Source organism: Phacochoerus africanus, chromosome 2 (genome assembly GCF_016906955.1).
Source record: "Phacochoerus africanus isolate WHEZ1 chromosome 2, ROS_Pafr_v1, whole genome shotgun sequence".
Taxonomy (NCBI): Eukaryota; Metazoa; Chordata; class Mammalia; order Artiodactyla; family Suidae; genus Phacochoerus; species Phacochoerus africanus.
In genome coordinates this window covers 83,785,257-83,857,345 of record NC_062545.1, presented here as the reverse complement: position 1 = coordinate 83,857,345, position 72,089 = coordinate 83,785,257, and the positions used below count along the sequence as shown (strand labels likewise).

The following is a 72,089-nucleotide window of genomic DNA, read 5'->3' as shown; positions in this document are numbered from 1 at the left end:
ACCCATATAATATGGATGTTGGTGCATTTCATGTTGTCCCAGAGTTCTCTGAGACTCTCTTCATTTCTTTTCAATCTTTTTTCTCTTTTTTGTTCTGCATCCGTAACTTCTAATCTGTCCTCCACCTCGCTTATTCATTCTTCTGCCTCTTGTATTCTGCTGTTAGCTGCTTCTAGTGAATTTTTTATTTCAGTTATTGTATTTTGCATCTCTTCTTAAGTTTTATATCTTGTATCTCTTTGGTCAGTGTTTCCTGTAAGTTATCCATCTTTGCCTGCAGTTTATTTCCAATGTCTTGCATCATCTTCAGCATCAACAGTCTAAAGTCTTTTTCCTGGAGGCTAAGAATCTCCTCCTCACTTAGCTGTTTTTCTGGGTTTTTTCCTTTCTCTGTCATCTGAGTTATAGTTCTCTGTCTTTTCATTTTTACAGATTTTTGGTGTGGTGACCTTTTTACAGATAATAGAGTTGTAGCCTCTCTTACTTCTGATGTCTGCCCCTCTGTGGCTGAAGTCAGTATGGGGGCTTGCTGTAGGCCTCCTGATGGGAGGGGTTGATGTCTGCCCCCTGGTAGGTGGAGCTGATTCTAATCCCTGTGGTGGGTGGGGCTTAGTCTCTGGATGGGATTAGAGGCAGCTGTGTGCCTGAGGGGTCTTTAGGTAGCCTGCTTACTGAGGGGTGGGGCTGTGACCCCACCTCAGTTGTTGTTTGCCCTGGGGCCTCTTAGCAGCTGACTGATGGGTGGGGCCAGATTTCCCCAAAATGGCCATCTCCAGAGAAAGGCATGGCTGCTGACTATTCCCGAGAGCTTTACTTTCAATGTCCTTCCCTCACAACAAGTCACGTTCACCCCTGTTTTCCCAGGATGTCCTCCAAGAACTGCAGTCAGGTTTGACCCAGATTCCCATGGAGACTTTGCTTTGCCCTGGGACCCAGTGCACGTGAAAATCTGTGTGCACCTTTTAAGAATGGGGTCTCCATTTCCCCCAGTCCCATGGAGCTCCTGCACACAAGCCCCACTGGCCTTCAATGCCAGATGCTCCAGGGCTCTTTCTCCCCATGCCAGATCCCCACATGTGAGAGTTTGATGTGGGGCTCAGAACTCTCACTCCTGTAGGTGAGTCTCTGTGAACCAGTTAGTTTCCAGTCTGTGGGGTTTCCCACCCAGGAGGTATGGGGTTGTTTGTATCGTGAAATCACCCCTCCTACCTCTTGATGTGTTTTCCTCTTTTTCTCTTCTGGAGTAGGATTTTTCTCTTTTTTTAGTATATTGATGGAATTATGTAACCATCACCAAAATCAAATCAATTTTTGAACCTTTCCATCATCCCCTCAAAGCAATCTGTATCCTTTAGCAGACACTCCTCCTTTTTCCCACCACCAATTCCAGCCCTGGGCAACAACTAATCTACTTTCTATTGCTATACATTTGCCTATTCTTGATACATCATATAAATGGAATCACATAAGATGTGGCCTCTCTTGACTGGATTTCTTTCATATAATATAATATTTATGAGATTCATTCATGTTATAGCATGCATTAGTAACTTATTAATTTTTATTGTCAACTAATAAACATATATTGGCATTAAATTTATTGTCAAATAATTGACATTTGTCAGTTACGTATTTGGGGAAAATGTCCAAATACTGTCCAAACTATGAAAACACTTTTTGGCCAGTATGAATAATGCTGCTAGCTATGAACATTCATTTACAAGTTTTGGTGTGGACATCTGTATCCATTTCTCTTGGATATATACTTAGAGGTACAATTGCTGAGTTATATGGTAACCATTTACTTAACATTTTGAGAAGCTGCCAAACTGTTTTACTAAGCAGCTATACCATTTAACATTCACTAATTATTAGTGAAATGCAAATCAAAACTACAGTGAGTTACCACCTCATACCTGTCAGAATGGCCATCATTAACAAGTCAACAAAGGAGTTCCTGTTTTGGCACAGTGGAAACAAATCCCACTAGGAACCATGAGGTTGTGGGTTTGATTCCTGGCCTTGCTCAGTAGGTTAAAGATCCAGCATTGCTGTGAGCTGTGGTGTATGTCACAGATGTGGCTTGGATCCAGCATTGCTGTGAGCTGTGGTGTATGTCACAGATGTGGCTTGGATCCAGCATTGCTGTGGCTATGGCATAGGTTGGCAACTACAGCTCTGATTCGACCCCTAGCCTGGGAACCTCTGAATGCCGTGGGTGCAGCCCTAAAAAGCAAAAACAAAACAAAACAAGACAAAAAACAAGTCAACAAAGAACAAATGCTGGAGAGGGTGTGGAGAAAAATGTACCCTCCTTCACTGTTGGTGGGAATGTAAATTGGTACGACTACTATGGAAAACAGTATGGAGATACCTCAGAAAACTAAACATAGAACTACCATACGATCCAGTATTCCCACTCTTGGGCATGTATCCAGACAAATGTCTCACTGAGAAAGATACATGCATCCCTATGTTCATTATAGCGCTATTCACAATAGCCAAGACATGGAAACAAACTAAATGTCCATTGACAGATGAATGGATTAAGAAGATGCAGTATATACACACAATGGAATACTACTCAGTCATAAAAAGGAACAAAATAATGCCATTTGCAGCAACTAGAGACTCTCATACTAAGTGAAGTAAGCCTAAAGAGAAAGACGAATACCATATGATATTACTTATATCTGGAATCTAATATTCAGCACAAATGAACCTATCTACAGAAAAGAAACAAACCCATGAACATGGAGAACAGACATGGAGAGAGTGGGATGGCTTGGAGTTTGGGGTTAGTAGATGCAGACTATTGCATTTGGAGGGATTAAGCAATGAGATCCTACTGTGTAACGCAGGGAACTATATCTAGTAACTTGTGATGGAACATGATGGAGGATAATGTGAGAAAAAGAACATATATATATACATACATGACTGGCTCATTTTGCTATACAACAGAAATTGACAGAACAATGTAAATCAACTATAATAAAAATACGATTAAATTAAAAAATTCTCACCAGTAATGTATGAGGACTCCAATTTTTCTAAATCCTCACCACCACTTGCCATTACTGGTCTTTGATTATAGTCATCCTAAAAGGGGTGAAGCATTATCTCATTGTATTTTTGTTTTGCATCTTTTCAAGGGCTTATTGATTATTTGTATATCATCTTTGGAGAAATGTCAATTCAGATACTTTGCCTATTTACAAAGTAGGTTTGACTTACTGAGTTGTGTATATTCTAGATAAAAATCTGTTATTAGATATGTGATTTATTAATGTTTTCTCCTATTCAATGGGTTTTTTCATTTTCTTGATAATGTCCTTTGAAGTATAAAAGTTTTTAGTTTTGATGAAATTCAATATATACATTTTGTTATTGTGCTTTTGATATCATATCTAAATGACTGTCTTTTTTTTTTTTAAGGGCTACACCTGCAGCATATGGAAGTTTCCAGGCTAGGGATCGAATCAGAGCTGCAACTGCCAGCCTATCCCACAGCTATGGCAACACTGGATCCAAGCCACATCTGCAAACCTACACCACAGCTCATGGCAGTGCAAGATCCTTAACCCAATGAGTGAGGCCAGGGATCAAACCTGATCCTCAAGGATAGTAGTCAGGTTCTTAATCTTTTGAGCCACAATGGGAACTCCTTCTATGATCCATTTAGAGTTAATTTTTTTTTGTATTTATGTTAGGAAGGAGACCAACTTCATTTCATTTGCATATGGATATCTAATTGTCCCATCATCACTTGTTGAAAGACATGTCACTGTCAAGTTATCTTGGCACCCTTGTTAAAAACCAACTGAACTTAAAAGTGAGGGTTTATATATGGACTCACAGTTCTAGCTCATTGATCTCTAAGTCTATCCTTATGCCACAACCATTCTCTCTTGATTAACACAGCTGTATAATGTAATTTTGGTGTGTAAGTCACCAAACTATTCTTTTTCAAGATCATTTTGTCTCTTTTGTATATTTTGCATCTCTTTAATTCTTTAGGATTAACTTGTCAATTTCTATAAAAATCTCAAATAAGAATTTAACAGGGATTGTTTTGAATCTGTAGATCAATTTGTGGAACATTGCCATATTAATACTAGGTTTTGTAATACATGAAGAGGAACTTCTATGTATTTATTTAACTCTCCTTGAGTTCTATTAGCAATATTTTTTAGATTTCCCCACTAGATTTATTGGGATATAATTGACATATAAAATTATATATATTTAAAGTACACAGAGAAATAAAGTGTACAATGTGATGATTTGACATATGTATACATTGTGAAATCATTACCACAATCAGGTTAATTAATGCATCCATCACCTCACATAGTTGCTTTTTTGGTGTGTGTATGGTCTCTAAGATCTATTCATGTGGTCACCAAGCTGTGCATTTGATCCTCATAACTTGTTCATCTTGTATGCTTTTGACCAACGTCTCCCTATTTACCCCATCCTCAGCCTCTGGCAACCACCATTCTACTCTCTGTCTATAAATTTAATTTTTAAAAATTTCATATATAAGTGATACTACATAGTATTTGTTGTTTTCTTTTGGGCTTATTTCTCTTAGCATAATGCCCTCCAGGTTTATCTGTGTTGTCACAAGTGGCAGAATTTCTTTCTATTTTATGGCTAAATAATATTCTTTTGTGCATACACACACACACACACACACACACATATATATATACACACACACACACACTCCATATTTTCTATATTTATATGCTGATGAACAGTTAGGCTGTTTACATCTTGGCTACTGTGAATAATGCTGCAATCATAATGAGAGTGTAAATATTGCTTTAAGATACTGATTTCATTTTCTTCAAATACATACCGAAAATTGGGATTTTGGGATCATATGTTAGTTCCATTTTTAATTTTTTGGGGAAGCCTCTGTGTTGTTTTCTGTAATGACTATATCAATTTACATTCCCACCAACAGCGTACAAGAATTTTTTTCATATCCTCATCAGTACTTGTTATCTCTGATCTTTTTAATAAAAGCTAACTAATGTATGGTGATACCTCACTGTGGTTTTGATTTGCATTTTCCTGATGATAAGTGATGTTGACCACCATTTTATGTACCTGTTGATCATTTGTATGTCTTTGCAAAAATGTCTAGTTAACATTTTTAAAAGACCTAGTTAGGTCTTTTGCCAACTGTTTATTCAGAATTGCTATTGCTACTGTTTGATGTGTTGTGTTTCCATTTTTGTTTTATGAATATATTTTTGCTTTTCCCTTTTGATTTCATCTTTGACCAATTGATTGATCAAGAGTCCTTTAATTACCATATATTTGTAAAATTTCCAGCTTTCTTACTGTTATTGGTTTTTAGTTTCGTAACATTGTGTTTGGAAAAAAAATACTTGGTATGATTTCAGTTTGAAGTTTGCTGTGACTTATTTTGAGGCCTAACATATGAGCTCTCCCAGAAAATATTCCATGTGTGCTTGAGAAGAAAGTCTATTATGTTGCTTTTGGATGGAATATTCTGTATATATCTTTTAGGTCCATTAGGTTAAAGTGTAGTTCAAGGAGCTCCCTTGTGGCTTAGTGGGTTAAGTATCTGGTGTTGTCACCACTGCGGCTTGGGTTGCTGCTGTGGTTAGGGTTTGATCCCTGGCCCAGGAACTTCTGCATTGTTATATTCTATTGATGGATTGACCCCTTTATCATAATGACCCCTTTATCATATATCTATTGATGGATTGACCCCTTTATCATAATGACCCCTTTATCATAATGACCTCCTTGGTCTCTTGTTAGAGTTTTTGACTTAGTCTATTTTTTTCTGATATAACCATAGCCGTCTCTGCTCTCTTTTGACTTCCATTTACATAGAATGTCTTTTTTTTTTAATCCCTTCACATTCAGCCTGTGTGTCCTTAAACTTGAAATGAGTCTTTTGTTGGCATCCTATAATTGGATCTTGATTTTTTTTTCCTAATGAAAAAAATTTTTTTGATGGAATGTCATCATTTTATTGTTTCTTGGTGCAGACCCATCCCAATTCCTACACTAACTTTCTTTTTTTTCTTTTTTGGCCATCTCATTGCATACCCTGGCCAGGGATCAGATCTGAGCCACAGATGCAACCCATGCTGCATCTGCAGCAATGCCAGATCTTTTAACCCACTGTACTGGGCCAGGGATTGAATCTGCATCCTGGCACTGCAGATATGCTGCCAATCCCATTGTGCCACAGCAGAAACTCCCATTTAATAAAATTTTTGATCTTGTTTTTATCTTAACCATTTGGCAACTCTACACCTTTTAATTGGAAAATTTTATTTATTTAGATTTAAAGTAATTTTTTTTTTTTTTGGTCTTTCTAGGGCCTCATCCACGGCATGTGGAGGTTCCCAGGCTAGGGGTCAAATCGGAGCTGTCCGAGCTGCATCTGTGACCTACACCACAGCTCACAGAAACACTGGATTCTTAACCCACTTGGTCGGCCAGGGATTGAACTTGCATCCTCATGGATGCTAGTCAGATTCGTTTCTGCTGAGCCACGACAGGAACTCCAACATCTTACAGTTTTAACAGTCTATTTTAAGCTGATAAATTAACCTCAACTGCATACAAAAACTCTACGTTTTTACTTCCTCCTCTTATTTAATGTTTTTGATGTCAAAAGTTACATATTATTATGTTGTTTAGTGCTTAAAATTACCTGTGACTATAGTTATTTTTAATACTTTTGTCTTTTAACTTTTATACTAGAGAAAAGATTTAAATATCACTAGTATATGAAATTAGAATATTCTGAATTTGACTATATACTTACTTTTACCAGTGTGCTTTACAATTTCAAATGTTGTCATGTTACTAATTAGTGTTCTTTCATTGCAGTGTGAAGAAATCCCTTTAGCATTTCTTAAAAGGCAGGAGTAGTGGTGATAAACTCTCTCAGCTTTGGTTTTTCTGAGAAAGCCTTTATTTCTTCCTCATGTCTGAAGCAAAGCTTTACTGTGCAAAGTGTTCCTGTTAGCATCTTTTTTTCTTTTAGCACTTTGAATATATCATCCGCTGTTTCCTGGCCTGCAAAGTTTCTGCTAAGAAATCCACTTCTGGTCTGATGGGCAGTCCCTTGTATGAGTTTCTTTCCTCATGCTGCTTTCAAAATTCTCTATTTGTCTTTCATTTTTGACAGTTTTATGATGTTGTATCCTGGCAAATTCTTCTTTTGGTTGAATCTCTACAGGAACCCATGAGCTTCACGTAGTTGGAAGCCCTTATCTCTGCCCAGATTTGGGACTTTTCAGGCATTATTTCTTTAAATAAGCTTTCTGACTCTCTCGCTCTCTTCTTTTGGGGACTCCCAGAATGCAAATACTGGTTCTTTTGATGGTACCCCGTAAATCATGTAGGCTTTCTCCACTCTTTTTCTTTCTCATCTGACTAGATAATTTCTCTGTTTGTTTAATTTTACTGGGGTTTAGTTGACTTACAATGTTGTATTAGTTTCAGGTGTATAGCAAAGTGAATCAGTCATACATAAAAATACATCCTTTTTTCCCCACATATAGGTTATTACAAACTATTGAATAGATTTTCCTGTGCTATCAAGTAGGTTCTTGCTAATCATCCACTTTATACAGTAGTGTGTACATGTTGTTTCCACTCTTCCAATTCTTCCCAACAGTTTTATCTATAGTCACCATAAGATTAGTGTTGAAATGTGTGTTTGTTTCTGTTTTATAAATATGTCTTTTTGTGTCATTTTTTTATTAAACTCCACTGACTGGATAATTTTAAATAAATTTTCTTTGAATTCATAGGTTCTTTCCTCAGCTTGAACAAGTCTGCGTTGATGCTTTTTTATTTCATTCATTGTATTCCTCAGCTTCAGAATTTATGTTTGATTCTCTCTAATGATTTCTATCTTTCTGTTTACTGTTTCACTTTGTTCATGTATAGCTTTCCTGATTTCAATGAGTGTATATTTGCTTTCTCCTGCAGCTCTCTGAGCTTCTTCTTTTTTGGGAGGCTGGGGGGCTGCTCCTGGCATATGGAGTTTCTGGGCTGGGAATCAGATGATCTGAATTGTAGTTGCAGCCTAAGCTGCAGCTGCAGCAACACTGGATCCTTAACCCACAAAGCTGGGCTGGGCATGGAACCTGTGTCCTAGTGCTCCAGAGATGCCACCGATCCTATTACACCATGGTAGGCTCCTGAGTTTCCCTGAAATATTTTCTTTCCTCAATTATTTGATCAGAGAATTTTTTGATCTCCATTGCTTTGTGGTCAGTATTGAACAATTAATGACTTCCTTTGAGGCTGTAATGTTCCCTTGACTTTCCATGTTCCTTAAAGTCTTGCATTGCCATCTTCTCATTTGAAGGAGTACTCACCTCCTCCAGTCTTTCCTGAGTGGCTTCAAGAGGTAGATACCTTCACTGACAAATCCAGCTAGGGCTCCTGAAGCTTTCTCAGATGTTTTCTATGGATGTGCCCACTCTGCATACGTTGTTCCCTCCTGGAAGAATTCTTAAAATTGTGTGCCTTCTCTCAATCCTGCAAAGCAAGATTGTGTGCCGAAAACCTCCTCTTATCTCTAGAATGGTGCTCTGAATTGCTCAAGTTTGTGAACCTTTTCTCAGTCTCACAAAATCAGGCTGGCTTTCTGCACTTGCTCACCGTTTGAAAAGGCTCTCTCTTGCTATCTGAGGGAGCATGTGCTGGAAGCTGGCCCCAGGGTAGGGCAGGTAAGAAGGGTGTGGGTGAGATGCACAGAGTATTGGTGGTGTCTATGGGTCAGTTAGGGCAGTGGTCCTTAGGCAAGGCTTATGGGTAGGCTTCCTGATGGAGTTTGAGAGTCAGTTAGTAGGAAGAACCACAGAGTGGTTAGTAGTGTACCTTTTATGAGTTTTGAGTTCTGGCTGCTATGTTCCTAGCATCTCCCAACCCCTCATCCTTGCAGATTACTTCAGTAATTTGGGTAGGAAAAGAAGGAGGTGTGCCTCTTAAAAACAAACAAACAAACAAACAAACAACCACTAGGGAAGATGGGCACTTTCCTTTATGGGAGAAAACTTGTACTGGGTTGATCTGTCCTGGCATTATTTTGCCATTGTGATGTGGGCAAAGTAAAACTGTCCCTCTTTTTCCCTTCAATGGATCTATTCTTGGGTGTTTTTGCTCCCACCATTTGCTATAACTTCTCTGCTGCATCCCTGGACTTCTACAAAAGTTTTTTTGTCAGTGAGTGACTACCAAAATTAATGTTCTCTCTAGGGAACAAAGGTAGGGTACGCCTATTCTGCCATCTTTGATGTCATCTTGTAGTTTTCAGTTTTCATAATTATTGTATTTCTTTTATTTTACTCAAATTTATTTCTCAGAATTTTATTCATTTTGATGCTATTTTAAATCAAATTGCTTTCTTTTTTTGTCTTTTTTTGCTATTTCTTGGGCTGCTCCCATGGCATATGGAGGTTCCCAGGCTAGGGGTCTAATCGGAGCTGTAGCCACCGGCCTACGCCAGAGCCACAGCAACGCGGCCGAGCCGCATCTACAACCTACACCACAGCTCACGGCAACGCCGGATCATTAACCCACTGAGCAAGGGCAGGGACCGAACCCACAACCTCATGGTTCCTAGTCAGATTCATTAACCACTGCGCCACGACGGGAACTCCCAAATTGCTTTCTTAACTTCATTTTTCAGGTAGTTCATTGTTAGTATGTGGACATAAAATTGATTTTTCTATTCTGCAGCCTTACTGAACATTTTAAGAGCACTAATAATTTTTTTTTGGTGGATGTCTTAGGGTTTTCTATATAAAAAAGATCATGTCATCAGAGAATAGATAGTTTCACTTCTTCCTTCCTTATCTGAATTCCTTTTATTTTCTTGTCTAGTTTCCCTGACTCGAACTTTGAGTATAACATTAAACAGAAGTGGTGAGAGCATATATCCTTTCTTGTTCCTATATTTAGAGGGAAACCATTCAGTCTTTTACCATTAAGTGTGATGTCAGCTGTTGGGTTTTTAAAAGGTGCTCTTCATCAGATTGAGGAAATTCCCTTATATTTCTAATGGGTAGAGTGTTTTCATCGTGAATGGGTACTGAATTTTGTTAAATGCTTTTTTAAAGATCAATTAAGTTGGTCACTTTTTTCTGTATTCTATTGATTTAATACATTACATTAATTGATTTTCAGATGTTAAACCAACCTGTATTTCTGTGTGTAAATCTCACTTGGTCATGGTGTATAATCCTTTTTATATGTTTATATGAATTTGATTCGATAGGTTTTTTTTAAAGGATTTTTGAATTTATATTTATATGAGATATTGGTCTGTATTTTTCCTTGTGATGTCTTTGGTTTTCATATCGAGGTAATATTGACATCATTGAATGAATTAAGAAGTGTTCCCAAGACCTACCTAGATGTTTCTCCAAAGAAGACATACAGATGGCCAACAGGCACATAAAAGATGCTCAACATTACTCATTATTAGAGAAATAAAAATCAAAACTATAATGAGGTACCACTTCACATTGGTCAGAATGACCATCATGAAAATGTCTACAAATAATAAATGCTGGAGAAGGTGTAGAGAAAAGGAAACTGTCTTGCACCATTGGTGGGAATGTGAATTGGTGAAGTCACTGTGGAGAACAGTATGGTGGTTCATTAAAAAAAGAAAAATAGAGCTACCATATGACTCAGCAATCCCACTCCTGTGAATATATCCAGAAAAGACAAAAACTCTAATTTGAAAGTATACATACCCAAATGTTCATAGCAGCACTATTTACAATAGCTAAGACACAGAAGTGTCTATAAACAGATGAATGGATATAGAAGATGTGGTATATATACATGATGAAATATTACTCAGCCATAAAAATGAATGAAATAATTCCATATGCAGCAACATGGATGGATCTAGCAATTATTTTGCTGAGTGAAGTCAGCTAGACAAAGAAAGACAAGTATCATCTGATACCAGTTATATGTGGAATCTAAAAAAAGATGATACAGATGAACTTATTTACAAAATAGAAACACACTCACAGACATAGGAAACAAACTTATGGTTACCAGAGGAAAAAGAGGGGGATAAATTAGGAATTTGGGGTTAATACATACACACTTCTCTATCTAAAATAGAGAAAAAACAATGCACAGGGAACTATATTCAATATCTTATAGTAATAACCTATAATGGAAAAGAATGTGAAAAAGAAAACACAAACACACTCATACATACACATGTATATAAAACTGAATCATTCTGCTGTACACATGAATCTAACATAATATTGCAAATTAACTATACTTCAATTAAAAAATTTTTCTTTTCTATTTTTTACAACCCTTATTTAAGTGTTTGGCAAAAATTACCAGTGATGTTGTCTGGTCATTGGATTTTCTTTGTGAGAAGTTTTTTGATTATAAACTAAGTTTCTTTACTTGCTAGATGTTTATTCAGATTTTCCATTTCTTTTTGAGTCAGTCTTAGTAGCTTGGGTTTTTCTAGGAAATTTTACATTCATTTATATCATCTAATTTGTTGGTAAATTATTGTTCATAGCATTCTTTCATAATTCTTTTTATTTTTGTAAGATTGGTGATAATATGTCCTTTTTCATTTCTGATTTTTATAATTGGAGTCTTTCTTTTTAGTCTAACTAAAGTTTTAGCAGCTTTATTGATCTTTTTGAAGAACAAACTTTGGATTTTGTTGATTTTCTTTATTATTTTCCTTTTTATCTATTTCATTTATTTCAGTTTTAATTATTATTTATCCCTTATGCTTGCTTTACTTTAATTTGCCCTCCTTTTCCAGTATCTTAAGTGGATGTCAAATCTTTGAGATTGTTTATTTTTTTTCCACGTAGGCATTTATAGCTCTAAATTTTCCTATACAAACTGCATCTTATAAGTTTTAGTATGCCATATCTTCATTTTCATTCATCCTAAATTTCTATTTTTTCTTTTGATTTTTTCTTTGACCTATTGGTTATTTAGTAGTATACTGTTTAATTTCCTCATTATTTGTGAATATCCCAAAATTGTTTTTGTTATTTATTTCTGATTTTCTCTCCATTGTGATCAGGGAAATACTTTCTACAATTAATTCATTGAGAATTATTTTATAGCCTAGCATATAATCTATTCTAGAACATACAGACAAATTTATATTCTGCTGTTTCTGATGGTTTCGCTTGTTCTTAATTTCAGGAGCTTTTGTTTTTATGACTGCCCTTAATTTAATAAGTAAAGTGTTAATTTCTTTAAGATATACAAATCACTTGGGAAAAAAAATTAAAAAGCTCTTTGGAACTAAATAGGCAAAAGATATGAACAGATGGATTTTAAAAGGAAATACATATGGTTTTTAAGCATATGAAAAGATTGTCAACCTCCTTTATAATAAAACAATACAAATCAGAACTATGCAAAGATTACATTTTCATGCTCAAGACTGGCAAAGATAAAAAATGGTAACATAGTCCCAATATTGCTGATGGGAACATACATTTTTACAATCTCTAATATCTACACAGTACTCTTGCAATACCTATCAAATTTATAAAAGCCCATATTTGTTAACCATGAATTTCACTTCTAAGGATTTGTCTTAGAGATATAGTGGCATAGGTGAAAGATGACATGTGTACTCAGTCATTGCTGCATTGTTTGTAATAGCAAAAAGTTGAAAACCTCTTAACAGGGGGTTGTTTAAATCAGTTGTGGTATGTTTGCTGTGGTATATTGAACCAACAGCTCCATTGCTTCATCCTTTCCTCTATGCAAGCCCCTTGCCATGTTACTTTGCAGCATTCTCCCACTGTGCACCAGAGGGTATAGTTCCTTGTTCATTGGCTTTAGCATGTGATTTGCTTTGGCTGACAGTGTGGTGACAATGTGGTGTGAACAGCATCTTAAAAGGGACTTACATGGGTTAGGCTTACTTGCTCTTATACTTCTACTGCATCAGCTATTCCACTAGTATTGGGAGGAAGTTAATAGTCATTTGGAGCAGATTGTCTTCAAATAAGTTGTTTCTGTCAAGCCCAACCTAGAAGAGAGCCACCAGTCAATTTGCAGAAGCATGAGCAAGCCTAGATTAACAGTTTGTCAACTAAGTCCAATACAAATCATCTAATCCTCAGCCAAGCTATAGATGCATAAGCTATGCTTATCAAGAATTGTTTTAAGCCACTGAGTTTTGAGGTGGTTTATTATATAGCCGATATAACCACCCAGTGGATAACATCTACCCATAAAACTGCTCTTTATTATTCTAATAATGAAGAATCTCTGAGTCTTTTGGTTCAGTTAAACATAGTACAGAAAAATGTGCACTGTTCAGTTATTTGCGAAAAGGAATTTTCATACACGTGCATAAGATCTAAATGGAAAGATATACACAGAAACCTGATAAAAGTTTGTTGTCTCTGGAGAGGTTAACTGGATAGCCAAGAGATAGGAGTAGAAGATTTTCCCTTGTATATCTTTTTGCCACTTTTGAATTTTCAACTGTTTACATGCATTATATATTTCAAAAAATAAATTATTTTTAAAACTCAGGTGACTCATAGAGCTTCAAATTCTTATAGCATCTAACAGAACAGAAAAAAAAACCCTCAGAAATTGGTTTAATTTTTCTTCCCTCACCAAGTGCCAATTTTGCTTCAATAATTGTAGGATTCTTTATTATTCCCTTAAATCAGGAGTTTCAATGATATTTGTCTAGGTGTAGAACACTAATTTATTATTATTTCTTCATAGCTAAAAGATATATGTAAAGAATGCTTAAAACTCAATTGTAAGAAAACAAATGGCTCAATTTTAAAAAATGGATTTAAAAAAAAATTTTTAAAACGATTTCAAATGAATTGATCAGACACTTCATGGAAGAAGATATGCAGGCAGCAAATGAGCATATTAAAAGGTGCTCAATATCATTGACCAATTGAAAGCAAAATGAGGAGTTCCTTTGTGGTGCAGCAGGTTAAGGATCTGGCATAGTCATTGCTGTGCTCGGGTTGCCTCTCTCGTATGGGGTTGATCCCTGGCCCAGGAACTTACACACACACACACACACACACACACACACACACACACACACACACAAAAGCAAAATGAGATACCATTACACGTGTTTGAGAATACCTACACTAAAGAAAACCTAACCATATCAAGTGTTGGAAGGATATGGAACAACTGTGTGTGTGGGGTTAATGTAAAACAATAAACCAACTTTGGAAATTAGTTAGCAATTCCTGAAAAAGTTAAAAATGAATCTACCATACGACCTAAATGTTCTACCTCTTGATCTCGACCCAAGAGAAATGAGAGCATATGCTCAAAGATTTGAACACGAATGTTTATTGCAGCTTTATATGTAATATCCCCAGACTAGATAAAGTCCAAATGACTATCGACAGGTAAAGGGATAAACAAAATGTTCTATATCTATACTATAGAATACCACTCACCAAAGAAATGGAAATGAATTGTAGATACTCATAAAAACATAGATAAACCTCAAAATAATTATGGTGAGTGAAAAGAAGCCAGATTAAAAAAAAAAAAGAGTACACAGTGTATGATTCTATTTATATAAATTGCTAGAAAATTCAAACTAATTTACAGTGACAGAAATCAAACAAATCATTACTCAGGCATGGGTTGGGGTGGGGGTGACGTGGATGGAGAGATTACAAAGGGTCATGAAAAAACTTTTGAGGGTGAGGTATATGTTAATTTTCTTGAACAATGGTTTCAAGATGTATATATATGCTGAAACTTACAAATTTGCTCACTTTAATTATAGATAAAAGAAAATCGAAAAAAATCAAATGTTAGTATTTGTAAAGCTGAGTAACAGGTACACAAGCTTTTGTTACACAATTCTCTATTGCTACATGTTTTCTAAGTTTAATAACAAAATATCTTAATTCAATTAAAAAAGAAAACTAGATTTCCCACACTTGAGTTAATTGATTTAATAAACTGGTGGAAACGATGTTTCCATCAAGACAGGGCTTTTGTCTAATTCACCATTGTATCCTTAGTTCTCAGGACAGTGCCTAGAATCATTTACACACTTCAAAGTTATTTATGTAACATATGAGGAATATACTCAATTTACTCATAACTACTGGTTATTTTCTTATTTTAAAGATTTCCAATTCCGGGAGTCCCTGTCGTGGTGCAGTGGTTAACAAATCTGACTAGGAACCATGAGGTTGAGGGTTTGATCCCTGGCCTTGCTCAGTGGGTTAAGGATCTGGTGTTGCCGTGAGCTGTGGTGTAGGTTGCAGATGTGGCTCAGATCCCGCGTTGCTGTGGCTCTGGTGTAAGCTGGTGGCTACAGCTCCGATTAGACCCCTAGCCTGGGAACATCCATATGCCCCAGGAGTGGCCCAAGAAAAGGCAAAAAGACAAAAAAAAAGAAAAAAAAGAAAAGAAAAAAAAAGATTTCCAATTCCTTATGGTAACATAGTTAAGGAAGTTAAGGAAAAATTTTGGTGATTGCCTGTACTGTAAAGGGTGTTTGCCAAGAGAATCAGAAACCTTTAATATATGTATATGTTACATATATTAAATATATCTATACTGTTTACATTCAGGGAACTTGTATCAACAAAACCTTATTCCTTGTTGACAGGTGGCACCCTGATTATTGAACACTTGCTGGCCAGTGTCCGTGCCATACTAGTTGTAAACTATTTTGACTATCACCCTTTTGCAAATGTCATCACACCAATATTTCATGGGTTGAACTACCTCCTGATATCATATATTCCTCCAGTAGGCTTCTGTTCAAGTTCAATATAGGCATCCCTTTGCATGCATTTTGCACCCAACTCCCTTTTTCTACCATTTTAAATGAATTGAAATATTTTGCTATTAAAAATAGAAAACACTATTCTCAAAACCCACCCACTCATCAGGCCATATTATTTGACGCTGGTTTGATTTTGTCTCCCTAGGTAAACTCTTTTTTTTTTTTTTCATTTTTATTTATATTATATTTTTTTAATTACTCAAATGAATTTATCACATCTCTAGTTGTATAATGATCATAACAATCCAATTTCACAGGATTTCCATCCCACAGCCCAAGCACATCCCCCCACCCTCCAAACTGTCTCCTCCAGAGACCATAAGATTTTCAATGTCTGTGAGTCAGCATCTGTTCTGCAAAGAAGTTCATTCTGTCCTTTTTTCAGATTCCACATGTCAGTGAAAGCATTTGATGTTGGTGTCTCATTGTATGGCTGACTTCACTTAGCATGATAGTTTCTAGGTCCATCCATGTTGCTAAGAATGCCAGTATTTCCCTCTTTTTAATGGCTGAGTAATATTCCATTGTGTATATGTACCACCTCTTCTTGATCCACTCCTCTGTCGATGGACATTCAGCTTGTTTCCATGTTTTGGCTATTGTAAATAGTGCTGCAATGAACATCGGAGTACATGTGTCTTTGCAAGTCGTGGTTTTCTCTGGATAGATACCCAGGAGTGGGATTGCTGGATCAAATGGTAGTTGTATGTTTAGTTTTCTGAGGAATCTCCATGCTGTTTTCCACAGTGGTTGCACCAATTTACATTCCCACCAACAGTGTACTAGGGTTCCTTTTTCTCCACACCCTCTCTAGCACTTATTTTTTGTAGACTTTTTGATGATGGCCATTCTGGCTGGTGTAAGGTGGTACCTCATAGTGGTTTTGATGTGCATTTCTCTAATGATGAGTAATGTTGAACATCTTTTCATGTGTTTTTTGGCCATCCATGTGTCTTTTTGGAGAAATATCTGTTTAGATCTTCTGCCCATTTTTTGATGGGGTTGTTTCTTTTTTTTTGGCATGGAGTCCCTAGGTAAACTCTTTTACCTAGTAATGTGATAAATTTCTATTCCAAAATTCACAATATTTTCAGTCTTCTCTTCCTGGACTTTCATATGGGGAGCTAAACTGAATCTGATAAATATTCACTGATTGGCTATCATATTCACTTATTTGACTATTTTAATCAGGGCTAGCAGGCAACTTATTGATCTATGTGTTTTAACTCTGGGTCATGTATCTATGCTTTGGCCCAGGTCTATTCTGCTGAACCTCTGCCATGGGCGTGCAATAGACTGCCTGTCAATGTACCAGGATTAGAGAATTTTTAAAGGGAAATTTCTGGCTTTGGAGGTGGCTCTGTTTGGAAGACAAAGTAAGTACCATGCACAAAAAAGGCACATTAGTAAACATTTCTTGAACTGTATTAAATTTAATTGAAATTAATTGAACTTGGATGGTAGCTACAATTGCAACTGCTCCCATTGATTGGCTGAATTCCAGTTTTGGTTTAGAATCCAGTTTGGGCAAGGACTAGAGAAATGGAAAATCTTCAATGTCAACTTCAAAGTAGAATTAATTTACATTAGACAAAGAGTATTGGGTAACATTGCTGATTTAAATATTTACCACAATTTCTTTTGAAAAGACAAAATTTCAGCCCAGGTTCTTCTTTAAATGAATAAGTTTGCTGTTCTATCCTTTATTCCAGATGTTTTTCAGCTTCCTTATAGTCAAATTTGACTCTTCAATTTAGAAGTATTAGAATTTCTCTGGATTTCATTTAAAAGATAGAAGTTATCTACTATGTTACACCTTTTGGAATTACAAATGCCTGTAGTCTTGCCTCTATACTGAATAAATCATGAAGATTTACAGATTCTACTCCTTAGGTATTATACAAATTACTTACGGATTCTACTCCTTAGGTGTTATCCAAATTATACAAAAAAAAAAAAAAAAAAAACAAAACCCTAAGGTTATTTCAACCTTTTTAAAACCAATGTTTCCTTTTTAAAACCAGTATTTTATAAAGCCTCCTCATCATATAAAGCATACTTCACACAAATTTTAAAATATATATTATACTAACTATAATATCAAAAAGAAGTAAAAGGAGCATAATTAAATATTAAATAACATGTAGTATAACATATAAATATGTTGGAAGACCTAATGAAGTGGTAAGTTACTTCCACTTACTTATAAGCAGGCTAGGGTTTAAGGGAAATTAGACTAAGATTCAAATAAGTATTGAAAATAATTTTTTCTTAGACATTTTGCAATAAGAATACACTGTAGATGCAGTAAGTACAAATGCAAACGGATACAGTTGGGTTGCACTGGTGATTCAAATAGCATGAATTGCATATCTGTTGGAGAGAAAACTTTGGTGGCATTCCAAGCAAAAATATATATATATATTTTTCTTCAATGAACAGGGTAGCTGCATTCCTGGAAAACCCGGTGTATATTAAAACCATTCTTGGAGTTCCTGCCATGGCACAGCAGTTAACAAATCTGACTAGCACCCATGAGGATACAGATTCGATCTCTGGCATTTCTGTGAGCTGTGGTGTAGGTTGCAGATCCTGTTTTGCTATGGCTGTAATGTAGGCCAGCAGCTACAGCTCTGATTCGCCCCCTAGCCTGGGAACCTCCACATGCCATGGGTGTGGGCCCCCCAAAATAAATAAATTAATAAATAAAATAAATAAAATAAAGACATTCTTTAAGTATTTGTAGTCTAAATGTACAATGGAGTTTTTTCTAGACTGAGATGATTATAATCAGGTTTTTCATCTACAAGACTGCCTAGATGGATATATGTAAAAGTCATGTGGGGAGCAGGATAATTTTTCATTGTATGATATTATCCCTCTAATTGCAGGATGTTTAACATTCCTGGCCTATACATACTAAATGCCAGTAGCTCTTCCCAATGATTGTGGCAATCAGAAAATGCCTCCAAAAATATTCAAAATGCCCACAAGGGGCAGTGTCACCCTGTTGAGAACCACTGGTCTATATAAACTGTACCCGCTTTGCCAGTATTTCCACACTGCTATTTTATATCTTATTTAATTTACTATTTGATTTGATTTGATTTATTTTACTTTTATTTTGTCTTTTAGGGCCACACCCATGGCATATGGAAGTTCCCAGGCTTCCCAGGCTAGGGGTTGAGTCAGAGCTGCTACACTACCGCTCACCACAACACAGGATCCTTAACCTACTGAGCAAGGCCAGGGTTGAACCCATGTCCTCATGGATACCAGTTGGGTTCTTTATCACTGAGCCACAATGGGAACTCCTTAATTTATTTTGTAATTTTCTTTTTAAGCTGTCTGAGGCATGTGGAAATTCCAGGGCCAGAGATCAACCCACACCACAGCAGTGACCCAAGCCAGATCTTTAACCCGCTGTGCCACAGAGAAACTCCAAGACTGCTTTAGTTTAGTTCCTCAACATCTATCACTTGGATCTCCCAACTTTTCTCTTGCCCTCAGTCTCTATGCCTGTAATTTACCCTTCAAACAAATAGCAAACACGAGCATTCTAAAATGCACATCTGGTCATGTCATTTCCCTGCTGAATATCTTCAGTTTCCCCAGTTTTATAAGATGAAATCAAATTTTTTAGAATAGAGGACAGTGATCTGCCCCAACCACAGTTTAAATCCACCTGTACCACTCTCTCCAACACGTGCTGTTCTCTTCCTCACATAGTCTCTAGAACTGAACAAATTCTCTGATTCTTTCCATCAACTTGCCAATCTTTTGTCTGGCAAGTTCAAGTTCTATGAATAATAAAGAATGTAATTCAGGCATTACTTCTTCAGTGAAGTCTCCTCCAATCTCATTATGTTTTATACCTGTTAAGACAGTCTGCCTTTACCACTAGAATGTGAGTTACCTAAAGGCAGGGATTTTTTTTTTTTTTTTTTAAATCATATCTACCTTTGTATCCAAGGACATCAAATAGGTGGAGGACATACAGTAAGGTTTTAAAAAGTTAAACACTTTTAAAGTTGAATATTCCTGCAATGCTAACAATTTGCAAAGCTCTTCAGATTACTATATAATTGTTTTCATTTACCTTTCAATATTTTTTCAGACTTGAAGAATCATGTATTTCCATCCAGTTTAAGCTTTCCTACTTTACAGCCTTCTAACTTGTTCTTTCTTTAGGATTTAATCTCCCATAAATTCTGAAATGTCTTTGATATATTTTCTTTCACCAGCTCCAACCTCTATTGCACTGACTCATGAAATACATGTCCTTTTTGACCCATTCCTTAGTTAATATTTTACTTAATTTAGTTTATATATCTCAGACAAGAAACACATTTCTTTCTTAAATGATGTGCAGTCAGCTCATGAGAAGAGTTTTCTTTTTAATCATAAAAAATTAAAAAATATTTTTCATGAATGTATAACTTTTTTTCCCCCAAATTAACCATCAAGTTGATTGCTATGGTGTTAAGAATCAGGGGTATACAGAAGCTGCACAATAAGTAATGTGGTTTTACGACATATATGCTTGATGTCACCAATATTTGATTTTGTGTTAAATTTTTTTTTTTAGGTTTGAGAATATTCGCTTTTATCAGTTCCCTTGCTAATTGAAGGCATACCAAACTTGGTTAGTCTTAAATAGTCTTGATGTTTGTCCATGCTGGACCACATGGCTTCTCTCTGCTAGTTAACATGAGGATGGCCATAACAACTCTTTTTTTTTTTTTTTTAAATTTATGCTACTGTATTCCTTGTCTTCCTAGGATTTAGCAGCAGCTATATTTCAATAATTTACTGACTTTCCTTTGGGTTATTAGAATAAAAGTGGTTCCTGAAGAAACAATGTGCTAAATTAATAATAGTGCAAAGACATTTCCCTGGAGGCTACAAAGTGAGCAATTGAAATACACTAGGTTGGTTCTTTTCCATTAGGATATTCAGATTCTTCTATTTTATTTTGGAATTGAAGAATAAATGGGGGAAAATGTACTCTGAAATAATCTGTCCTGCTTTAGAGCATGTTAATAGCATCATGCACAAAAAATTTTTCAAGCTGTTAGGAGTAAAGCAAGTATGATAATTTAGGATAATTAAATGCTTAAGACAATCAAAATAGAACTGATCCTCGTAAGCTTTTCTCACTGAAGGAAACGTCTTTAAAAAGGAGTTACTCATCTTAATGTCTTTTAATAGGGCAGTTAAAAAATATAACGCAATCCACAGAATAGAATATTTTGCAGTCTTTAAAGAAGAAGAAGCCTGCCCATACATATGGACACAGAATGATACCTAGTTGTTTTAAAATTAAAATAATAATAATAAATATACTATAACATGATTTTTATAAAAATGGCAGAAATGGAAGCAAAATGTATATAAAGAGAGAGGAGATTGGAAAGATATATGCACTAAACTGCATTCAGTATTCTGCACTGAAAGCTTTTGTTTCTGTGTGTTTCTTCCACCAGGTTATGAACTCCTTTGTCATGAAGATCAAATACTGGATGCCAGGTAATATGAATTTTGGGTAAAGGACGACTTTTTTAAAGATAAGTACATTCAAAATATTGCATAGGACATATTTATACTAAAAGATAATTCATTGTGTATTTGAAATTCAAATTTAACTGAGTGTCCTGTGTTTTTATTTGCTAAATCTGGCAATTCTACTGGAAAGAAACCTGAAGACTATTCAACCTTGTATTTCTGTCCTTAACATAGTTATAGAGATCTGGTGCATGCACAGTAAATGGCAAGAGGGAGAGTAATTAACAAGAGCACAATAATAATGAGCAATTTTGCCAAGGGTGTTGTATAAGTTATCTCAAATCTCACAGAAATAACATTTTATTAGTGGTCCTATTTTACAGATTAAGAATCAGGGGTATATAGAAGCTGCACAATAAGTAAGTGATGGAGCTAAAAATGCCCCCAAATTCCTGAGTCCTGCTTCAGCAGCCATAACCAGCTTCTAGCTGTAGGCAGGTAGAAGAAATTAAGCAGAGCCAGGGGTGAGGCTTTGGTTCTGCCAAAGTGAAACAGAGTAGGACTCTGCACAAACTCCTCAATCTCACCTAGAGGTGGAATGTGAGATATTATATAAGGAGCAGACAAATCTGTGTCTGGTCCTCACCTCTACCACACATCTGAACAAGTTACATAATTTATTTTTGCCTCTATTTTCTCCTCTGTAAAACTAAGGAGAGGATCTACCTTAGTACTGATGGGAAGAGCAAATGACATAATTTCTATAAAGTCATCAGCACAGGGCTTGGAAAGTAAAAGACACTGTCAAAGGTAGTTATTCTTAGCTCAGAGCCCCAATGTTTTCATTTGTAAAACAGAATAACAATACCAATAACAAGACATTAATACTAATGATATATCCATATTACCAAGCTGATTGGCTAATCAGATGAGAATATCTTTCTAAATCCTAAAGTGATTCTCACTTTCCTTAACAGAGCAGAACCAAAATGAATATCATGCTGCAGAATTATTACAGTTTTTTTTCTCTCATGAGTAATTAATTTTGTTTCAAAATTTATCATACAGTAAAACTGACTCTTTTTGGTGTACAAAGTTCTATGAATTTTAACATGCGTACAGATTTATGAAACTACAACCACCACCATCATTGGGATACAGAACATGACTACAGCGTTTGAGATTCTTTTTTTGAAGTGCTTCACATTCATGATACAAAACACACTTAAAAATACGAACAGGAGATTTAGATAAACGTGCTGAAGATGCAGATGAACAAAACAGGTCTTGTCTGGGCCATTTTTGCTGTTGGCTCTACAGACTTTCTCTTCCACCAAAGTCATCAATAATCCACTGAAAAGTTGGGGCCTTTCTTCACACTAAAGGCCCAAGTCATAGGCACAAACTTGGGTATTTCCTTATTCTATTCTTTTTATATTACCAGATCTTAGTTTTCCCAACTGTTTTCTCCAATTGGATTGGGACAAAGGAGATATTGAGTCCTGGAGAGAACCACAGAGCTTTCAGGACCGCAAACCTCTCCAAGGTATCCTCCTTGTACTCCAGGAGTCCGTGTCTCCTACCCCAACTGCTCCCTGCCTACCCGGTGCCCCCTGGGGCGTCAGACTTCAGTACCAAACTTCGGTTCTTTTCCGGCGGCCTGCCTCCCACCCCCACCCCGGGAACTCTCCCAGCCTAAAGGACTTGCACTGACACACCGCTGCCACATCTGGTGAGGGGGGCGGGTCCGCTTTCCGGGTGACTCACATCCTCGCTATTTGCCTTTTGTTTCTAGGATGCCTTAGCTGCTGTTTTCGTCCCTCTGCTTTAATTTGGGGAGAAGAAAAGTAATGAATCAAGAATGAATCTCTTCTCCACCAATCCCTTTTTTTCCCTTTCTTTTCCTTCTCCTTCAAGTTGGCTCTCTCCCTTCCCAAGTCCCGAAACCAGGCAAGAAGCGCGGGGGCGGGACAGGTGGGGACGCACTAATTGCACCTAAACCTGAAGTTGGCAGTCCAAGGCATCACTTGGCTGGGAAGACTTTCTGAAACTCCCTTGCGGACTGCTGGGGTTTTTTGCTGCTGCCGCTGTGCATTTTCAGCTCGTTTCTCTAGGCTGCGGCTTCGCGCTGCTTGGTCACGCCAAAATCTATCTGGTTCTGCCGTAAGTGCCAGAATCTGGGCGAATTCCACGAGATTCACCAACGGTTTTGTTCCTGTCCAAGGTAAATACAGTATGCAAAATGAGGAACCACCAAACGATGCCTAGGAAGGGGGAGAAAAAGGGATTCCCTCACCTTTTCGGGTACATTCCTCATCAATTTCCACCGGGAGGAGGCGCGTAGCCCAGATCTCCCCTCAGCCCTCCGGTCTCCTTTCTAAATCCCCCCCCTCCTGAAGGCCGCCGAGGCTGGCTGCACCACCAGAGTCTTTCCTCCCGCAGGCTTGCACTCCCCCGCCCCCCGGGTTGGTTTTTCCCAGCCGCGGAGGTTGGGCCAGAGGCTGGGGTGCGAGGAGCGTCGGCTCTGGCAGCGTGGAGCGGGGAAGTCGCCGCGACTCTGGTGGGACTCGGAGTTGTCCCTGGAGGTGAGCTGTGGGGAGCAGGCGGAGAAGGCGAGAACTGGAGGCGGCTTCCAGCCCCTCCCCATCCTCAGGCGGGAGAGCCGCGCAGGTCCTGGGTCCCACCGCGGCTTTGTTCGCGGCCTCTCCCCTCCCCTTTGGAGAGGACTTGAAGGCCCTCGGATCCGAGGGGCGGGTGGGCGTGCGGGCTCAGGGGTGGCGGCAGCCCTAAGGTACCCCACTTCTTAAGCCGAGAGGGCATCTAAAAGAGATCAAAAGACTCCTGTAAGCTGAAACTTCCCTCTCATCCTAACCTGGACCCGGAGGAGAGGTCCAGCCGAACAGGCGGGGGCGGAGACCCCGGAAGGCAGGTCTTCCGCGGAGGCGGTGGGGGAAGGAGCTAGGAGAGTGAGAAGTTTGGTCGGGAGGCGCTGGGGATTAAGCGAGAAGTTAGACGCGGGGGACGAGTCTGATCCGGGAGGGAGTGGGGCGGGAGCCGGAAGGGTATATATAGCAGGGTCCGGGACAGAGAGAAGACCTTACTCCGGGTCTCGGGTCGCACGCCTCTCTCCCGGGTAAGGATGTGAGTGGAGCTGGAGGAGGCGAGGCCCGGACGCGCTTTTGGAGGGAGGTCTTGGGTACTGAGTTGGGGGGACGGCTTGGCTCGGAGAGGCCAGTTTCTGCAGTCGGGAGCAGCGGCCGCCGCCGCTCCTCACGCTTCTCTCCTGCTTGTCCCAGGTCGCGCAGTGGACCCAGCGCGAAGCGCCAACCCTAGAAGCAAGGAGGTACCACCCGGGGGCGCCGGCTGGAAGAGGAGCGGGAGGAGGAGCGCGGAGCTGGGCGTCCCGACCCGCCGTGCGTACTTTCTGGGGGGAAGGGGCGGGGGAATCGGACCCGGGAGGGGGACGCCCGGTGGCTAGGGGGTTAGTCAAGTTCCGGCGGCGGGCGGCGGCTACAGCGGCCCTCTTCCGCACCCACCGGAGGAAAGTTTTCTCTAGACGCTTCCGGCCGGCCCGCGCCCTCCCGGCCCAGCCTCCTGAGCCTTCGGAGCGGGCGGCGCCCCAGCCCAGCTCCGGGGAGACCTGAGCCGCGATGCCTGGGGGGTGCTCCCGGGGCCCGGCCGCCGGGGACGGGCGGCTGCGGCTGGCGCGCCTGGCGCTGGTCCTCCTGGGCTGGGTCTCTTCGTCCTCCCTCACCTCCTCGGCGTCCTCTACCTCCTCGGCGTCGTTCCCGGCCTCCGCGGCGTCCGCCCTGCCCCCGCTGCCGGGCCGCTGCCCCCAGCCGTGCGAGTGCTCCGAGGCGGCGCGCACCGTCAAGTGCGTGGGCCGCAACCTGACCGAGGTGCCCGCGGATCTGCCCCCCTACGTGCGTACCCTTTTCCTCACCGGCAATCAGCTGGCCGTGCTCCCCACTGGCGCCTTCGCCCGCCGGCCGCCCCTGGCCGAGCTGTCTGCACTCAACCTCAGTGGCAGCCGCCTGACGGAGGTGCAAGCCGGCGCCTTCGAGCACCTGCCCAGCCTACGCCTGCTCGACCTCAGCCACAACCCACTGGCCAACCTCAGCGCCTTCGCCTTCTCCGGCAGCAACGCCAGCGTCGCGGCCCCCAGCCCCTTGGTGGACCTGATCCTGAACCACATCGTGACTTCGGCGGCCCAGCGGCAGAACCGGAGCTTTGAGGGGATGGTGGCGGCCGCCCTGCGAGCGGGCCACGCGCTGCGCGGGCTCCGCCGCCTGGAGCTGGCCAGCAACCACCTCCTCTACCTGCCCCTGGACGTCCTGGCCCAGCTACCAGACCTCCGGCACCTGGACCTGCGCAACAACTCTCTGGTGAGCCTGACTTATGTGTTCTTCCGCAACCTGACACACCTCGAAAGCTTCCACCTGGAGGACAACGCCCTCAAAGTCCTGCACAACAGCACTCTGGCAGAGCTGCAAAGCCTGCCACACGTTAGGGTCTTCCTGGACGACAATCCCTGGGTCTGTGACTGCCACCTGGCAGACATGGTGGCCTGGCTCAAGGAGACAGAGGTAGTGCAGGATAAAGCCAGGCTCACCTGTGCATTCCCGGAGAAAATGAGGCACCGGGTCCTCTTGGAACTTAACAGCTCCGATTTGGACTGTGACCCTGACCTCCCTCCATCCCTGCAGACTTCTTATGTCTTCCTAGGTATTGTTTTAGCCCTGATAGGTGCCATTTTCCTACTGGTTTTATATCTGAACCGCAAAGGGATAAAGAAGTGGATGCATAACATCAGAGACGCCTGCAGGGATCACATGGAAGGGTATCATTACAGATATGAAATCAATGCAGACCCCAGGTTAACAAACCTCAGTTCGAATTCGGATGTCTGAGAGCCATGCGAGGACAGAACAATGACAACTATGCATGAGATGTAGACTTAAGCTTTATCCCATCCTAGGCTTCTTCCACCTCCACTCTCCGCTGTAGACACCACTGACCTTGACTGAAAGCAGTGAAGGGAACTTACTCCCTTCTTATGTAAAGTTTCTTGGTTGCTTATGTTACTGTAAGACGATGAGCAACTGTGCATAGGGTTTTATCCTCTTCCTTTTCTTGGAACTCAACACCATATGGAGGGATATTTTTCAAGTTTCAGCATGAACCTGGACTCCTGGCTGTCTGTTTCTCATAGTACAGTTCAAGGTGTAGCAAGTGTACTCCCACAGATAGCATTCAACAAAAGCTGCCTCGACTTTTTTGAGAAAAAGACTTTATTCATAAATATCCGTTTTATTCTCATGTACCTAAATTGTGGAGAAAATTATTGCATTCCATAAACTGCCTGCAGACCTTAGCAAGCTCTTCAAAGTAACTCCATAGTACACAGGAGCCCCTGCATCCGAGAGCATGCTTACATGTTACTGTTCTGCATATTACAGAAACTAACTTGCAATTTCAGATAACTTCTTTGACAAAGTAAAATTACTTTTTTGATTGCAGTTTATCTGAAACTATACTGAAGTTTTTTTATAAACTGCATCGAGATCCAACCAACTAAACTGTTGAAAAAATTCAATAAAGATTCTTAAAAGAATTACAGTTGTGTTCAAGTTTGCTATTTGAAAAAAGGACTGGGGCAGTGATACTGAATGGTCTTGGTTCTGATGATAATTAGGTATTAGTTATCACAGCTGCGAATTAAATGGGACCAATGTCATAAAGACTTTGGAGATAGTTTTGAGGTGGTGGATTCTTTCAGGATTTAAATAGAGAATTTGAATATTCATGTGAACAGACTTCTTATGGTCTCAAAGTTAATGCTATTAATTAAACAATTTTGTAAAAGCATTATGAAGTTGGTAAGAAGGAAGAATTCTGTCTGATAAACAGTTTGCAGTTTGGGACTTTTTCTAGACTAAGTTGTTAGGACAGAACAAAATTATTTACATAAGAAAACTCTCCATATGAAATTGTTCTGTGGCTTTTGAGAGCAGAGTATGAAACAAATATGCAAATGAATGTATGAAAATGAAGTGTCTTAAAGACATAGAATATTCTAAAAGATTAAAAGATTAATTTCCATGTAAATTAAGCATATTTCTAAGATCATAATATAAATTTGAACTTAGATTTTTTCCTTAATATTAAAAAAACCCACTTAAAATGGAGCATATAGGGTTGATATTTCATCAGAGACCCTGCTAATATGTTTAAAAATTGGCATGGTAGGATATGAATTTGAGAAAGTAACCTGAAATGACTGTCTTGTTCATAAACAAGTGTCTCAACACAGGTTCTTATGTTCAGTTCAGTATTTAAGAATTTGAGGATATTTTGATTTTAGCTAAATTCTATCTTAGTATATACACCTTTGCGAAGAAGAAATCACATTTAGGTATAAATAAAAGCAATCGGTTAATCAGTTGATATTATCAGTAACAGACAAGATTTTTTTTTAAATGGAGTTTGCCAGTTAGGCTTAAAAGTAAATTTCATTAATCTCTAAGCTCTTATATAAAGTGACTTAAATTTAACTTAGCCTTTATTGCTTAGTTTAAAGTGTAGGTAAACTTACTTTAGTAAGCCTTAGAACTCCACTTTCCCTTTAAATTGATCATGTTCTGGAGTGTCTCATATTTGAAATAAAATTTAGGTTTCCACATTTTCATAAATGAAATAGGACGAGATAGTACTTTAGTTCTAGAAATTTTTTTTTACATTAGAAGAATAGAAACCTATTCTCTCTTTGAGTTAAATTCAGAAGTTTTCAAAATAGAGCTAAAAATACCTGAATCTGTTCCTTGTTTAGATTAGAGAGTCACAATATGATGTTTTAATTTTAACATATTAAGTTTCCTGAGGCTCATTTTGTGAAATGGTATTTATTATTCCTGGGTTATACTTCCAATCCTATAATTATTTAAGAAAAGGTTACATATATGATATTTAATATTCCATCAAACATTTTAAGTTTTCACCAGGAATTCATAAACTGGCTGGTTGCCATCACTTCCTAAGAGTGATAAAGATATTAGCCTGCCAAAAAATAGTGAAAACATCTAATAAAATCACGCCATTTAAGGAATAAACTGCTGATGGACTTTCATTGGTAAGTCTGTTGATATTGTCAAAAAAAACAAATTGTTATATTTAAAGAGTCTCTGTTCAGAAGAATTATTTCTCCTTCATCATGTGATAATCTAACAGTTAAAAACTGAATTTATCTCAGATCCAGGAGAGCAGTAGTTTCATTAGTCCAGATTTCTCACCATCAACTCACTGAAACAGAATCTGCGATACAGTGAAGCTGAGTTTTTGCCCATTAGGCAATGGCTTTTTTGAATTTTATGATTTCTTCCTTTTTCATCCCTTACTTTTTCCTTTCCTTTGTATGAACTTTCTAATTTAGCACTGCTCTCTTTAATATCATATCACTGCTTGCTATTCCCCAATACATGGCAATAAACGTTCTTAATGTTAAAAAAAAAATTTAACTGTTTGAAAACAATTGCTATTGTACAGTTATGATACCCTAAGTCTGTAAGCTTATGAGGCATTTTGAGTTCCTTGGAAGATAGCTGTGTATAAATCCAATAAGTAGAATGGAAATATAGGAAAAAAGAAAATGAAAGTATCATCACTAAGTGCACTTGTTTTAAACACTGGTCCTTAGTACCATTACACATTATTGATCCTAGAAACCTATGAGTAATCCATTTTTTAAACTTTATTTTGGTTGGTGATACAAACTTCAGCAAAGGTTTCAGCAAGGAACACCCTTCATTTATCCTTTACAAGTTTCATTTGAAGAAAGTTGGAAAAATACTTAAAAATTTAAGCACTTGATAAATCCCTCAATTTAAAAAGCTATTAAAATGTCCAATAAATTTCTATTTAAAGTGGTGAGATTTTAGGGTAATACAGCTAACTGACCCTGAGTTGTAACTCCCTGCCTTTCAGTGTGACAATTCAGTTTGCAGCATTAATATATGTGTCATCAGTTTTGCCGCCTGTGTGATTCAATGGTGACCTCATAGGCACCTTTATACCTTATGGCTGGTAGTTTTTTTCTTACAAAATGAGGAGTCTTTGAAGCACATTCGACAAAAAGGAGCTCCTTAAATTGATATTATCAATATTAGGCAAGATTTTGTTTGTTCAGAGGTGGAGAAAGGCTTGGTTGAAATAAACGGTAAATCCTCTTAAAATATCTTGATCGGCATCAAATGTGGATCATGCTTACCTCAGTAGTGAATCAGAAATAAGTTACATCTTTGTTTTCTCTTTTTAATTAAGTGGGTAGAAAAAAGAAGGTCCAATTGAACTCTAATTGTTTCCTTAGGGATTCTGATTAACTCTGTCCCTTTGGACTAACATTCCAAATACAGGGCTTACCTTCTCGAGAACATCAGAGGCTTTACAGCTGTAGTTTCAGAATCTTTCATATCTTTTTTCAAAGACGGCGCTCAGAAAGACACCAAGAGGGTTTGCGAGGTTAAAACCAGTTTGGCCTGTGCTTTCTTCCTGCTCCAAAATCTATTCAGTCATCCAGCCTTCAGAGAGCAGCACCCTGAAGTGAAGATAGACATTCTTTAGATGAGATTCAAGTTTCACTTTTACACCTGTGCAAGGATTTTTCACAGTAAAGGAGAAGGAAGGATGAAATTACATTTTCTAGATCGTATATGAAAAATACCTTGACAATGTCCTTAAAACATCCTTCACTGTACTAGAAATAATGAGTTTAAAATATATTCTGTATTGTCCAGGTGATTCTGTCTTCTTTTAGAAGGAAAAACAGCTCCTTGAGGATGTTTTGTACAGGTGTTTTTCTGTTCTTATCCCTAGAAACATTTTATTAAAAATGCAGGTAGGTTTTATGTTGCATTTGATCTTAAAACATTTAAGCAGCTCTAACTTTGTCATGGGTTAAAAAAATTGTAGATTTAAAAAATATTTACTAAATGATTTAAATTTTTTTTTTGAAAAGAGTAAGAATTCTTAGTATTTCAAAACTGGAAGGACTCTTAGCTATGTCAAGCCCAGCTTCCCATTCTACAAATAAACTGATAATTGTGACATATCATTGTTATAGCAACAACCAGGACTAGATCTCAGGGTTCCAGTCTTCCCTTCCAATCTCTTTTTTGCCCCATGATGGTATTACTATTTACCTACCTTGAGATCTTTGAAATTCTCATGTCTAATTTTAAAAAAAGGCAATTGGTATGTGTTTGTTTTTGCTTGGCATTCAAACATTCACTATATTTGTTTGCTTTAACTTTCAGTGTTAAAAAAATTTGTTTCCGATCCCTGAATATGCTTAATTGTGTTTGAAATAATTTCATCATGTAAAGTTTCTCTGCATCTATAGTATGATAGGAAGTATTCTGGAAATTTAATGATATTTTGGGGAAGAGAAAAATAAAACTCTGGAAAGCTGTGCTAGACTATGTAATTCTATCTTAAAAGAGGAGTTAGCTCAGCTGGTGAGAACACTAAACAAATAAGGCCAAGTTCATGGCCGTGAAGTCAGTCAGTCACCAGGTGAGACAGCCAGCTTTGCATGCTCTGCCTGGCTCTCCAGGCCACACCCACTCCTGGTGCAGGCTTCCATCCATCCTCTGAAGGCCGAGACCAAACAGTGAACTAAATCAAAGCAAATCCAGCATCACCCTGCAAAATCAGTGGACTGGCAGGTCAGACCCCAGCAGCCCTGCTGCTGATGTGCCAGTTTACTCTCTATACATATTCAGGACCCAACATGACAGTTCCTGCATCCTCTCATTGTGGCCTGCATCCCACAGATCACAGACGTTTTCTCATCGATGTGATTTTTTGTTTCAGCAACTTCAGTATGCAGAAATTCCCGGGCTGGGGATTGACCTGAGCCACAGCAGGGACAACGCTGGATCCTTAACCCACTAGGCCACTAAGGAACTCCTTACCCATGTGAATTTTGAAAAAATCTATCATAGGTGCTTTTCAATACATCACAGAGAAAATTAGTAAAGTGGGCTTGGCTATTTAAAATGAAAATGTAGTGTCAGATGCAGGATCGCAATGACCATGTCACAGACTTGTATGAAAACAAATGTGTATGTTTCGCTGCCGCTTTATGATTATAGAATTTATTTGTGGTTTCCGTTTTGACTTGGTTAATGAGAGGATACATTTGCTTTAAGGACGCAAAAGCTTAAAATGTGACCAACTATAATACTTTTTGTGGAAAATAAATATCCAAGAGTATGTTTTCAAGAACCCGAGGATGTTATTAATAAGATAGGCTTATTTAGGAGTTCCCGTCATGGCTCAGTACAAACAAATCTGACTAGGAACCATGAGGTTGCGGGTTCGATCCCTGGCCTCGCTCAGTGGGTTAAGGATCTGGAATTGCCATGGGCTGTGGTGTAGGTCACAGACATGGCTCAGATGTGATGTTGCTGTGGCTGTGGCGTAGGCCAGCAACTATAGCTCTGATTGGACCCCTGGCTTGGGAACCTCCATATGCCGTGGGTATGGCCCTAAAAACAAAAACAAAAAAGATAGGCTTCTTTAAAGTGGAATTTTATAGTTTTCCCTCCCCACTTCCTCCCCAAAAGTCCTTTTTGTACAACTCTGTGTTTCCTTCCCCCAAAGGGAAACATCATACCCTACATTTCAAGGTGACAACTTGCATGCAGGAGAATTGGACTGTGGCTAAAACAGCTGGTGAGTCAGTCTACAAATATACCTTTCTGTGTCTGATGCAGTTTCTGAGTTGTACAGTACAGCTAGTTAGACGTTTTCAAGGAAGACCTTATCTTTCAGTTAGACACATTCTGTACTTATTCCTATATATCGCGGCAAACACGTGGCTATTAAACCTTTAAAGGACATATTTTTAAATTAGTAGTTTCCTACTGATTCTTCATAAATGCAGAGAAACACCATGAATAAACCCATCACCAAGGCAAAAGCACCTTAATGTTGGGATAAACTGCCTTCTGTTTGTATCACCCTGTACCAGACTTTTTTACTTAGATTCCCCACCATCATTAAAAACTATTTCAGGAGTTCCTGCCGTGGCTCAGTGGTTAATGAATTTGACTAGGAACCATGAGGTTGCGGGTTTGATCCCTGGCCTCGCTCAGGGGGTTAAGGATCCGGGTGTTGCCGTGAGCTGTGGTGTATGTCTCAGACGAAGCTCGGATCCTGCGTTGCTGTGGCTCTGGTGTAGGCTGGCGGCTACAGCTCCAATTAGACCCCTAGCCTGGGAACCTCCATATGCCACAGGAACGGCCCTAGAAAAGGCAAAAAAGCCAAAATAAATAAATTAATTAAAAAAAACTATTTCACTATCTGGTTTTAAAATATGGGAGACAATCACATAATTTACACAGACAGGATCATTCTTGCAATTTTAGTTAGTGTTCTAATGAGCGTTGTTGTACCAACCTGTGTTTCTACATCTCTTATTTTCCCCTTATAGTAGATACTTGAAGAATAACTGCATGAGAGGATATACTCTCTTTTCTTTAACCTCTTAAAAATAGTTTTGATGTCTATTTAAATTAGGAATTTTCAATGTAGACCAGCATAGTTCACTGTATAAGAGCCTTAACATCAAATGTTTTATAGAGTACTGAGTGGTCTGTGATCAAGATTTTGAACAGAAAGAAATTTTAAGTTGCCAATTAACTTGTCACTGTTTTTAATCCATGAATGTCTCCTCTTTGTTAAAATACCAAAATTAGAGGATAGCTAAGCCCATAACCCAGTTAGAAGTGTGTGTGTGGTGCGTGGTGTGTGTGTTGCAGGGTTGGGGAGGTAGTATGGGGTATGGAGGAACATTGGGGAAACTAATTTAGTTAACAAGTTTGCAAGCAGTTTTTAAGACAAACCTGTCTTTCCTGAATTTTACTCTCTTTTTAGATGATTGGTGTGTGTATTTAGAATGAATTTAGATTCTTGCAAATTATTCAATTATGCTAATCTTACTGTTAATTTGCTTTAAAATTTCAGTGAAGTCCTATGAACCATTTATTCAGTCCATTCAATAGATCTTTATTCAGTGCTTTCTGTATACCAGACACTGTTGTTGCATTGGGTTAAAAAATGTTTTCTGACATAAAATTTCTTCTAATCCAGCAGAAAGGATAAATAATAATAGCTGACATTTTACTGAGTGCTTAATATGAATCAGATACTAGCTAAAACCCTTCATGTATCAGATCTTATTCTCACTGGAAGAGGAAGTTGAGGCTTAAAGATGCCAGGTGACTTGCCAAGGACAACTATGTAGCTAGAATCAGGTGGGAGTGTGTGTGTGTGTGTGTGTGTGTGTGTGTGTGTGTGTGTGTGTGTGTGTGTGTGTGTGTTTCCAGGACCTGTGCACTCAACCCCTGAGCTTTAGGAGCAATGAGATGTGAATGACTTTGTCATAGGGTAGAATGTGATAGAGCACTACCAGAGTTTCAAACAATGTGATATGGGGTTCAAAATAGGAACAGAGCTTGTCTGATTGGGAGATTCAGAAAAGGGTTTCTGGTGGAATTGGCTTTTAAGATGGTCATGAAGAAGGGCCTACAGAGATAGTAGGTAGAAGAGAAAAGTCAGGGAAGCACATAAGCAAAGAGAATGGAGGCAATTAAAGACCAAGTGTATTCTGAGAACAATAACATTTGATGCATTGTTTATCAAGGACATGGTAAAGAGTGAGACCTGGAAGATAAATCTGTAGCTGTGGCCAATAGTTTATATTTAATTCAGAGAACAGTGGGGAGCTGTTAGAGGCCTGTGGGCAGGGGAGTGATATGCATAGACGGGATTGTCCCCCAGAGGGTGACATCAACCCCCCCTCCCCCCAAGTAGGTTTGTATATCAAGCCTGATGACACCACGCACACATCAAGGGGATATGAAAAGGGGTTTTCTTTGAGAGCAGGGCTTGGCTTTGTTTTTCATTGTGATGGGGGGTGGGGCCCAAGTTAGACTTGGGATTTTCATGCTTTGAACTACCTAGCTGGTGCCAAGAGGTGAAACTCACAGGGCTTCTTATGGGTTTGCCTGCCTGTGGGGCAGAAAGTGGAGGTGGGGGAAATAGGCTTAAAAACTATTGGTACTCAGACATCACAAATGGAGTCAGACTCAATTATAATTCACCACTGATGTTTGATTGATGATGTGCTGTGTCTCATTTAATTGATGTTGAACTTGTTTAAGCAAGGCATTACAGCTCTCTGAGGCTTACAGCATATAACCATTAGGGAGGTGAAAGTTCCATTGAGTGTCTTGTTCAAGAGTCTAAAGTGGGTGTTTTGAAAAGTGAAATGCATGCCCTGGTCATCAATAATGCCTGGAACTCCTAAGGGAATAAGAAATGTCTCGATTAGGTCTTGATGGGGAAATTTTGTGTGAACCCTGATTTTATCTTGGGTATCAATAGGGGCAAGAGATTCCCATCGTTTTTTTTATCCCAAGGGAGCTGACCTTGAATAAGGAGTTGTTGCCTTTGGTCAGACTAAATGGGCAGATGATTGGTAATGCCTTAAGGTTCTGTAAAGACATGCATGTTGGACCACTTTTTGGTCAAACGTTTTCCATTGCTAAGATGACCACATGACATTTGGTAAATTATACTGACCCTTGAGTCTTGTCCTTGATTGAGGTTGACCTAGGTTGACCTAGTTGGGAGATGGATGGCAGCAGCTTGCCAGAGGGTTCCATTGCATGTTATGGGGACCTTATCATGGGTAAAGTAAGTGAACTCCTGTTTCTGATTACTCAGTTCATCCTGAGTAATCACACACACACTCTCCAGTTGGTCAATGCATCAGGGCAGTGGACTAGCATCACTGCATCAAGCAAAGGACTGAGGATAAGGGAAGCCAATTCCTCCTGCAGGTGGGATGTGCCAGAAGGCCTAGGCTTGGCTCTATCCTGTAAGTACCATTTTCCATTTTAACAAGTAGGCCTCTGTGGTGCCACATCTGCCAGGTGATCCAAGCCATAGGGACAGCTGGGTATGGAGAGTTCTAGATTCAGGGCCTGTAAAGGCCTCTGTCTCCAGAAAGGCCCAGTATGCAGCCAGCAGTTGATGTTAAAATAGAGTGTAGCAGGGGCTGAGAAGGGCAGTTTCTTGCATCAGAGGCTCAAGGACATCTTATGGCCATCATAGGCAGTCCAGAGATTCCAGGAGACATAAGAGAAAGTTGCCAAAGTCTCAGCAGTGAAGGATTCTCTGGAGAACATCAGTGAGAGTGCCTGCTGTAGTGTACTTGGGACAGATTCTAGAGTCTTTTTTTGGAGGGCAACCTAAGGCAGGCCAATATACAAGTAACAGCATAAGTGAAGTTAAGTAAAATTTGTAAATGAGGAATATTTTATCTCTAGAACTCACAAAGTCCCAAATGTGGATGATAAGAGGGTCAGTGATTATCTTCTGAGTGTCAAAGATGGACACTCAGCCCTTGACTGACAAAATAATTCCTAGGAATTTCACTGAGACCCTGTGCTTTTTGTGAAGCAGTGACCCATCCTTTTGGGCAATCTCCTTGGTGAGGATTTGTACGTCTTGAAAGAGTGTATCAAGTGAATTTCTGAGGAGGAAGATGCCATCCATGTCATACTGGAGAAGGATGGATGGGGTGAAGATCCTGGCTTCAGAGACTGCATGGGAGGCTATTGAGATTCCCCATGGACAGCCAGGTAAAGGTGTATTGTGTCTCTTCAAAGTGAAGGCACATGTGGCTGAGAGGCTGTTGATATAGAAACAATAATAATTGCAAAATGTGTGATAGCAAAGTATTTTCCAGTTGCTGATTGGATAGAGTCAGTAATTTAAATAATGTTGGATACAAGGTCCTTAATTGCAGGCACCATGAAACTAAGGTTGTGATAATCCACTGTTAGATGCTGTTCATTTTTAAAATCAGGTTTAAGCAGTGGCTAAATTGGGCAATTAAGTAGAAAAGTTGATGGAATGCTGACCCCTTCCTTTTATAGGTCTTACCTGGTGGGTCAGAATTCCTGCAGGCCTTGTTTTAATCTCTATTGGACTCATAAACTGTTTTAGCTATTGGGGGAAGGTCCAGGAGGCCTTATTTTGTTAGACCAATTGTAAATGCCAAAGACTTAATTTTATTTCAGTTTATTTCTTATTGGGTCAAAGCATCCATGCCCAGTAGGAGAAATTTTAGGTCAATGAACATTATGACCAAGGGAAATTGAGGCAAGTCAGTGGTTCTGGTGGTAATGATGAAGCACCCCTATTTGTTGGTAATCCTCTGAAATTATAGGGGATACTTTATTATTTTTTCTTGAAGTTTAGTTGATTTACACTGTTTCAGGTGTACAACAGGTGATTCAGTTATATATACACACACATATATATAATATGAATATATTCTTTTTCAGATTCTTTTCCATTATTGGTTATTACAAGATTTTGAGTATGGTTTCCTGTGCTATACAGCAGGTTCTTATTGTTATTTATTTTATTTAATTTTATTTTTTCTGTCTCAGACTTTTTTTTAATAATGATTTTTATTTTTTTCCATTTTAGCTGGTTTACAGTGTTCTGTCAATTTTCTACTGCCTGGTGACCCAGTTATACATACATGCATACATTCTTTTTTCTCACATTGTCATGCTCCATAGTGACTAGACATAGTTCCCAGTGCTATACAGCAAGATCTCATTGCTTATCCATTCCAAAGGCAATAGTTTGCATCTTTTAACCCCAAATTCTCAATCCATCCCACTTCCTCCCTTTCACCCTTGGCAACCACAGTCTATTCTCCATGTCCATGATTTTCTTTTCTGTGGACAGGTTCATTTGTGCAGTATATTAGATTCCAGATATAAGTGATATCATATGGTGCTTGTCTTTCTCTTTCTGACTTACTTCACTTAGTATGAGAGTCTCTAGTTCCATCTATGTTGCTGCAAATGGCATTATTTTGTTCTTTTTTATATCTGAATAGAATTCCATTGTGTAAATATACCACATCTTCCTAATCCAATCATATGTTGATGGACATTTAAGTTGTTTCCATGTCTCGGCTATTGTGAACAGTGCTGCAATGAACATGCAGGTGCATGTGTCTTTTTTAAGGAGAGTTTCGTCTGGATATATGCCCAAGAGTGGGATGGCTGGGTCATATGGTAGTTCTATCTATAGTTTTCTAAGGTACCTCCATACTTTTTTCCATAGTGGTTGTATTTATTTTATGTACTGTAGTGTGTATATGCTAATCCCAAACTCCTAATTTATCTCTCCTCTCTACCCAATGCCTTTAGGTAACCATGAAATTTGTTTTCTATGTCTGTGAGTTTATTTATGTTTTGTAAATAAGTTCATTTGTATCTTTTTTTTTTTAGATTCCACATATTATTGATACATGAAATTTGTTTTTCTATGACTTACTTCACTTAATATGATAAGTCCAGGTCCATCTATGTTGCTGCAAATGGCATTATTTCATTCTTTTTTATGAGTAGTATTCCATTGTATAAATACACCACATCTTTACCCATTCATCTGTCAGTGAACAATGAGGTTACTTCTGTGTCTTGGCTGTTGTAAATATATCTCTGCACCGAGGTACATATATCTGTATGAATTAAGAGTTTTCCCCGGATATATGCCTGGAAGTAGAATCGCTGGATCATATCATAATTCTATTTTTAGTTTTTTGAAGAACATTCATACTGTTTTTCATAGTGATTGTAACAATTTACATTCCCACCAACAGTGTAATAGAGTTCCCTTTTCTGAGCACCTTCTCCAGCATTTATTGTTTGTAGACTTTAAATTTTTCTTTTCTTTCTTTCTTTTTTTTCTTTTTAGTGCCACACCCACGGCATATGGAGTTTCCCAGGTTAGGGGTCGAATTGGAGCTGTAGCTACCAGCCTACCACCATAGCCACAGCAACACCAGATCCAAGCCACAACTGCAACCTACACAGCTCACAGCAACACCAGATCCTTAACCCACTGAGTGAGGCCTGGGATGGAACCTGCTTCTTCATGGATGCTTATCAGATTCATTTCCACTGAGCCATGATGGGAACTCCCTAAAATTTTTTTTAATTAAATTTTTTTCTTTTTCCTTTTTAGGGCCACACCTGTGGCATTAAAGTTCCTGGGCTAGGGATCAAATTGGAGGTGCAGCTACCAGCCTATGCCACAGCCACAGCAACATGGGATCCAAGCCATGTCTGCCACCTACACCACAGCTCATAGTAATGCTGTATTGTTAATCCATTGAGAGAGGCCAGGGATCAAACCCACATCTTCATTGATGCTACTTGGGTTCGTACCAGCTGAGCCACAACAGGAATTCCCTGTTTGTAGACTTTTGATGATGGCGATTCTGCCTGGTGCAAGGTGACACCTCATTGTAGTTTTGATTTGCATTTCTCTAATAATTAGCAATGGTAAGATCTTTTCATCTGCCTGATAATAATCAGTATGTCTTCTTTGGAGACATATCTATTTAGGTCTTCTGTTCATTTTCTTTTTCTTTTTATTTTTTTTAAATTTATTTATTTTTTTTAAATTACTCAAATGAATTTATCACATCTGTAGCTGTATAATGATCATAACAATCTGATTTCACAGGATTTCCATTCTGTTCATTTTCTGATTGTGTTGTTTGTTTTTTGATATTGAGCTGTATGAACTGTTTGTATATTTTGAAAATTAATCCCTTGTCAGTTGCATCTTTTGTATTTTCTTCCATTCTGTGAGTTGTCTTTTTATTTATGATTTCCTTTGCTGTGCAAAAGCTTTTAAGTTTAATTAGGTCCCATTTGTTTATTTTTGTTTTTATTTTCATTATTCTAGGAGACAGATCCCCAAAATACTGCTGTTATTTATGTCAAAACATTTTCCTTTAGGAGTTCTGTAGTATCTAGTCTTATACTTAGGTCTTTAATCCATTTTGAGTTTATTTTCGTATATGATGATAGTGAGTGTTATAATTTCATTCTTTTACATGTAGCTGTCTAGTTTTCCTAGCATCACTTATTGAAGAGACTTGTTTTTTCTCCATTGCATGTTTTTGTCTTCTTTGTTATAGATTAATTGAACATAAGTCTGTGGATTTATTTCTGGGCTTTCTATCCTATTCAACTAATCTAAGTGTCTGTTTTTGTGCCAGTACCATACTATTTTGATGACTGTAGCTTTGTAGTATAGTCTGAAGTCAGGGAGCTTGATTCCTCCAGCTCTGTTATTCTTTTTCAAGATTGCTGTTGGTTATTTTGGGTCTATTGTGTTTCCATACAAATTTGAAAATTATTTGTTCTAGTTCTGTGAAAAATACCTTAGGTAATTTGATAGGGATTGTATTGAATTTGTAGATTGCCTTGGGTCATATGGTCATTTTAACAATACTGCCTCTTCCAATCCAAGAACACGGTATATTTTTCCATCTGTTTGTGTTCCCCATCCATTTGTGTTTTCCTCCGTTTCTTTTATCAGTGTCTTATAATTTCTAGAGAACAGGTCTTTTTCCTCCTTTGGTAGATTTATTCCTAGGGGAATACCTTGTTTAAATTTATTGGGATCCTGAGCTATAGTTGTAACTTGGGCACCAGTATTGAACAAGGCCTTGAAAGCCAATAGGGGCATCTTAGGCAATGTCAAAATTAATCTAGAACCAATGTTGTAGAGGTGCAAAAGCCAATCAATGTTGTGTTATATAAATTATTTTAGTATCTTTTGGATTTATAATTGAGTCAAGTTGTTGCACTCTGTTTGATTTCTGATTTCTCCCCTCTAGCAATGTCCCCCACACCTCTATTTGGTGATTACTGGATATACTCTGTAAGATTGTCTTTACTCTGCTCATAATTATAAGTTTCTTCTTATAGAGAGTCCCAACTTAGTACTGTCAGGGTTAGGGGCCTCTCTCATGGTTACTGCTGCTTTATTGGGTTTAGAGACACAGAACTTAAGTCAGTTTTGAAATAACTCTTTGGCATGTTGATAAATTTCTGCATTCAGTGGAATCCAGCATCTTTTTTGGTCATTTTGCAGTTATCCAGAAGAGGGATGGCATCCTTGGCTTTAGAAAAATTTTTTTTAATTGTAGTTGACAGAATATATCATATTAATTTCAGGCGCACAATATAGTGGTTTGACATTTGGGTACATTACACACTTACTGGTTTGCTCAGATGTGAGGCAACAAAGGAAGAGGGAGGAGTAAGGCTTGAAAGTATCAGAGATCAAACATCACACAATGGAATCAGACTCTTAGCCTTTAGCTCCAGACAGTCTTGTCTGGCAGTGATGTAGGGAGAGACAGGTGACACAGGACAGTTTCAGTAGTTAAGATGGTACCTTATATTGGTTTTTAACTCACAAATCAAAAAGAAAAACCTTCCTTGACTCAGTATAAAGATGTTGCCATTATTTAGTGGGTCAGTTTGTAGGGCTAGCTGGCTTTGACCTTTGAATGAATGAATGGAGGAGGTTGGCTGAATCTAGCAGCCAGGGCACATCATACTCTATACTTCTTTCTTCTCTCTCTCTTTTTTTTTAAGTTTGTTTTTTGGCTGCACTGTGGCATGCCGAATTTCCTGGACCAGGGATTGAATTCGTGCCACAGCAATGCTTCATCCTTTACCTGATACGCCACCAGGGAATTCCTTTTCTCTCCTTGATTAGTGTTCTAATGAGAAATGAATTTACCAGAGAGATTGAACAAATCTGATATCTTAATAATTTAATTCTGGATTGTCAAGTTAAATGTTGGGTGGTATTAAGTTCTAAAATCCTTACAGTATGTTGCTCACATATAGGTAGGGAGTTTTAACTTAGCTTTATACTATATACTGCAGAGACATTTCGTATTACTTAGGGAAGTGCTTGGGCATTAAATTATTTTGTCCTCTTAATGGGACAGTGTGGTAGAGACTATTGCATAGATGAGGAAACTGAGGTACATTGGAGGTTAAATAACCTGCCTGTTGTTCACACAGCTATTAAGTGGTACAGTTAGGATTTGGATCTGGCTCCAGACTCCACTTCTCAATCACTGTGCTGTGATAACCACAATGCTATACATTATTAGAGAAATTAGGACCATGTTTCTCTTTAACAAGTATGGTATACAGGACTATGGATAAGTCACCATAATTTAATTTCGATTTCAGAGTCCTCATGCTTTCATTTTTTTCTTTTCTTTTTATTTTTTAGGGCCACACCTATGGCATATGGAAGTTCTCAGGCTAGAGGTCGAATTGGAGCTGCAGCTGCCGGCCTACACCACAGTCACAGCAACTCAGGGATCTGAGCTGTGTCTGTGACCTACACCACAGCTCACGGCAATGCCAGATCCCCGACTCACTGAGTGAGGCCAGGGATCAAAACCGCATCCTCATGGATACTAGTTAATTCACTTCCACTGTGCCACAACAGAAACTCCCTCATGTTTTGATGTCAAGCCATAAATGCAATGTCACTATGTTTCAACAGTATTTAACATATGTGAAGAAATGATAAATATAAAGCCCCGAATAAGATATTGTATGGGCATGAGAGCAATCTGAGAATTCCATTTGGAAATCTAAAATGGAAAAAAAAAAAATCACAAGAGTTTCTGTTGTGTCTCAGCAGGTAAAGAATCTGACTAATATCCATGAGGATGCAGGTTTGATTCCTGGCCTCGCTTAGTGGGTTAGGATCCAGCGTTGCTGCAAGCTGCATGTAGGTCGCAGGTGCAGCTCAGATCTGGCATTGCCATGGCTGTGGCAAAGACCTGCAGCTGCAGCTCCAATTCAACACCTAGCCTGGAAACTTCCATATGCTGCAGGTGTGGCCCTAAAAAGAGAAAGAAAGAGGGAAAGAGAAAGAAAAATCACAATAGCCTAAAACAGCAGCACTTTCTTTAAAACAAGTAGTATCACTATTTTATTTTCTAGATGGGTTCATAGATTTCCTTTGTGACTTTAAATGAGCAGTTTTATGCTGTTGGCTGCATCCATTTGGGGGTAATGTTTTCCACAAAGTGAAACTTAGTTTTGAACATAAGTATAATAAGACTGATGTCTTAAGCCTTAGGCCCATCAAGGCTTCTCTTGAATGTTTTGACCTTAATTATCTGATCTGATGCCTGTGTTTAGCATTTGAGTATGATGGTTGAGAAATTTTCCCTGTTAGGGTTTAGAATAATTTGTCATGTCTTTTCAACTTAATTTTGTCTGGACAGTTGCCCTCTGGGTGGAGAAGCTGAGAACAAACTCCTTCTTGTGTGTCTGCCAGGGTGTTAATCACAGTATCCTCAGCAAGGCCCCGCATCTGGGATTCCTCTGCTATCCGTGTAAACCCTCCCTGGCATGTGCTGCAAGAAGTCTATTTGTCAAGCCACCTGCATCTTTGTGTTCAAATCAGCTTCTTCTTATTTTGAGCGACTCTATTGGTCGCATCAGCAAAATAATCCTCTTAGTCCAAAGAAACACCTTTTTCAATTAAATTGACTTCTAGTGTAAAATACAAAATGTACTTTTAGTTTTGACTTGTCTTCTGCTACATTTAACTCTTTTGCTTGTGTGGGTTGCTACAGTGTTGGTCTGATGACCTTCTATAAAAGATGCTGCAATATAAATAAAATGTAAAGGATCATTGAGTCAGATTTTTCTATGTGTCTCATCTACCCGTGGGTTGGAGGTAGGCTGCTCTTCCATTGGGAAGACCTGACTCAATTCTATGATTCCATGGTAGAAAAAAAAAAAATGGAATTTAAGTAAACCCAATCAGTAATGTTGACTTTTAGGATATTTGACAATTTGTTACTGCCTTTTATTTTTCTTGAGAAACTCAATATGCAGCCAAGATTTTGTCAAGAAACCTGAGTACAGAGAGTTGATAGTACTTGACCGATGGAAGGAACTAGTTTCAGCCAATTTTCAAGTTTCATCGAGTTCCAAGCTGGGTTGAGGCTTAACTCAAGAGGACTTTTCTTCTGGCAACAGTTTCTGGACTCCCTGAGCAACTCCAAAGGCTCTTGCGGTACCACAATCTCCAGGGTAGACCAAGTGCATTAATTGCGATGAGGTTTAGTTGTGAGTGGTGGAAAACTCAGTAGAATCCCATTTATTTCTCTTCCTTACAAGTCTGTGGATCTGAAGTCCAGAGGCCATATGGCAGCCTTGCTCTATGAAACTCTCAGGAACTCAGGATCTTCTAGCTCACTGCTCCTCTGTCCCTGGTAGTCAGCCCTGATCCTTTTGGTCTAAGTTGGCTTGAGTCTGGGATGCCTTTGGGATAAGCCCTTGAGAGCTTTACTTCATCCAATAGCTAGTGGGCCAGTCTTGAGAAAACAGCTCATTTGCCAGGATGCGTTTTTGTCTGTTTGTTTTGTCAACAGAGAGGATAGTCAGCTTCTCTCTTTAAAATTTTGCTTCTGACTCTTACCTGTGTACTTTGCCTATTGAAAAACAGCCCCTTGTTTTAATTGCAAATGTGGTGAAAGCCCTAAGGTTTGTTTGTTTGTTTGTTTGTTTTAGAGTGGGGTACATGTCCTTCTTTTCCTCTGAACTTAAAGTGAATCATCTAACTGTGGTTCAAATTACTGAGGTTTTCATTTCAGGAAATATTCACTCAGTGCCTTCTAAGGTTCAAGAACTATGCCTGAAGATATGGGAATTGATGATGAACAAGATAGAGTTGATGCAGTCTCACAGTGGAAATGAGGTAAGCCTACAGATAACTCAAATACAAAGCAAAATGTGAACATAAAAGCCACACAATGTTGTGTAAAACTAAAGGAGAGGTTAACTTTTACTAGATGAGTCAGAGATGGCTTCATGGAGTCAGTGTCTTTAGATCTGGGCGGAACTGGTCACCATTCCCATCCCTGCCAGCCTCCTCGTGGGTAGTACAGCCATCTCTCATTTTAGAGGCTGAAAGTATTGGATGCTTTTATTTCTTGCCTTCTTTGAGGCTGAGAATGAGCATGGATAATTCTTTTTAATTAGCACCTTTGCAGAGGTCTGGTAAATGCATGCTGCCAAAGCTTTTCCTTCCTTTCAAAAAGGTAGATGAGAAGAACTCCTCTCTTTTTTGATGTAGGAAGGGATGGCTGGAGCAGTGGCAACTGTCTTGCAGCTATAAGGAAACAAGCCTCAAATCAATGGCCAACATGTTAAAGATAGTAAAGTAGAATAATGGAAAACACACAGCTCTTTCTATCCCAGAACTTCTTGCTGTGTAAGGTAATAAATGTCTGTAATATTTAAAGCACAATTGGTTGAGTATTCTGTTATAGGAAGCTCTAAGCATCTTAACTGAGAGAGTAGGATTTCCCTGGACAGTTGGGGTTATGGTAGGTGGTGGGGTAGAGTGAAGTAGTGTTGGAGAGAGAATATCCCAGTCAACAGGAACAGTGTGAACAGAAGTGTGGAAAGGAAAAACTGAGGTTATATTGGGGAAATCGCAAGTAGTTTGGTTTGGTTGGAAAAGAGAGGATGTTAAGTATGGGATATAACTGGTAAGACAATCTGGGACAAGATCATGGAAGACTTTGTAGCCATATTTCAGAGTTTAGAACTTATTCAATAAGAAGCAATGAGCAGCTGAAGGTTTTTGATTAGGGAGTAGAGAGAACTATAATCAAAGCCATGCTTTTTGGAGAGAAGAATATCATATGTATACACACATACATATACACTTTCTCATGGTTATACTTCTCTTTTGAATTTTCTCTGTCCTGTCATCAAGAACATATGACTTAAAAAGCAAAAAGAGGGACAGACTTTTATGCATTTTATACCACTGCTGGTTAACTTTATGTGACTGCTTAACAATTTTTATTGCATAAGGCAGTTTCTCTTTAATTAACTGACTCTCACTGAAGCATCTTTAAAATGAAAAGATGTGATTTTATGGAGTTTACAGATGAGAAGAGAGATGCTTATTTTCTTTTCATATGCAATTATTTTGTGGTTTTACCAAGAGTTGAAGCAGTTTTATCAACATTAGTTCCCTCATCCTCAGACCACTATTGCCCTTCAAGTTTTTTTTTTTTTTCTGAAATGAATTTATTTTTAAAGGATTGAAGATGACACATTAACGTATTTAAACTTAAGTACGAAATATGTAATTGGTTTATATAAGTGAACCAAATAAATCTGACTTCATGATTTGGCAGTAAAAGGTTATTTCAAAGCTCCAAATTATTATTTAGATAATGTGTTCTTTAGGAAACAGGCATATTATTCATTAAGAGTTTTAGTTTATTTCAGAAAGTGAAGGCAGATTATGTCAGAGTAAACGGAGTGATTGCTTTTCTTTAGTAAAAACTGAGCAAAGCTTATCGTGTTTTGGACTTCCAGAAAGATGATCAGAATCCAGTAGAAATTGCTCTTGTTCTGAACAAAGCTTTTTAGAATTTTGCTGGATGATTTTACAGCATAATTCTGTTTTCAATGAATTCTGAAAATACTGCATACAAGGCACAAAGTATTTGATAAATGAGGGCAAAATAATAAATGTGGCCCATTCGAAACTGTTGTATTAGGCAAAACCAGCTGTTACTGTTATATTTGTCACCAAGGATTATTATTTTATTCTATAACATAATTGTCTCATACATTGTTTGGGACCATGGCACCAAACCTCCAATTGTATAAGAGGATTTCTAGAAAAAAAATTAAAGTCACATTAAAAGTCTGTTATAGTATTGAATTGATTAAAAGTTTAAAATTTAGAATTAAAATTTTTTTGACCTAACTTTAATAATTAGTTCTGAAAATTAAAAGACCCATCTTTCCTGTGTAAGAAAGATGTGCAGATGTGTCTTAGATCAATGCATCTCAAATCACAGTGAACATATAAGTCACCTAGAGGGCAGTTTTTCCCTCTGAAGGTCTGGGGTGGAGCCTGAGGTTCTGCATTTCTAACAACCTCAGTGCCTAGGCTGATGGTGCACTGGCTACATTTTGAATCACTTGGTTTTAGAGGAACAGAAGAAAGAATTGCTCCCATTGCCAAACCAGAAAAATGTATTCTGCAAATTGATAGATCAATTTAATCACATGTAAATTGGTCATGAAGTGCTGTGATCATGACAGTTTAACTTGGTCACATTTTCTAAAATGTTTTCCTTTTGCATCCTGACGTTCTGCCATGACGAGTTTAAACTAGTCTAGGATGCAGACATCAAATATAATAAGTTCATGTTCTGGATTTGCATGTGGAAGGAAACTTGGAATGCGTCTTTTCCAAGTCTTTGAACATATTTAAGTGAAGTCATTTTCATTAATTACTCTTAGCAAGTAATTAAGACTCTGTTTGGAGCTACACACGAACGCACATCTTTCAGATGCTGGATTTTGCTTGATACCATTTTGCAGACATTCAGACTAGTTACTGGTCTTTCATAGACACTTGTAAAACAGGAAAGGAAGGAATTTAAGCAGAACTAATCCTGTAACTAATAACAGATGAGTTATAGAGAGTTTTTTTTTTTTTTTTTTTAATATTGAACTCTAGGCATTTAAGAGAAAATTTCTCTTTCTGCAAAGCTGATTTTTCCCCCTACCTCTTGAGTAAAATCATCTTACACCAGTAAAGGTTAAGAGAAGTAAATATTTATCCCTCTAGTTGCAAACAGAGCATTTTAACAAGTAAGAGGGAGACTCCAGATAGATGGTGTCGGTCGCAAAGGCGTGGGTGGAGGGCTTACCCTGTAGGACTCCTCCTGCTAAACCCAGCCCTCCAGGCAGCTCCTGAGGACACAGGGCCAGATGCAAATGAGGTGTTTTTTTTTTTTCTTTTCTTTTTTTTTTTGAGAACTGGCAGTTTTCTATGTCTTATCTGTGGATGTCAGCAAACTAGTCATTCAATGTTTTTCTGTCCAAATTATTTGTCATATTTTGCATTCTTCAAAGATCAAGTGTGGGGTCAGTGATGAGCACCACAAATCTTTTTGTCTTTTTTTTTGTTTGTTTGTTTAAATCTTTTTAGGGCCACACACTTGGCATATGGAAATTCCTAGGGGTCGAATCGGAGCTATAGCTGCCAGCCTACAACACAGTTCACGACAACTCCAGATACTTAACCTACTGAGTAAGGCCAGGGATGGAACATGTATCCTCATGGATATTAGTCCAGTTTATTACCACTGAGCCACAACGGGAACTCCTGCACCACAAACCTTAACTGAAATGATACTTTACTATAAGCTAGAAGAATGCCAGACTCAGTTACTGCCCTAAAGAGATTTTTGATTCACTTGAAACGCTCAAAATGTTACTGTTTCCTCATTAGCATGTAGATCTCAGTTTCTATGGTAGGAGAAATCCCCTAATTACAAAACAAAAGTAATTAGAAATAAACTTCCAAGACAGAAAGAACAGAAATGCCATTATACAGTAAGCCACACACTTTGAGATAGTATGACCTGAAATATTTGGTATCTGATACACCCTCGCCTGCCCATTAAATAATAGAGCGTCTACTAATACTTTAGTGCACAGCATTTTAAAAATGTATATTTTACTCTAAAGTGGAAGGGGGAGTGGAGTTTGGAGTTCCTGTCATGGCGCAGTGGAAACCAACCCGACTAGCATCCATGAGGATGTAGGTTCCATCCCTGGCCTCGCTCAGTGGGTTACGGATCTGGCATTGCCGTGAGCTGTGGTGTAGGTCGCAGATGTGGCTTGGATCTGGTGTTGCTGTGGCTCTGGTGTAGGCTGGTGGCTACAGCTCTAATTAGACCCCTAGCCTAGGAAACTCCATGTGCCACAGGTGTGGCCCTAAAAGGACAAAATAGACAAAATAAATAAATAAATAAAGTGGAAGGGGGAGGATACAAAACGGTATACATTTTGTGTAATTGATATAATTGCTATAAACAAAAAAACATAGAAAAATATCTAAAATGTTGTCTTGTGGCTCAGTGGGTTAAGAACTTGACACAGTGTCTGTGAGAATGCAGGTTTGATCCCTGGCCTCACTCAGTAGGTCAAGGATCCGGTGTTGCTGCAAGCGGCGATGTAGGTCCCAGATCTTGCTCGGATCTGGCAGATGTGGCTGTGGTACAGGCTGGCAGCTGCAGATCAGATTCAATCCTTATCCTGGGAAACTCCATGTGCTGTGGGTGCAGCCCTAAAAAGACAAAAAAAAAAAAAAAAAGAAGACACTCGTCCTAACTAGGCTTCCTAACAGGTATTTTCAGCCTGCCAGAGGGGGAATGGCTGGATTGCCCCCGTGCAGCTGGCTAAAGATATTTTTATTTCTTAAAAATATTTCCCTTTATAAAATTGCCTCTGGATAAAAGCATAAAACTTCAACCACTAATTAATATGCATAAAACAGTGATAATTAAGACAGCATCAAAACCTCCTCGAAGAAGCCAAAGTAAACAAAAGGCAATTAGAGATAACAGAATTGTGAGTACATTTTGTCACAGGTATTTTGCTCCTTTTATTACCAAGATATGGGGTTTTGCCCTAGATTTGTAAGTAGCCTTTGCAGGACAGAGCTCTCCACAAGAGGCTGCTTTTGTCTTGCCACTTTAGCAAAACTCTATTGTTACCAATCTTAAACCAGGCGCCCAAGCTCTACTAATCTGGCACAAACAGACCTTTCAGATCTTTTGATCACACAATATCTTGCCTAACCAGTTGGTTCTTTCTGTAGATCAATGAAGTAGAAATGAAAAATCAGTGATGAACAGATGACCAGATCTCTCCCTTAGCTTCCCCTTCAGTCCTCGCATGGACAAACTGTGAACAAGACAGCATCTAAAGAAAGATACAGAGGGAGTTGGCCACAAGTCCAATCCCCTATCTCAGCGATTAATGGAGATCACTTCCCCCTTTCACTTTAAACACTGTCATGGCCAAGGAGCATCTTTGGAGTTGATTTTTTTTTTAATTATTTATTATTATTTTTTTCCCACTGTACAGCAAGGGGGTCAGGTTATCCTTACATGTATACATTACAATTACATTTTTCCCCCACCCTTTCTTCTGTTGCAACATGAGTATCTAGACAAAGTTCTCAATGCTATTCAGCAGGATCTCCTTGTAAATCTATTCTAAGTTGTGTCTGAGAAGCCCAAGCTCCCCATCCCTCCCACTCCCTCCCCCTTCCCCTCCCATCAGGCAGCCACAAGTCTCTTCTCCAAGTCCATGATTTTCTTTTCTGAGGAGATGTTCATTTGTGCTGGATATTAGATTCCAGTTATAAGTGATATCATATGGTATTTGTCTTTGTCTTTCTGGCTCATTTCGCTCAGTATGAGATTCTCTAGCTCCATCCATGTTGCTGCAAATGGCATTATGTCATTCTTTGTTATGGCTGAGTAGTATTCCATTGTGTATATATACCACTTCTTCCGAATCCAATCATCTGTTGATGGACATTTGAGTTGTTTCCATGTCCTGGCTATTGTGAATAGTGCTGCAAAGAACATGCGGGTGCACGTGTCTCTTTTAAGTAGAGTTTTGTCCGGATAGATGCCCAAGAGTGGGATTGTGGGGTCATATGGAAGTTCTATGTATAGATTTCTAAGGTATCTCCAAACTGTTCTCCATAGTGGCTGTACCAGTTTACATTCCCACCAACAGTGTAGGAGGGTTCCCTTTTCTCCACAGCCCCTCCAGCACTTGTTATTTGTGGATTTATTAATGATGGCCATTCTGACTGGTGTGAGGTGATATCTCATGGTAGTTTTGATTTGCATTTCTCTTATAATCAGTGATGTTGAGCATTTTTTCATGTGTTTGTTGGCCATCTGTATATCTTCTTTGGAGAACTGTCTATTCAGGTCTTTTGCCCATTTTTCCATTGATTGATTGGCTTTTTTGCTGCTGGGTTGTATAAATTGTTTATATATTCTAGAGATTAAACCCTTGTCGGTTGCATCATTTGAAACTATTTTCTCCCATTCTGTAAGTTGTCTTTTTGTTTTCTTTTGGGTTTCCTTTGCTGTGCAAAAGCTTTTCAGTTTGATGAGGTCCCATGGGTTTATTTTTGCTCTAATTTCGATTGCTTTGGGAGACTGACCTGAGAAAATATTCATTGGAGTTGATTTTTGAGTGGTAACCAGCCAAACCCGTATTTGGTAACAGATTTAATTTTATATCACTATCTTTCAGTTTTTATGATGTTGATCAAGAAATCAAGATTGGGAGTTCCTGTTGTGGCTCAGTGGGTTAAGAACCCAATATAGTGTCCATGAGGATGAGGGTTCAATCCCTAGCCTCACTTAGTGGGTTAAGGATCCAGCATTGCTACAAGCAATGTGGCTTGGATCCTGTGTTGTCATGGCTGTGGTGTAGGCCTATAGCTGCAGTTCCAATTTTCCCCAGCCTGGGAAATTCTATATGCTGCAGGTGTGGCCATAAAAAGAAAAAAAAAAGAGATCAAGATTGTATTGAGTATGATAGTGACTTATTCTCCGTCCACTGATTTTCTGGGTTTTAATTGCTACTAATGATAGCCCATATCACTGGTTGCATTTAGAGTTGCAATTGCATAGGTGCCTGGGTAAAATCAAAGTGATGGCTTGGGATTGTTTTTAGCCTCATTTTGAGAAGGAGTAATAGACTTCAGAGGTTTAAGGATCATGCCCATTTGGCAGAAGTGGGTAAGAGAAGCTTCACAGATCTGATACTGGAACCGCAACAGGCTTCTCATGCTGGAGCTCTTCCAGGAAAGAGGTTTCTTTCTGCTATTCAGAGCAGATCTGATTTGGCCACATTTTGGTGTGGCATACCGTTAAAGAAGTTCCAGGTAACACTAGGAGAATCAGCCTGCTAAAAGCTGATGAGTGTATGTGTGAAAGGGTTCTTGTGCACTTGAGCATGTCTCCACCTTTTTTTTGGTTGTTGTTGTTGTTTTGCATTTTAGGGCGACACCCACAGCCTATGGAAGTTCCCAGGCTAGGGGTTGAATTGGAGCTACAGCTGCCAGCCTACACCACAGCCACAGCAACTCAGGATCTAAGCCACATATGTGAACTACACCACAGCTCACGGCAATGCTGGATCCTTAACCCACTGAGCAAGGCCAGGGATTGAACCCGCAACCTCACGGTTCCTAGTCTGATTCATTTCTGCTGCGCCATGACGGGAACTCCATGCATGTCTCCACCTTTAGCACTCCTGCTCTAACACACTGGGCAGCGCTGGTGTGGTGACATTTCCTGCCTGGATGGTGCCCTCTTGGGCTTCCAAACCCTATCGACACTTCTCTTTTTCTTGGACGACTTCTCAGGGGTCACTTAAAAAGAATCGGAACATTATGGGACTGTTTTAACATTAACAAATTCAAGGTGGTATTTTCTTATGAAAGCAAGCAAAAGTGAATCTTTTCATTTTCTCTAGCTGTCAGTTACAGGGTGAGGTGGAAGAGAGTAACACAAATCAGCTTAATGGAAAAACGTCTGTGTTATTTTTTAGAGCAGCTTTTCAGTTATAAGATACCAAGTACAAATTTCTCTGTGTGTGTCTATATGAGTGTGTGTGTGTATATCTATATCTATATATGTATATATTTACTGCAAATGCTTAAGATGACTACATAAAAGGCAGCAGGAGACTTACTACATTTGTGAGTTCCTCTATATCCTTAATCTATCATGATTATTAACTTATTATAAAGAGAGAAACATCTGGCAGGCTGGAAAATAGTCCTTTCTGAGGACTAGTTTTATGTAGAGTGAAACTTTACTGAAATAATTTATTTATTTTTGCTATAACTGCCAGGGACTGAACCCCGGCCACATAGCAACCCAGGCCATAACAGTGACAATGCTGGATCCTTAACTGCTAGGCCACCAGGGAACTCCTAGAGTGAAATTTTATATGGTGTATTTTTTTCTCTATGTCCCAGTGTTTTTGCAAAATAATAAAATAAATACAAATTGAATGCAGCTTCTTTTTTTCCTAGGAAGAATGATTGTTGTGCATTTTTGTGTTACTGCTTGGCATGGGGAAAAATTGTATCTCCTGGGGATAAATCATTAATAACAATGGTAAATGTCTACATTTAGTAAAAGGGGTTCATTTACATGGCACGAAAATCCTCATTTGGATGAAGCTTTTACTTAAGGTGGTTGTTTCTGAATAATTGATTTCTTCCCTAGTGTTTAAGTAGCTCTTCGTTTTGTACCCTCCTAACACTTTCAAAAGTGACTTGAACTCACTGTGACAATTACTGTTTATAATATATATCATTAAGAAAAAGGTGCATATTTCAGAAAAACAAAACTGAGCTAGGCTGTTTTGGAGGCTCAAACACTTAAATATATTTTAGGAAAAATTGGTTTTTTTTTCCTAGCTGGAAGCCATAGCAATGTACATGACATACAAGTTTTAACAATTCTTTTGTCTAACTATATTCAATAAATACCAATATACATTTTCAAGAAACCAATATTTAAAAATAATGATCGTATATCATTTACCCCTGTATTTAGAGTATATTTGTTTCCCCTTTTCTAAAATTAATTTATGTATTTCCTTTTAAAATAACTCTTTTGGAAAATGGCCAAAATTGAAATATTTGTTCACATAAAATGTGTACTGGGTACATGAAATCAGTGGGTAGCTTATTTGTTTTACTTATTCCACACCAATTATTCATAGTACTTATGCATCTAACGGCATTTTTCTGGACCATTGTAACATTTTACGATGTGTGGAAGAGGTTAAAAAAAATATATAATTCCATAGATGATATAAACTTCCAAATAATGCATGGTTACATTTTTTTCTTGGCAGTGGCAAATGGATATTGGCTTAACTGTTCTATCTGAAGCTTTCATGAAGCGTATAAGAAACATTTGATCATGTCTAAAGAAAATGCATTTTCTTATCAAACCCACACAATTAACAAAGCAGAAGACAGTGTTTCCACATCTCCCACCTACCAGTTCATCTGGACAGATTCTCCTATGTTTATTTTCATCTGGATGACAAAGAACATGTATTTCAGTGTGAATTTTGGAAAGGGATAAGATCTCAGAAACTGTGTGCTGACTTCCACTACTGCAGCATTCAATTTACATTCTGAGGTAGGATTTGATGCTGTATTGCAAAGTCTAGGATGGTGTGAACAGGGAATTAAATTTGGGAAGGCTGTCACACTGTGAGATTAGGAACTGGGACGGTGGAATCAAAGACTAGGTTCAAATCTTGGTCTCTTCTCACTTCCTATTTGGATGAACTTAAGCAAATAGCTGTCTTCTTTTCTCATTTATAGAGTAACTCTTAGAGTGTTATTTACCTCAGAGTGTCAAGATAGTCAAGTGAAATATTTAAAATATAAAATGAAATAGTAAAAAATAGAATGTAAAATGCTTGGCACGCTGAAGTGGAAAATAACTGGTATCTGTTGCTGTATTAGTTTCCTCCCCTGACAACCCGATAATTTAGATCATACACCTACATTTCATCTGAGAAAATTATGCCATTTTTAAAGTTATAATTGAAAATTTGAGTATTAATACCTAAATAACACATGCATTACATCATATAATAACAGTTTCCTTGTGCTCAGTTAAACTTATTCCACGGTAGAACTATATCATGGTTCTCATTTTTCAGTTAGGAAACCAAAACAAGAAAAATTAACCAATTGAATTGACCAGTTACAGAATCCACAGCAAAGTGGGAATTTCAATATGTATATTAAAATTCCAAAGATATAGAACTTGCATTTGAATAGGAGAAAGTGAATTTATAAAGTGGTTGTATGTAATTGATTCTATAAAGAAGATACTCAATACATTGATTTAGAAACACGGTTTTCCTTTGCAGTTGACTGCATGCTAATAGTAGAAAAGTTTTTCACATACTTTAATGGCATTTGAATTTATTTCTAGAATACTGGCAGAAAGAAAAAACCTTTACTTTTGAGTGATGGAAGAGTTTTTCAAAATATCATGGCAAAGAAACAAAATCTTTTTTCATGGCACGTAATGCCAAGTTAATGCTTAGCTTAGCTTTGGATACACATTTGGTGTTTCTTGAGGACCTTGACACCGATGTAATCATTATTCACATTCTTTAAAAAAATTTTAAAAATTATAGTTGATTTATAATGTTGTGCCATTTTCTGCTGTACAGCAAAGTGAATCAGTCATGCATCTATATACATTCTTTTTCTCATGTTATCTTCCATCATGTTCTATCCTAAGAGACTGGACATAGTTCCCTGTGTTGTACAGTAGGACCTCATTGCTTATCCATTCTAAATGTAACAGTTTGCGTCTACTAACCCCCAAATCCTAGTCCATCCTACTCCTGCCCCTCTTTCCCTGGCAATCATAAGTCTGTTCTCTATGTCTGTGAGTATCAAGCATATTCTCATACAGACATCACATTTTTTCTCTTTTGTATGAAATTTTATTCTCTGGAGTTCCCCTCATTGCTCAGTGGTTAACAAATCTAATTAGGAACCATGAGGTTGCGGTTCAATCCCTGGCCTTACCCAGTGGTTAAGGATCCGGTGTTGCCGTGAGCTGTGGTGTAGGTAGCAGATGCGGCTTGGATCCCGTGTTGCTGTGGCTGGGGTATAGCCGGTGGCTACAGCTCCAATTAGACCCCTAGCCTGGGAACCTCCATATGCTGCAGGAGCAGCACTAGAAAAGGCAAAAAGACCAAAAAAAAAAGAAAAGAAAAGAAAAGAAAGAAATTATATTCTCTGGTCATATATAAATTACCATTTTTCTATTCACAATTTTGTTAATATACAATTTCTCACTTTTGATTTCACTAAGATGCACATTTATTTGCCATTTTATTACAATGTCTTGCAAGATTAAGTATTCTTGCTGTTAATAAGTATCTGACAGATTAAAACAATGAATATATGGCCCAGTTCCCTAGCCTATTATTCAAAGATCTTTTCATCTGATTAACCAACCAACATCTGTGGATCCATAAGAAGAATTTCTCTAATTTTATTCCATCTTCATTTGAGATAGAGGGAGGAATGGCACTGATCTTATCATTTTTAAGAGTTTAGTGATTTTATCATGAGAGAATCATTAATCCAGCCAATTTGACTAGTCTGTTTATCCCACAACTCTGTATCTCCTTATATTTACAGCTGCCATTTCAGAAGTCAAAGAAGTAGGAAGATCTCACAAAAGATAAACTTTTACATTATTTAAACAGCTTAGTATTCACAAAATAAATATGTGTTCTAGTTCAACAAGCAGGCACTTCTTTGCCCTCTCTGGGTCCCCAGAGAACGGCAACTCATTAAACCCAGATGCATTTGGACATCAGACCCCCGTCTCTAAGAAGGAGAGGGGTCATCACGAGGAGGAACTTGGAACTGCGGGGTACGATTCCCCTCCCACTGGAAATCTGCTTTAATGAACATATTCTTGCCTCATAGGGCAATCCTCACACTCTCACGTTGCTCCCAGAAAGAACACCTGGGATTCTTCAGCATTGCCACGTGCAGAGAACAGCTCAAAAGAGGCCTGCTGAGACCTCCAAGATGGATTGCTAGATTCTGAGAGTCACCTCTGAGACCCAAAGTGCTGTGCTCTGCAACTTCTGTTTGCATCATTAGGTTGAGGAATTTCAGCAAAGCTCATCACAGTTACTTGTAGCCAATCTGAGCAGATATAAAGGCAAGCGTTCTCTCTTTCAAAGCCAGACACATACAAAGGGCAAATAAAACCCAGGGTTAGATAAATCTCTCACAACTACCCTCCTCGACAAAATACTCATCAGCCAAAGCTTTTCAGCATAAATATGGTGTTCCACTAAAAATGAGAAAAATATTTCCCCACTTGATGCAGTTTCGAACGTTTCCCTTGGCATGCAAGGTTAGTAAAGAATAATTAGATCTGGGGTATTGAGCATAGAGATTTCACACTGGGTCTGCATGACAGGGAGCTAGGTCAGGCTCTGGAAGGGTCCATGGGTTGGCTGGTATTCTAGAGAATATGAAAAGACTATTACCTGAACCCACCTGCACTCTACAGAATCCATAGAACAAAGGTTATCATGCAAAGGCTGTGCAGTATCAGAGTGAACTCCAGTACCCATATCCTGTGTTTCCCCCATATTTTTTTTTCTACCAGCCCTGTGGTGTGTGGAAGCTTCTGGATAAGGGATCAAACCCACACTACAGTGGTGACCAGAGCCACAGCCCTAACAGTGCTGGATCCTTAACCCACCGAACCATCAAGGAACTCCTAACTCATGTTTCATGATTGAAGAGACATATTAATGTTTTGGTTTATGTACCCGTAACAAAGTGAGAGGTGGAACCTGGGAATGATCGGGAACAGGAAAAGGGTAATACAGTATAATGGCCTAATAGAGATGATTTGATGATCATTCAAATCTAGGTTGCTGCTTATTGAAAGGAGAACCATATGCATTGTTCTTTAACTTTATGCTTCAAATGATTCAGAGGCTGAAACATTTGGGTAATACAGGTACTCTGGCAAGCAAGAAAAAAGGAAACATGAGAGAAAGAAGAGAATAAGCAGTAGAAAATAGGAAAGGAGGAGCAGATAAAGAAGAGACATAGAAATGGTGATTTTGGTGTGGTGGAGTGCCTGTTCCAGAGCCAAAGGATGGCATAAAGGAAAATGTCTGAATAAATTAAGCCATCACCTCTCACTTACTTAAGACAGAGAGAAAGGGAGAACACACTGAAGGAAATGAAGATAAAAATTAAAAAAAGCCATTTTCAGCTGGTGGTTTCAATTTGTCCTAACAATCTAAGAACATTTTTCAAAGCTTAAAGTGTTGATGTCAGGTTCACGGAATTACAATCTTTAATGCCTCACATTCATGTCCAGATGATAAATGATGACCTATATTTTCAACAACCCTTTAGCCAAGGTGCTCAAATCACTTTAGCAATATTTTCCCTCACATGCTTCAAGAGTACCAAGCATTATTACGACCTTTGGTTTGTAGAAAGGAGAAAATTGAGACTTAAATGAAGAAGTGAAATCAGTTGTTGCTCAAGATTACATTGTGAATGCTGGGGCTAAATTAACATACAGATCAACTCACAGGTTCTGCTCACACATACTATCTTACAGCCCTCTTACTTTCTACCCAAAGTTACTGGTTTCCAGACCCGGCAAAGCTATAATTTTAGAAACTTCTAAAGAGTACATGAATTCTTTTAGACCAAGTGTGACTCACAATACAAACACATGAGCAATTGTTTCGTTCTTGTAAGTTTCAAGACAGTGCAGGTTAGGTCAGAAATTTAACTACCTTAAAGCCAGACTGTCTAAGTAAAAACTGAAAGTGTTTTTTTTGTTTGTTTGTTTGTTTTTAAGAAATTAGCTAATGGGGGAGTAGGGTACACACCCAGGAACAGGTTTCTGACCTCTTTCAGAAGAGAACATTTTCTTAAAGTTTGAAAGGGCACAGGAGCAGGAGTTTGATTGGCCCTCAGTTCCCTGAGGAACTGGCAGGATACTGGAGTCTAGAAGTCACTGGGATGCTGCAGCCAGCCAACATTGGCCTGTGAGAGCCAGTTGTTAACTTTTTAAGAAGCTTTTTTTTTTTTTTTTTGCTTTTTAGGGCCGCAGCTGCAGCACATGGAAGTTCCCAGGCTAGGAGTCTAATCAGAGCTACAGCTGCTAGCCTACACCACAGCTCATAGCAATGCCGGATCTTTAACCCACAGAGCCAGGCCAAAGATTGAACCTGCAACCTCATGATTCCTGGTCGGGTTCGTTCTGCTGCGCCACAACGGGAACTCCCAATATTATAAGAATTTTATAAGCCACTTTTAATTAAAAAAATTTTGGCTACACCTGCAGCATGTGGAAGTTCTTGAGCCAATGATTGAAACTGTCCCACAGTAGTCACCTGAGACGCTAAAAATGGCAACACTGAATCCTTAATCTACTGTGCCACAAGGGAACTCCTAAGCCAGTTTTTAATTAAAGCCACTAATAAAAATTAAATAAACTTAAAAACATTGTATTAAAAACAAAGGTAATAGTACTCAAAATTCATCACTTCCTAATTATTTTATTGTGTTTTACTATTATCTGTGCTGTTAAGGTTATTTATGTCTATTGTATCTGTATGTTGGGAATGCTGCAAATAGCATTCTATGCATCTCTTTCTAATTTCATTGTTTTTTTTGGGGGGGGTAGGATGGGGCTATGCCTGCTGCATGTGGAAGTTCCCGGGCCAGGGATCAAAGCTGCGCCACAATAGCAACCTGGGCTGCTGGAGTGACAACATGGATCCTTAACCCACCGTACCATAGGGGGACTTCTAATTTCACTTTCAATAACTTTGTGTTGGTAATCGGAAGTAGTCAATGGTAAGACTATTAACACAAAGGAAACTGGCAAGCAGCAGGGCTAACGATTTGTTATTTGCTGATTGTCTAGACAAGGGCTCAGAAAACTAGGGCCTGCCACCATGTGTTTTTATAAATAAAATTTTATTGGAATATAGCATTACCTATTCACTTGTGTATTGTCTTTGACTACTTTCACACTATGATGGACGAGTTGAATAATTCTGAGAGAGACAGTGTGGCCTACAAAGCATAACATATTTACTATCTGGTCCATGATAGAGGTTGGCCCTTCCCTCACCTAGACTTAAAAAGTAATGAGGAGGAGTTCCTGTCGTGGCTCAGTGGTTAACAAATTCGACTAGGAACCATGAGGTTGCGGGTTCGATCCCTGCCCTTGCTCAGTGGGTTAAGGATCCGGCGTTGCCCTGAGCTGTGGTATAGGTCGCAGACTCCACTCGGATCCCGAGTTGCTGTGGCTCTGGCGTAGGCGAGCAGCTATAGCTCTGATTCGACCCCTAGCCTAGGAACCTCCATATGCCGCGGGAGTGGCCCAAGAGAATGGCAAAACGACAAAAAAAAAAAAAACCCAAAAAACGTAATGAGGGAAATGTTGATAATGCAAATTAAACTAAAATCATGTTGTATGTAGTAGGTACATTGTTAATAATACAAAAAAACTGAGGAAATATTCTTTGTATATTGGAAAACTATTATCTGATTGAGCAAAATAATCACTCACATTGTTGATGAATGACTGAAATTTAAACATAAGTATGCTGAACCTAAAAGAAATTTTAGTTTAATGAATATAATCTGTATGGGAGTGAAAAACAGTTAACCTAACAATAAAACACTGAATTATTTTACCAGCAAAATAGGCTTATTTGGGATGAGTGGACAGTTGTATTTCAGGATGTACAACTATGGCAAACCACATGCAAGTCCAGCAAAGCAAAGGAGAAGAAACTCTTTAATAGAAGAGAAGGGGAAGTTGGGAGAGGCTCTTATGAACAAAAAGTCCACTGAAGGAAATTAGGAGTTTGAAGTGTAGCAGCTTTTCACTGGCGACATTGTTGCCAGACAAGGAGAAAAATCTTTCTTCTTCTGATGGTAGTTAAAGTAGTGTCACTTCCTTCCAGACATGCAAAATCTATCTCCTTCTATTGGGATCTGTATTGGCGTTGAGTGGTATATGCATGATAGCTTCCCCTTCTGATCTCCCATTTCCATTTTAGTGAGATTTTCTTTTATTATTATTTTTTGGCCATGTCAATAGCATGTGGAAGTTCCTGAGCCAGGGATTGAACCAAAGTAGTGACAAGGCCAGGTCCTTAACCCACTGAGTCACCAGGGAACTCCTCCTTTATTAATTTTCACATTTCTCCCTTTTGATCAAGATTTTTCTCTGAAACTATTGCTGATCAAGAATCTGTTTGTCTGCTTGTTTTAACTAGCATTCAGTGGCTTTTTATCCCTTAATGCCGGAAAGGATCCTTCCTAGGTGTCATGTACCTCATCAGAGGGAAAGTGCACAGGTTAGAAATCTATTGTGGTCACTTTTAAGTAATAAGTAAGGGTAGGAGGAAATTTTCTTCAACAACTACCATCTAAAGTCTGTATCTTATTCATCCCAGGGTCATGAGCTGGCTCAATATATGCAAATCACTCAGTGTGATACACCACATCATCAAAAGAAAAGACAAAAACCATATGATCATCTCAATAGATGCAGAAAAAGCATTTGATAAAATTCAAAATCCACTCATGATAAGTCTTTTACAAAGTAGGTAAACAGGGCACATACCGTAACATAATAAAAGCTATTTATGACAAACCCATAGTTGATACAATACTCAATGACCAAAAACTGAAAGCCTTCTGTTTAAAATGTGGAAGAAGACAAAGACACCCACTCTTACTGCCTCTATTCAACATAGAATGGGAAGTCCTAGCAATCAGACAGGAAAAAGAAATGAAAGGTATCTAAATTGGATTGAAAAAGGTAAAATTATCATTTTCTGCTGATGACATGATATTATATACAGAAAACCCTAAAGACTGCACATAAAAACTACTGAAGTCAGCAAGGTAATAGGATACAAGGTTAACAAACATACACAATCTGTTGTATTTCTTTACACTAACAATGAAATCCTTGAAAGGGAATGTAAAAAAAAAATCAGATTAAAAAAACCTTAGGAATAAACCTGACCAAGGAGGTAAAAGACTTATATGCTGAGAACTATAAAACATGAATAAAGTAAGTTGAAGATAATGTAAAGAAATGGAAAGATATACCATGCTCTTAGATTGGAAAAATTAATGTTGTTAAAATGGCCATACTTTCCAAAGCAATCTACAGATATAATATGATCCCTACTGTATTACTCATGGCTTTTCACAGAACTAAAACAAATAATCCTAAAATTTATATGGAACCATAAAAAACCCATAATTGCCAAAATAATCCTGAGGAAAGAGAACAAAGAAGGAGGCATAACTCTCTCAGACTTCAGACAATACTACAAAGATACAGTAGTCAAAACAGCATGGTATTGGCACAGAAATAGATATCAGGATCAATGGAACAATAGAGAGCCCAGAATTAAACCCATACACCTGTGGTTAATTACTTGATAAATTATTCTTTGACAAAAGAGGCAAGAATATAAAATGGGAAAAAGTCTCTTCAGCAAGGGTGCTGGCAAAACTGGACAGCTGTATGCAAAGCAATGAAACAGGAACATACCCTCACACCATGCACAAAAATAAACTCAAAAATGGGTTAAAAACTTAAACATAAGACATGATACCATAAAACTCCTAGAAGAGAACATGAGCAAAACATTCTCTGACAAAAACCATATGAATATTTTCTTTTTTCATTCTAAATGATTTTTATTTTGTCCATTATAGGTGGTTTACAGGGTTCTGTCAATTTTCTAACGTACAGCAAAGTTACCCAGTCACACATACATATGTACATTCTTTTTCTCACATTATCCTCCATCACGCTCCATCACAAGTGACTAGATATAGTTCCCAGTGCTATGCAGCAGAATCTCATTGCTCATCCATTACAAATGCAATAGTTTGCATCTATTAACCTCAGTCCATCCCACTCTCTCCCCCTCCCTCTTGGCAACCACATGTCTGTTCTCCAAGCCCATGAGTTTCTTTCTGTGGAAAGGTTTATTTGTGCTGTATATTAGATTCCAGATATAAATGATATCATATGGTATTTGTCTTTCTCTTTCTGACTTACTTCACTTAGTATGAGAATCTCTAGTTCCATCCATGTTGCTGCAAATTGTATTATTTTGTTCTTTTTTATGGCCGAGTAATATTCCATTGTGTATATGTACCACATCTTCTTAATCCATTCATCTGTCAATGGACATTTAGTTTATTTCCATTGGCTATTGTGAATAGTGCTGCAATGAACAGATGGGTGCATGTGTCTTTTTTAAGGAAAGTTTTTTTCCAGATAAATGCCCAAGAGTGGGATTGCTGGGTCATATGGTAGTTCTATATTTAGTTTCCTGAGGGACCTCCATACTGTTTTCCATAGTGGTTGTACCAATTTACATTCCCATCAACAGTGTAGGAGGGTTCCCTTTTCTCCATGCCGTCTCTAGCATTTGTTATTTGTGGATTTATTAATGATGGCCATTCTGACAAGTGTGAGATGGTACCTCATAGTTGTTTTGATTTGCATTTCTCTAATAATCAGTGATGTTGAGCATTTTTTCATGTACTTGGTGGCCATCTATATATCTTCTTTGGAGAAATTTCTATTCAGGTCTTCCACCCATTTTTTAACTGGGTTGTTGGTATTTTTGCTGTTGAGTTGTATAAGTTATTTGTATATTTTAGAGATTAAACCCTTGTCAGTTGTATCAATTGAAACTATTTTGTCCCATTCTGTAGGTTGTCTTTGTGTGTTTTTTTTTTTTGATGGTTTTCTTTGTTGTACAAAAGCTTGTCAGTTTGATTAGGTCCCATTGGTTTATTTTTGCTTTTATTTTTGTTGCCTTGGGAGACTGACCTAAGAAAACATTTGTAAGGTTGATGTCAGAGAATGTTTTGCCTATATTCTCTTCTAGGAGTTTGATGGTGTCTTGTCTTATGTTTAAGTGTTTAAGCCATTTTGAGTTTATTTTTGCGTATTGTGTGAGGGTGTGTTCCAGTTTCATTGATTTACATCAAATGTTATAAACAAATGGGACCTAATCGAACTTAGAAGATTTTGTACAGCAAGGGAAACCATCAATAAAACTAAAAGACAATCTACAGACTGGGAGAAAAATATTTGAAAATGATGCAACTTGACAAGGGATTAATTTCCAAAATATACAAACAGCTCGTACTGCTCTATATCAAAACAAACAAACAACCCAATCAAAAAATGGTCACAAGGCCTAAATAGGCATTTCTTAAGAAAAGACATGTGGATGGCCAATAGGCACATGAAAAGATGCTCAACATCCGCTGATTACCAGGGAAACACATATCAAAACTACAATGAGTTAACATCTCACACCGATCAGAATGGCCATCATTCAAAAGTATATAAATAAAAAATGCTGGAGACAGTGTGGTGAAAAGAGAACCCTCCTACACTGTTGGTGGGAATGTAAATTGGCACAACCATTTGGGAGGGCAGTATGGAGGATCCTCAAAAAACTAAAAATAGAGTTGCCATATGACCCAGCAATGCCACTCCCAGGCATATAGCTGAAGGAAAAGCTTAATTTGAAAAGATACACACATCCGTATGTTCACTGCAGTTACTGTTTACAATAGCTAAGACATGGAAGCAACCTCAATGTCCACCGACAGATGAATGGATAAAGATGTGGTATGTATGTATGTATGTGTGTATATATATATATATATATACATATATATATACACCACACACACTACTACTCAGCCATGAAAAAGAATGAAATAATGCCATTTGCAGCAACATAGATGGATCTAGAGATTATCATACTAAGTGAAGTCAAAGACAAATATCATATGCTATCACTTATATGTGGAATCTAAAAACAAATCACACAAATGTACTTATTTATGAAATAGAAACAGACTCACAGACATAGAGAATCAGACTTGTGGTTGCCAAGGGTGAGAGGGGGTGTTGGAGTGAAGGATTGGGAGTTTGGAATTAGCAGATGTAAACTATTATATGTGGGATGGATAAACAAGGTTCTACTGTATAGCACAGGGAACTATATTCAATATCCTAAGATAAACCATGATGGAAAAGAATGTGAAAAAGAATTTATATATACTTACAGTTTAATCACTTTGCCGCACAGTAGAAATTAACACGACATTGTAAATCGACTATAATTCAATAAAATAAATTAAAAAATACAGTCTGTATCTCAGAATAGAGAATACAGAAGAGATACACTAGCAGCTGAAGGAATTAAACAAGTGCTTTGAGAAGGTGCAATGTAGGAATAAACATGAAGTAATTAAACAGTATCATTATCTCAAAAGAAACTGTTGGGATCTAAACGTTTTCTCAGTGATATAGCCTGCAGGTTGCAAAGAAAGAAACTATGAGTTCAAATAAGAATCCAGAGGGCTGGTTAGCAGTACCTGATGGGGGCCTTTCCATCGAGGTGTCTTTTCCAATAGATGGAATCTCTAGATTGCAAGGTGTCATGCTTAAGGTCTTCATTTCCTGAGAACACAATGTGAAAAGATTGCTCTACCAAAACATGTTTTTTTCTCCTGAAATTGTCGAAAGCTTTATTTATAGAAGGGGCCCCAATGGAAGGAATCTGCTTAAAATTCTTAGCTCTCTGGCAATCCTCATGGAGTTGAATGAAACACTTTATGATTTTTTTTTTTTTGTCATTTGTTTGTTTTCTTTTTTGGCCATCCCAGACATACAGAGTTCCCAAGCCAGGGATCAGATCCCAGATGTAATTGTGACCTATGCCACAAACGTCAGATCCTTAACTCAATGTGCCAGGGATCAAACCTGTGTCTCAGCACTCCAGAGACACCCGATCCCATTCTGCCACAGCTGGAACTCCAAACATGGTTATCTTTAACAGAAGCAAATTAGGCCTTTTGCAATATTGATGTATGCCTTCCTTAATCAACAGTGGGTCAAAAGAGGCAGGAGCCAATTGCATTGGGTGCCCTGTGGCTGTCTCAGAGGGTGAGAATTTATAAGTTCCAAAAGGAGTGGATCTTAGAGTTAGAAGGACCAACCACAATGCTTGTGGCCATTCATAGAAGGTCTCTATGGATTTTGCCAATGCAGTTTCAATAGTGGAATTAGTAAATTTGGCAAACCCCGAGGGTTGAGGATGGTAAGCACAGCAAGTGTTTTATAAAACTGGCTGAAAGCACAGACTTATTGAAGTATCAGGCCAGTAAAATGGGTCCCTTAATTGCTCTTGAAATTTGAGAGGGGTTCCTCAGGTAGGGATAATCTTTTTTTAAACAAATTTTTAGCCACAGAAAAATCAGTAGCCTGTCTGTAAGGGAAAGCTTTCACCCACTGAGAAAACATACAGACCATGACTAAAAGCTATTTACGTCCATGAGATGAGGGCAGCTATGTGAAACCCACTTGCCACACCTTGAATGGCCCATAAGGCATTTCAAAATGTCCAGGAACAGTGCAAAAATGTTTTCCTGGATTGCATTTTGGACAGGTAGGACAAGCAAGGGAGGGACTCTTTGTGGCCTTATTAATATTTCCCCAACAATACTGGTTCATGAATGCTCTCATTTTGTCAGTGGACCAATGGTTCAATGCATGTGCAATGGTAAGAAGTGGGAATTTTAGAATTTCCAGTAGGATCAGTTTTTTAACTTGAATTAGAGGTTTGTTTTTTTTTCTTTTATTGCTTTATCAAACCAATAGTTATTAGACCTCCAGTATTGTTTTTCTTTCCTTGGGCCAGATGTTGGGCATTTCTCATCAATTTTTCTAGATTGTTATTTTGGGGAAGCAACCCCATTAATGTTTGGCCATTAATTCCTTTGAAAGCAGCATTTTGGGCATAGATATCAGTAAGGTGGTTTCCTTTAACCTTTGGGGTGTCAAGCTTGCAATGCCCAGGGATCTTAAAAGCCTTTCCAAGGCTTCTGGCAAGAGTATGGAATCAATGGATATTGGATATAAAAGCCATTTAACATTTCTTCCCTGTTAGAGGTGAGGAAACCTCATTGTTCCCACAGCATTTCAAAGTCACGGACTGCTCCAAAGGCATACTGACTATTGGTATAAATGTTTGGAGTTTTGACCTTGGCTAAGGTATAAGCCTGAGTAAGAGTGTATACTTCAGCAAGTTGTGCCAAAGTAGCCTTAGAAAAAGGAGCTGCAATAGCTTATCCCGCTCTGTATTTACCATTTTCTTCATTTAAATAAAAAGCACTTCTAAACCATGAAAAATATGCTTTGGTTAGAGGAGTCTCCTGTAAATGATTACAAGTCAAAAGGTGTTGGCTATAATATCCTATGGCTGGAAGACGGCCCCCACGTTTTGTGTGACTACTCCAAAGGCATTCCCTTCCTTCTCACATGTGAAAGGAAAAAGGGAAGCTGATAATTAGAATGTGCAAAGGCAGGTGGTCTTTCCTTAAGTCTTCAAAAGCTACATCTTGCCCTCTCCAATTAAGGAGGCCAGGTTTGCTAGGTTTTAATAAAGCATATAGGGGCTGAGACATAAAGACAGAAGTCTGGGGGAATCCAGTTTCAACGGTAATCAGATATCCTGAGAAAACCTTGTAATAGGTGCCTAGTTTCAGATTTGTGGAAGTTCAGGATGCTGTAAAGTAGCTGGGTCCACAGGTAGCCCTTGTTCTGAGATCAGGTGTTCTCAGCGTTGACGCTGAGTTTGAGCAGACAGCCATTTTCCTTTGGAGATGTTATGTGCCTTTAAGGTCAAGAGCTTTAGCAAGTGAATGCTGTCTTCCTCTCAGGAGGTTTGAGAAGGCGAGCACAGAAGCACATCATCTATATATTAGTACTAAATAGAACCCACAGAAAACTGTATATCATTGATCAACTTGCAAATTTTGTGAAAAGTGAGAAGGATTTTCTGTCAAACCCTGAGGCATTACTGCATCATGTTGCCCTTCCCAGATGAAGGCAAAAAGTTATTAGCTTGTCTTACCCCTGGAATGCCAAAGAAGGCACTACAGAGGTCAATTACACTGAAAATCTGTCCCCAGCAGGAATGGACGTCAGTAGTGGTGGGAGGATGGGGTTAGGAGTAGCAGTGTGTGGAGGGATAACAGTGCTGTTTATTGCTCAGGGGTCCTGGACAAACTTCCATCCTTGGGTTTCTCACAGATAAAATGGGAGTATTGCAGGGTATAACTACAAATAATAATAAAGCGCTGGGCCTTGAACACTTCTATTATGGGCTTTATTCCTTGAAGGGCTTCTTTACTTATAGGGTATTGATTAATTCTGGGGAGAGATGTTGAGGGTATCTATTTGAATCTTTTATGGAAGGCGCACAGTGAACTTTTCCATCATTGGAGGTGGGATTCAACGGGGGAACATGATCAGTGTTTTCCAAAATCAGCTCCTCTACTGTTGGAGACAGAGCAAAAGATGTTGAAGGGTTATTTAATTCACCTGGTTGGCTAATTGGATGGCTAGTCAAATTCTAGGATTGTTTTCTCCTTTGGAAAGAAAGAAATGGCAGCGTGATACTTTTCTAAGATGTCTCAGCCTAATAAATGTGTAGAGGAAGAGGAGCCAAGAAGAATGCATGTGTGCCTCTCAAAGAGCCTAAACACAAGGGAGCACGTTCAGAATCAGGAATCTCTTGAGTCTCATTGGAGACCCTACTATGTGAACTGCCTTAGTACATAGCAGTGGGGCTGAGCACCGAGGGTGGGGCTCTGGTATCAGTGAGGACAGAGATTCATTCTCCCTCTGGGGAACTGTTCCCTCCGGGCTGATTGAGGAGAAGGACTGGGAAGAGACCCTCAGTTCCTCTGAGCTCAGTCATGGAGCATTAAGAGGACACTGGAAATAAAGCCTGGTTAGAAGGCTGAAGATGACTGAAACATTTACATTTGCAACATTTCCCACCTCACCCCCCCGCCCCAAATCCTGGCCCTATGCAATAATAGCAGAAACTAGAAGGTTTTCTTTTTGTTTGGGGAATTTCATTTGTCGGAGTTGAAGATTAATCTTAGCAGTCATTTTTGGTGATTCATCTAGAGTTTGAGTGGGCCAATTTGCCAAATTAACTAAATCTGGAGTGGATACAGTTTCTACTTCCATCCTGGTGCTGTCAGCTAAGAATGTGGTCCTGATTAAACCCATTAACAAACATGGAGTTAAAGGCTACCCCTGTGGACTTAACAGCTGAAGGAAGATTGGATTTTCTTTAAAAATAATCTGAAGTCAATTACAATAGTCTTGGGCAGGTTTGTCAGATTTTTGTGTGCAAGCCTTGATTTCATTCCCATCAACAGGCTTTGGAAAGGCTACTGTAATAGCTTGGTGGAGGTTTTCAGCAAGTGCTGTAGCCGCTTGCCAAGTTAGGGGCTTGCTTTTCTAATCCCTTCCAGGGTGCTCCGATTGGGCTAGTTTCATCCAGTGGTTGGCTTGACCCTCACCAACAAGCCTGTGCACTAACTGATAGGAATCTGAGAAACCAGGTTGGTAGATTTGAGAATAACTGTGAAGTTCTTCAGCAAACCAAGGGGGGTCCTCAGTTACTTTAGAGAACTCTTTAATTAAACCTCACAATTTGGCTTTAGTCCAGGGAACCTAAATAATTTTGGAGTTTATTTGGAGCCTCAGAAGATTTAACACTAGAGGGGCAGTTTCTGATAGGTTCCAAGGAGGAGGAAGATGGCACGAGAGGTGGGGCCTGAGACAAAAGCCCTGGAGATAAATGCCAGCCTTTGGAAGGCATTTCATCTTTAATAGTTTTGTTTGCCTTGATTAATTTAATTATCATATCCTGCAGAGAGGCAATTTTTAGACACCCCCCATAATGTTTGGAAATCTCAAAGTAAGTGTCCAATTAGGTTTGGATGATTTCAGAATAAAGGCTCAGGGCTTTATTATCATTTGTAGTTATACCCTGCAATATTCCCATTTTACCTGTGACAAACCCAAGGATGGAGGTTTGTCCAGGACCCCTGGGCAATAAACATGGCTGTCTAATGGATTTTAAGAAAGGTAAGTTTGGCGAGCTCAAATGTTTCCCCATGATGGCCATTGATGTTCTAAGTTACTTTTGGTTAAGTCATTTAACCAAATGAACTTGACTGAGAACTATGGCTTTTAAACTAAAATTGTCTGGGGTTCATGAAGGTGGGGGTAGTGCCCTCAAAACATTTAGATAACTGGGATCCCATTTTCAAAGGTTTTTCCCTAGAGCAGAGAATAGTTCTTAAATAGCCTGTAGGCCAAATACCAGCACAGTTCCTTTATAAACAGTCTGATCCCAAAAGAGTCAGGTCAAAGGCTGACCAGTACAGTCCCAATAGGATCAGCCCATCCCCAAAGGAGTCGGACAGAAGTTACAGCAGTTACAGTAGGAATAGCCTGATTTCAAAAGAGTCACGCTGAAATGCCAAACCAGGACTCCCAGACAAAATAAGGCCTTAAGAAAGAGAGGACAAAGCCTTTAAACAGATCCTGCAAAAATCTGAAGACCTTCAAAATGCAAAACGAGCAGAGCTTGGATCGGGGAGTAAAACTTACCCTCAGATTTCAGGGTCAGTAAGAAAGCAGTGAGCTGGGTGGGCTCCTCAGTAGCAACACCTGCTTGCTCGCCAGCCTGGGACTTGCCACCATTCTTCCCTGGATCTCCATGGGACCTCCATGTTAGGTTAACTTAAAATGATGAAACAGCCAGTTATTTCTTACCAACAAAATGGGTTTTTCCAGGAGCAGCCAAAAACTGTACTTGGGGAGATACAACCATGGTGAACCACTTGCAACTCTGGTGAAGCAAAGGAAGGGAAACTCTTACAGAGAAGGGGAAGTTGGTCGAGGGTGTTATAAATGTAAAGCCCATTGGATGAAAGTGAAAATGCAAAGTATGGTGGATTTTCATTGGCTGAGTTGTCTCTCATTGGCTGAGCTGTTGCCAGGCAGGAGAAAAACTTCTCCCCCTCCTTCTGGTGGTAGTAAAGTAGAATTATTTACTGCCAGAGATGCGAAATGTGTCTCTTCCCATTGGGATCTGTACTAGCAATGAGAGCTTCTTCCTCTGGTCTCCTGACTCCATTTTAGTAATGTTTCCCTTTAATTTTATTTATTTTTATTTTTTATTTATATTATTATTATTATTATTATTATTTTGCCTTTTTCTAGGGCTACATCCACGGCATGTGGAGGTTCCCCGGCTAGGGGTCTAATCAGAGCTGTAGCTGCCAGCCTATGCCACAGCCACGCGGGATCCCAGCCATGTCTGTGACCTATACCACAGCTCATGGCAACACCGGATCCTTAACCCACTGAGCGGTGCCAGGAATCAAACCCAAGACTTCATGGTTCCTAGTTGGATTCGTTAACCACTGCACCACACGGGAACTCCATTAATTTTCTCATAATTTAATAGCAGGTCACATGTCAGATTTAGTGACGAATTTTACTGGGTAGGAGTTAGTGGATCACCTCACACCCATTAGGATGGCTACTTTCAAAATACCAGGAGATAAATTTTGGTGAGGCTGTTGAGAAGCTGACATGCCTTTTGCATTGCTGGTGGGAATGTAAAATGGTACAGCCACTATGGAAAAAAGCATGATAGTTCCTCAAAAAATGTAAATAGAACTACCAGATGATTCAGAAACTCCACTTTGGGGTATACATACAGAAGAATTAAAAGCAGGATCACACAGAGATATTTTCACACCCATGTTCATAGCAGCACTGTTCACAAGAGCCAAGAGGTAGAAGCAATCCTATTGTCCATCAATAGATGAATGGAAAAACAAATGTAACATATACATACAGTGGAATATCATTTAGCTTTAAAAAAGGAAAGAAATCTTGTCACATGCTACAGCATGGATGAATGTTAAGGCCACTATGCTAAGTGGAATAACCCAGTCACAAAATGACAAATCCTATGTGATTCCACTTATATGAAGTATCTAGAGTAGAAAAAATTCATAAAAACAAAAATAGAATAGTTGTTGCCAGGATCAGTGGGAGGGAAGAAGAGAGAACTATTATTTAATGGGTACAGAGATTTAGTTTCGCAAGATGAAAAAGTTCTAGAGACTGGTTGCGCAATAATATGACTATACTTAACACTGTTGAACCATACACTAAAAATGGTTAAGATGTTAATTTCTGGAGTTGCTGTTATGGCTCAGCAGCTTATGAACCTGACTAGTATCCATGAGGATTCTGTTAGATCCCTGGTCCTTCTCAGTGGGTTAAGAATCCACTATTGCTGTGGCTGTGGTGTAGGTCCCAGACACAACTTGTATGCTGCAGTGCCATGAGCTGTGGTATAGGCCATCAGCTATAGCTCTGATTTGATCCCTAGCCTGGGAACTTTCATATGCCAAGGGTGTGGCCCTAAACAAACAAACAAACAAACAAACAAAAAGATGATAACTTTTGTGTATATGTGTTTTACCAAATTAAAAAAAAAAAGGGTGGACTAAGATACAACCCTATTAGCCAAATAATGGTTGAATTGTTACGGATGTAAGAACTGAGGAAAAATCAAACAAAGCATCCAGTGAGAATCAATTGGTCATATGGAATTTCATTAAAGAGTATTGTATATTTCATTATCATTTGTAAATCATGTGTTACTTATCCTTTATATGAGTAAGGCGTACAATAAAATTACATTTAAATATATACAGATACATTTTCCTACTCAGAGAGCTGGTTGTTAACACTTACCAGCACACCACACACTGTTAGGACAGGGCTCTCAGCCATGAACTGAAGTCCAGTCTGGGAAGGATGCTGGCCTGGGTTCAGGTGCCTGAGTTCAGTTGTCTGAGTTCTATTTCTGACTCCTCCAGGAAGTGTATGGACAACCCTAGCAACTTGATTAGGCTCTTGAGTCTCAGTTTCCTCATCTGTTAAATGAGACATAGATTAGGTAAGCTAATTATTTTCTGTTGTAAAAAATCAATGACCATGCCAGATTGTAAGCTCCATGAAAGTGGGGACAGTTTTTCATCTTTGGATTTCCAAAAGCAGTCAGCATAGTTCTTTGCACACTCAAATTAAGTAGAGTGAGTAGAATTTTTCTCAAAATGTTGGTAAATATGGTAATGGCTAACATTTTCTGTATTACTCTGCACCAGTTGCTTTATCTCATGGAATCCTTTTCACTCTATGCAATAGGAACTGTTAGTAACCCCACTTATACAAAGGAAATGAGCATCCCAACATCTTACAGTTAGTAAAGGACAAACTAGGGTTAGAACTTGAGTCTGTCTCATTTTATAA

The 72,089-nt window shown here is 38.7% G+C and overlaps 1 protein-coding gene and 2 long non-coding RNA genes across 4 annotated transcripts; 1 reads left to right on the top strand and 2 right to left on the bottom strand.

Moving 5' to 3' along the window:
- Positions 1-12,876: 12,876 nt before the first annotated feature.
- LOC125117440 (uncharacterized) lies at positions 12,877-69,603 on the bottom strand. 2 transcript variants are annotated; one of them, XR_007132627.1, is made up of 4 exons: positions 69,363-69,603; positions 64,259-64,343; positions 29,777-29,951; positions 12,877-13,078 (listed from the first exon to the last, which is right to left on the bottom strand). It is a non-coding gene; the product is annotated as an uncharacterized LOC125117440 (long non-coding RNA). The 2 variants fall into 2 exon arrangements; XR_007132628.1 differs by lacking the exon at positions 12,877-13,078 and having other exon boundaries at positions 29,776-29,951.
- Positions 21,706-23,811, bottom strand: LOC125117435 (uncharacterized). The gene is made up of 2 exons (XR_007132626.1): positions 23,658-23,811; positions 21,706-23,576 (listed from the first exon to the last, which is right to left on the bottom strand). It is a non-coding gene; the product is annotated as an uncharacterized LOC125117435 (long non-coding RNA).
- Positions 24,860-26,975, top strand: TPBG (trophoblast glycoprotein). The gene has a single exon (XM_047763307.1). It carries the CDS (start codon positions 25,012-25,014, stop codon positions 26,269-26,271), a length of 1,260 nt encoding a protein of 419 aa, XP_047619263.1. The 5' UTR covers positions 24,860-25,011; the 3' UTR covers positions 26,272-26,975.
- Positions 69,604-72,089: the final 2,486 nt, after the last annotated feature.

Coding starts and splice junctions, on each gene's coding strand:
- TPBG (XM_047763307.1), top strand. CDS start 25,012: ATGCCTGGGGGGTGCTCCCGGGGCCCGGCCGCCGGGGACGGGCGGCTG.